The sequence below is a fragment of the Amphiura filiformis genome, unplaced genomic scaffold, assembly GCF_039555335.1.
Source record: "Amphiura filiformis unplaced genomic scaffold, Afil_fr2py scaffold_44, whole genome shotgun sequence".
NCBI lineage: Eukaryota > Metazoa > Echinodermata > Ophiuroidea > Amphilepidida > Amphiuridae > Amphiura > Amphiura filiformis.
Window position 1 is genome coordinate 1 of NW_027305508.1, and position 50817 is coordinate 50817.

Sequence of the window (50817 nt, forward strand, 5' to 3'; positions counted from 1 at the left end):
TTACATGTACATAATGATAGTGGAGGGATTAATGTTTCCTGTTTAGAAAGCATAGTTTGATGATTTTGGCTGCCTAAAATGTAATCCCAAATAAATTAATCAGTGAAATATGAACTGTTCCATTCAACTTGGCAAAGCCTCGTTGAATGGAACAGTCCATATTTCACCTCATGAAACTATTCTTACCATTGAACTCATAAACATGCAATATTTGTATACCATATACAGGGATGAAACTCCACTTTTGACAAAAAGCCTGAATAAGCCTAAAAACAGTGTGAAAATGACCGGAATGGCCCTAAAATGGACTGAAAATAAAAGAAACTACGTAAATCTGGACTACAAAAAAGCCTGATTTCAGGAAAAAGCCTAAATAGTTACATCCCTGCATATATTTGCATGAAAAAAGTACGCTCAGGAAACGTATGAGCACATTTACCCTAATATAATGAAAGTGCTATTTGCTGTTCTTTTAGATTAATATTATGTTGCTCAGGACTTTTGTTTTCAAACTAATTTGCATATGGGATCACAAAATGTAAGCACCTGGTACATAATTGGCTCAGCCTAGCATCTAACAAAAATCCATGGTGAAACCAACCAACTGCACCCCACCTCACTCAAACACAAATATAGAGAAAGGCTCAATAATCTGCCAAAAATAGGTGCTGTATCTGAGTTATTTTGAGATCGCAGACTCCCAGGGGTTGGGGTGTACTCGTTCAAATGACCATATCTGGACGCATTACAAATAAAAACATTTTCCCCATTAGGTAAACCAATGACCACTTTTCAAGGCATTTGCCAACAATTTCTGAGAATTTAGTAAAAATTGCCAACTTGCTTTGATTTGGACAGAATATCGGGGCTTTAGGGCTCATATTGAAATACCCTACCACATTTTCACACAGAAAGAAGGCAGGATTCCCCTCGCTAAGCGCGCGCCTTAGGAAAGCTCGGTCATAAAACGGATGGATTATATGCATCAGTGATACACCCTGCCTTTTGAAGTGGTCCATGACGAATGGGAAGAAAACAAACTGACTATGGCTCATCGAACAACCCAGGAAAGCACGCTCCTAATTTAAGTGGCTAATTGCAGTGTTATAATCACACAGGATTTTAATAAAAGAAGGCTAGCACAGGAAAGCTGCAGGATGGTGCACACCTTCCTGTGTAAGGGAATTTCAATATGAGCCCTTAGGTATGTACAGTAAGCAATTGGGTCTAATTTTCTTGGAAATCACTATAGTGATGGGTCCACTTTATCTTTTTTTTTAATTCTTAGAGGCACCTATATCTACCCAAACCACTATGAGATATTCTTAGTCAGTGGGAGTGGTCTATTACGTAGACACATAATCTGATTCGACAATCTCATGATTTTGGGTGTCGTCTATCAGGCAGTAGACGACCCCACGTCATCATGTGCGTAACACGCTCATAGAGGTGCGCGTATGTATCACGTTGTATGCGTAGACGCAGTGCGGAATACTCACACGCGCTAGCAGTACCCGCAACAAAAGATGTGAAGTTGTAAACAAGTTTCGTTCATTTTAGAAAAAGGGAGTTTTTATGACGGTATAACTAAATTTTTGCTTTAAAAAATAGTTTATAGTTATTAAAATAATATTTAACTGACTAAGAATGAGAATAAACGTAATTTTTATTTTGCCTATCCTCTACCTATGATAGACGACAGGCAGGTCCAATATTTTTATCGTAGTGGATACCGGCTGCGCCGGCATCCACTACTCAAAATATTGGACCTGCCTGTCGCTCTCATCACACGGTAGAGGATAGGCAAAATAAAAATTCCTATCGTTTATTCTCCAATTTTAAGTCAAACTTACCAGGCAGGAATCCTTCGAAGTCAATGTAGAATGTACAGATGCCATTTTCATTTCTTGTCAGATCTATAGGCATCTTACTAGAGGAAGGTTGCAAACAAGCTGGCACATAATAGGCACCTTCTCCCTGACAAACAAATAAAATCATGAAAATTATTAATTTAAACTTCAACACTACTTGTTTATTTCGCTTACCGGGAGCGCTTTTGAGGAACTTCCTCGTCATCAACCGATGTTGTTAGCTCTGATGTTTTCTTGGAAACGGCTAGAGACCAACCTGATCAGGTGACATCACACTTGATGACGTCACCGAAGTCGGACGTTTCCTGCCCCTGGGTTTGATCAGGTTGTCCCACACAGGATCTAATTCCAATCCCGTGTCTCGGTTCAATGAAGGTCCCTGCTTCTTGATCTGGATAGCTTCCAGGACCCTCCTGGGAAATTCTTTAGTTTCTTTCTCCAGTACTTTTATGTTGTCATAGTCTATTTGGTGCGTGTTCTTACTCGCTTTTACATGTTTTTGTACAGCCGATTTAGAGCCAGCCACTTTCGACTTGTGTTCCGCAAGTCGCTTTTCCAGCTTCCTGCCCGACTCTCCGATGTGAGTGGACTTCCGACTTCGGTGACGTCATCAAGTGTGATGTCACCTGATCATTGGTCTCTAGCCGTTTCCAAGAAAACATCAGAGCTAACAACATCAGCTGATGACGAGGAAGTTCCTCGAAAACGCTCCCGGTAAGCGAAATAAACAAGTAGTGTTGAAATTTAAATTAATAATTATCATTGTTATTACCACTACGTATGAATCTGCAATTTTATATAAAAACCGAATTTGGCAGTGATTACCTACGGCTTGTTACAATGTAGAAGATTTGAGAAAATATCGCTCAAACTTGCTTGGTTCAAAAACCATTTACGTTTCAACTTGACGTGTTTCAATAATCGGGTCACACCAAAGTACCTCCTTCTACCGACCCCGGAAGTGAAAGGTTATCGTGCTCGTAATATCATTCAGAAAGCAGAAAGATCATTGATCAACTAAAAAATTCGTCAAAATAATTTCACTTTGGACATTATAAAGGAAGAATATCAGGCCTTAGAGACTGAATTACGCACGGTTTTGCTGGAAAATGCATGGCTGAAAGTGTCAGAGTTCATTGAGCATGCGCACAGGACTGAACATGACCTGGTAAAAGATCGCCAAATTCGGAAGTTTCACAAGCTACAGAGTGATAAGAAAAAGCCGGTAATTCGAAGAAGGAAAGTTTAACATCTGGAAATAAGGACAAAGACAAGTGGGTTGTTAATATCTCCTCTCGGAACTTAACCAGAGACGAAGTACATGTGTTAGAACGTGGTCTAAACTTCGCGGCAAGTCCGGAAGCTTTACCTGTTAATGACATTGTCATAGCCACTGAATCGGCATGTAAGGACCTGGCTGGCGATAAAGCAGCCAATTAAGAGCTAGGGTTGTGACTATAGTGAAAAATTCCAAACCCCCGGTTAGCAATATATCCAAGAAAGAACGGTCAGCAATAGACTCACTTAAGAAAGATACCAGCATTCAGATATTACCTGTGGATAAAGGCAGAGCAACTGTGGTAATTGACAATTCAGATTACGAAGAAAAAACCTCGGTTTTACTTCAAGATCAGAAAGTCTACGAAAAGTTTAAAAAAAGATCCATCTCAAAAGTTCCAAAGTAAGCTCATTAAGCTCTTGAAAAAACTAAAAGAGCAGGGTGCCATGTCCCAAGATTTTACAGACTGATTAAGATTCACAAAGCCGGTGCACCTATCAGGCCAATTGTCTCGAGCATTGGTGCAGTAACTTACAATCTTGCTCGGTTTGTCGCAGACATCCTCTCCCCGCTTATAGGTAATACGGAACATCACATCACTAATACTCAGGCATTTGTTGAAAGAATCAAAGATCTCAAATTAGAGCCTGATGAGTCTATTGTGTCTTTCGATATGTCAGCTCTATTCACCTCTATACCGGTGAACGAGGCCCTTACGGTTGTTCGTGAGTTATTGGAAAGTGACGACAACTGGAAGAAAGTGACAGCAGAAAATCTAGATGTGGACGGTGTTATCCAACTACTTGAATTAAATGAATTTTGCCTGAACACTACCTATTTTATATTCAGAGGGAAGTTTTACCAGCAGAAAGATGGATGCGTGATGGGAAGCCCCTGTAGCCCGTTGGTGGCCAAAGCGTACATGGAAAGGAAAGCTTTGTCATCAGCTCCTTTCACCCGCCGTGATTGTTTCTTCGATATGTCGACAATACATTTTGTGTGTTAAAGACCGCATGTGGAAGAATTTACCAGTCACGTCAATAGGCAGGATAAGAACATTCAATTCACCAGGGAGGAAGAGGAAGACGGGCAACTTCCTTTCCTCGATACTTTAATCGTGCGGGTTAGCGACGGCAGTGTGAAGATTAAAATCTTCAGAAAACCTACACACGGACCAATACTTGAGTTTTGAGTTGCACCACCCTCTGGAACACAAATTAAGCGTGGTCAGAACTCTGATTCACAGAAGTGAAATAGTGACGGATCCGTCGGATAGAGGTATCGCACATTAAGTCAGCGCTCCGTAGTTGCGGATACAGAGATTGGACCTTCTTACGCGCTCGTGAAAAGAAAGAAAAATCCAACTCACAGGAAACTGTGTCCGAGTCCGTGAGTAGGGCCTTCACGGTCACCTTGCCTTACATTGAAGGAATGTTTGCGTAGAGCATTCAACACAGCAGGTGTGCCAACCGCATTTAAACCACATCAGACATTACGTCAGATCTTGGTCTCCCCGAAAGACAAGGTAGACAAGTTGAAACAGTCGGAAACAGCCTACAAAATTGCATGTGTAACTTGTCTTGCCACTTACATCCGAGAGTCGGGCAGGAAGCTGGAAAAGCGACTTGCGGAACACAAGTCGAAAGCGGCTGGCTCTAAATCGGCTGTACAAGAACATGTAAAAGCGAGCAAGAACACACACCAAATAGACTGGGACAACGTAAAAGTACTAGAGAAAGAAACAAAAGAATTTCCCAGGAGGGTCCTGGAAGCTATCCTGATCAAACCCAGGGGCAGGAAACTTCCGACTTCGGTGACGACATCAAGTGTGATGTCACCTGATCAGGTTGGTCTCTAGCCATTTCCAAGAAAACATCAGAGCTAACAACATAGGCTGATGACGAGGAAGTTTCTCGAAAGCACTCCGGAAAGCAAAATAAACAAGTAGTGTTGAAGTTTAAATTAATAATTTTCATTGTTATTACCACTACGTATGAATCTGCAATTCTATAAATAAAATCATGAATTTAATTAAAGTAATATCTAAACAAGTAGTGTTGAATTTAATTATATTAAATTATTCTCATAATATCTAATTTGTTCTGAAAGTTGTAAAAAGGGTATAAATCACAAAGCTAATATTGGTCAATGTTTTGTTTATGTGTTATTGTTGTGTTTGTCGCAACAGCAAATGCAGTGGCAATTCTACTAAATCATTTGTTTGGTTCATCAAAAATGTGTTTCACCAACAAAAAATTAAGAAGAACAAAAACCCCAGGTAAAGCTAATAATTTAGTCAAAAATCACATAACTGAAAATCTCTGTGGAGCACAGTAAATCGGAACAGAGAAAAATCGGAACAGATAGAGAAGTCCAAAACAAAAAGAGAGTTAAGAACATTAAAAAATACTTGACTGACCTCATTACCAGCTAGCTGTGGACATAGCAGATCAAACATCTCCATGATTGCTACGAGAGCTTTCTTCTGAGGCAAGAGGTCATGCCACATGTGATCAATAAGAGAATCTTCTATGATGCCTTCTTCCTTCAATTTCCGCCACTGTGTTTTCTTTGTGGGCCACTGGAAGAAACATAATAGTATTCATAAAAACGATAAAGAGTATATGCCTTTTTTTTACTCTATAAAAATTGAGACAAATATAATTGTTAACTTAAATAATATAAAGCACTTCATAAGTTCCATACCTGATCATGAATTGGCAAAACTGTAATGATCTTCTTGAAGATATCAATGAGCCACTGTGGGTCCAAGATGACCATCTGTTGTACATCTCTGTTTGTGTTATCATCTCCTCCAAAATAGATGATGGTGCCAAGATCATGGTAGAATTTCAGCATTGCAAATAGTGTGTCTTCTTCAATGGCAAGCTCTTTGCTCATATCTTGCACCTGGTTTGTATAAAAACATTGTGTTCTTGGAATTACGACATTTTTGAAATTTTCAGAGGAAAACATGTTTTTGATGATTTAACACCTTAATTCCATGCTCTGAATGCTTAGACTGACATCTATATTGCACAAAGCACTCTAAAGCCATCTTTTAGTGCTATTAATCCCATATTAGCGCACAATCTTTTGTTGTCACAATTTCAGTCCTTGGAACTTTCAATACAGAATTACATGTAATTCACTTATCCGGATTTTTCACTTATCCGGACAATGCTTGGTCCCATCATGGCCGGATGAAAGAGGTTGGACTGTATAAGGGTTTCGGACACTGAATGAAACACCACAGAGCAAGATAATGGCAAGAATGTTGCAAAGTCAATGTATATGATCGCTGGCGAAGACACAACAAGTGATACTATATTAGTAGTACTATATAGTAGTCTATACTATATTAATTCACTGGCACACTGCATCTTGAAAATGCTAGATGCAGAAAGAGCCAATCAATGTTGGCTTACTCGGCGAGATTTCCTAAAGGTTGTTTTTTAAATCAGCTACTTAATTAGCATACACACTCCTCCAGATATTGGCAAATCAGCTATATATTAGTCTCTTTTGTCCTGAAAATCTGATCAGGTTGAGTATCTCTGACCCTACTAATCCTGATAAAATTACATCACTGTACCCCATACGTACAATGTATCTCCAGATATTTGGAAAAAAGAAAACCCTAACCATATGTATAAATTATGCAAATCATCTACTTATTTGACATATTTTGCATTAAAAATCTAATTAAGGTTGAGAACCTCTGGTCCTGCTACCCCCTACCAAGTCATGTCACATTATGTAACCATAACAGATCTCCAGATATTGGGAAAAAAGAAAAACCTAACCAAAAGGGAACACACACATACACAGAGAAGGAATACACCATCCCAATATCCCCCTTCATGGTAAAGCAAGGGGATAAAAAGGAATGTACATGTGATTTGCTCCCACTAAACAGTATTCAAGCTGTTCAAACATGTTTCTGGTATTATACCTTTTAAGCTTGAAAAGGTGGCATTCCTATTAAATTTGTTCTTTGATGGTCACTGATGAATGGGAGAGAAAATGGCCTTTCAAAAACAAGAGCTCAGTGAAATGGGGATATAATTATTAACAGTTTGTGTTTATTTACCTTTTCCAGTTCCATGAAGTGTATGCCTTCCTTGATAGCCTTTGCTACACGCTTCTCAAATTTGAGCCATTTAAGTGGAATCTTTTCTCCCATGTATGTTTCTTGGCCAGCAACAGATATTATGTCCTTTCTCAGAGAGGACAGCTGAAACAAACCAAGAATTGCAATCTGATTAAGTAAAATACAAATTATTTCAGCAAAGTTGTTTTCAGGTACAATTACATAATGGTGGAGTGTTCTCACAAAACTTCACACTCAAATGCATTTTGTCCTTTTTAGCAATCAGCATTCAGCAATCAGTCTGAAACTTGCCAAGTGATAGGTTACATCACATAATAGGGCAAGGTGCCAAGGTCCATAGAGTTCAATGAGAATATACCTTAAGTCTTTCTCCACGGTATAACAAAACCAGGATATGGCAAACTAATCTTAATTATTAATTGGAGTAGACTTTCAAAGAAGAATACTAGATCAGTTTAAAGACAATTTGACCATTTTAACGATGTGAAAACCTTACATTTTTTTGTGATTCTTGTCTTAATGATTTGAAGGAACATGGGTGTCAGAATGTTCCTTCAAATCATTAAGACAAGAATCATGAAAATACTAAACATCACTGCTGCTGTTTTAAATTAAATTAGGTTACTTACCACTGCATCTGCCTGGCTATTTGAGCTGTTCTCTACATCATAATGCTGGCTAACAACATGTGCCTCATAAGCCTTATTAGAAAGCAAGTTATAGATGCTCTTGAACTTTTCAGATATCTATGTAAATAGAATAAAAGGTACAAAGTTAAATAAAATTTACTATACCTTAAATTATTATATCCTATTGTGATGTGCCCTGAGTAATTTAATTTGATGATTTAACTTTGTTTACAATTTAAAAATATGTCATGAGAGATGTGAGACAAGGGAAACCCTTGGAAGTAATCATGCACAAGTTTGTTTGTTATGTAATAATATTTGGGAAACCCTTTGTGATATAATCACTCTAAACAAGTCGAGACTATTTATGGATGGGGAATCCCCAAGAGGTTGTTGTTATGACATGTTTGAGGGAAAACCCCTTTGTGTGCAGTAAACAAACTCAATCAGAGTTATTTAAATAACATAGGGGATTTTCCATATTGCTCAATCATAGTGCATTGCCTAATGCTTATTGGAAATTCCCATTTCTAAAATAAGCTGAATGTGACAGAATGGTATATAAATAGATGTGGGATTTTTGTTGCTATAAAACAAATATCAACAAATTTACTGGACAGACATTTGATTATTATGAAACATGTGAGCTGTGCGAGAAGTACAGCATTTGAATGTTCACAAAGTTGAACACTGGATCAGCATTGGAGTTATTGTGAAGGTGATATATATAAGTATTCAGCCACTAAACAGAGGAGTTAATGTGAAGTCATCCCAAAAGGAGGGATTTCTTATGATCTTCACCGTCATGCTGATAACTGACAAGTGGAACAAAAGGTGATTTACGGAAATTGTGTTGTGTGTGCTGTAATGTGAATACAGGAGATTTTGAGTGCACAAAGGTGCTTAATCGCCATAAAAGTTTGGTTTATGAAACAACACATCTGTTAATTTTAGTCGAAACAAAGCGGATATGGATGGAGGCAGGCCTGTTTTCCTGATGATATTGTGCAAATGGTGAAAGAAACATCATTTTGAGTATCATCGTTGCCCATGGATATAATTGCTGTGGAATAATTACAAGTTGGGACTGGACATTAATGGAACTTAGAGTGAAAGGAACAATATCATCATCAGCAAAGTAAACACTGTAGAATTAAACTTGTTGTAATTTGTTGATGTATGCATGTATGTATGTTTATAATGCCAGTATATTGTCCAAGCATATTGTCCAAGCATATTATACATTTCATTAAAGACTTTGAATGTGTTAACTTAATAAAACAGTGTATTATTGTTGTGCATTTGTGTGACTTTGGCCTTGAGTCATTACAGCTCGTAACACTTTGCACATCCCTTTGTTATGTTTATTGTGTCTGGTCAATATTGCAGGGCATATTTGCGTCATTTGCCTATAAATGTTTTTATTTAACACTAGATCTTTGTCATTTGATTTAAGCTAAGCTCTATCTTTTAGTAAACTCAATGACAAATAATCTACAAAGATAAATAAAATTAAATAAAACAAATAATAAATGATTTTTATTCGTGCAATGGAAAAGAATATAACCAAGCCTTATACAATAGTACACGCTAAAGTTTGTTAAACAAACTCTATACCTTTGATGCACACAAAATTCTGAAATTTTCCTAATGGATCAATGTGTGTCCCCATAAGGTTGTACCAGAACCCATAATTAACTCCACAGGGCATACAAAGACCAAACAATCAACAGAGTATATGGCTGTATGTCTCCATAAGGCATACTCAGAACGCATAATTAGTTCAACAAGGTATTACGTATAGGAGCCTCCATCCCCATGTTGCCAATAGGTCCCCCTTGGCCAACCTGAAATAAATACAATTTTGTGATACGAAGAGCAATTATTTCCAAACCATGTTAAGTCCACAAACCCATGTATCTGATCCCCCTGTGCAACATTGCAATGCTATAGGTATTAGTTTCAGTTGAATGCACCATTACAAAGCAAACGCACACTAACAATACTGTGTGAGCCTATGCACCATTACAAAGCAAACACACACTAACAATACTGTGTGGGCCTATGCACCATTACAAAGCAAACACACACTAACAATACTGTGTGCGCCTATGCACCATTACAAAGCAAACGCACACTAACAATACTGTTTGTGCCTATGCACCATTACAAAGCAAACGCACACTAACAATACTGTGTGGGCCTATGCACCATTACAAAGAAAACGCACACTAACAATACTGTGTGAGCCTATGCACCATTACAAAGCAAACGCACACTAACAATACTGTGTGGGCCTTTGTTTCACAAATGAGAACAATAGTCTGCATATTGTTATGCAGCATTGCTTTGGTAAATAATAGCTTGTAGAGGGTACAACTCATTGTTGCTAATGTCAAACTTGTCAAGGTAATTGTGATTGTATCTCAAACAGTAAATGAGACACATGGGGTTGTGACTTACACTGTTTGGAAATAAGCTAAGAAATTAAACATTTTACACATACCAATCTTTTCCTTTCTTGAGGATCAGTGCTGATATCATCACTTTCTCTATGAGTTCCCACAATAAATATGGGTGGTGATAGCTGAGGTTTGTTTTCATCACGGACCTGCTGGTTGGTTGTAGTATAAGCAAAAATAGACTGCATCCAGAAATCCAAGAAATCAAGGCCTGTTAAGTCATGAAATCTGGACTCATCCTACAAAAAGAAAATGGAATTGATGATTCTCTTGCATTAATTAGCCATTGACATGCCAAGAGGGACTGCTTTGGGACATATGCTAGCCCATCCCCAATGGTAGAATGTTTTATAGGCACACCCTTTCACCTGGAAAAATATTAAGGAATTTAAAAACTAGTGGTCACCTGTCTTCCATTGGTAAATTCATGTTTAATTGTGCTAGTGTGCGATGCGTAATTCTTCTTTCCCCTGTATATTGATATATTAAGAATACGATTAAGCATCATTAATTTGATCTTGTGCGCTAGTTTGTAATGTTTGAATGTTTCCATGTTCCAGTGTATGATGCGTAGGCCTCTTCCCTTGTTTGCATGATTATATTAGGCCGTCGGGTAAGCATCATTAATTGATCTCGTACACTGGTATGTAATGTGTTGTTTGTACTGTTTACCCTGCATGACTGCTCATATCCATAAGTACCTGACTTGAGTCCTGTTTATCAGGGACAGTCTGTGTAGCTCAGTGGTAAGAGCGCTCGCCCGGCAAGCGAGAGGTCTGGGGTTCGAGTCCCCGCTTAGGCAGGTATGTCCGGAGTTTTTACTCTGGTATATCTGCCTATGCATGTAATGTTTCCATTTGTAAATTCATGTTTAATTGTGCTAGTGTGCGATGCGTAATTCTTCTTTCCCCTGTATATTGATATATTAAGAATACGATTAAGCATCATTAATTTGATCTCATGCGCTAGTTTGTAATGTTTGAATGTTTCCATGTTCCCGTGTACGATGCGTAGGCCTCTTCCCTTGTTTGCATGATTATATTAGGCCGGCGGGTAAGCATCATTAATTGATCTCGTACACTGGTATGTAATGTGTTGTTTGTACTGTTTACCCCGCATGACCGCTCATATCCATAAGTACCAGACTTGAGTCCTGTTTATCAGGGACAGTCTGTGTAGCTCAGTGGTAAGAGCGCTCGCCCGACAAGCGAGAGGTCTGGGGTTCGAGTCCCCGCACAGGCAGGTATGTACGGAGTTTTTACTCTGGTATATCTGCCTATGCATGTAATGTTTCCATTTGTAAAATTCATGTTTAATTGTGCTAGTGTGCGATGCGTAATTCTTCCTTCCCCTGTATATTGATATATTAAGAATACGATTAAGCATCATTAATTTGATCTCGTGCGCTAGTTTGTAACGTTTGAATGTTTCCATGTTCCAGTGTATGATGCGTAGGCCTCTTCCCTTGTTTGTCTTTCATGGTCACTGTCTTTTGCGGTCACCATATTTTGCGGTTGGTAAATTCTACTGATATTTTGTGCATGTAAATGTTTTATTTTATGTAATTAGTGGTATGAGAGTAGATTGTCATTTAGAAATATAATAGCCTATATACATATTGTTTTTTAATCTTTTCCAAATGGCTTTAAACTGCAATTAGATCATGATCGTAGCAAGTCATATTGCCATCATGCCCTGTGAGAAGTCTTTCCCCTCTGGGATGCTGGTCGCCCTGATATTTAAGATTTGTATGCCTTTGTTTATACAGTACTTTTAAGCCCATTTTTGACAATTTCCATCAATGTTTGTCACCCTTGAAATGTGCCTTCCCTCCTAAAAAGTCTCTCAGTCCTGGCTACACCACTGAGCAGATGAACACAGGTTTTATTTACAGTGTTCTTGGCCCTCAGTGGGATGCCTGGTCTGATATTTAAGATTTTTATGCATTTGTTGTACCATATTCATTCCAATAACTGGAGGACTACACATCCTGTGTAAACTTGCAACACATTTTCTACATCAGAAGAGCTACATGTACTAGAACGTCTCAGGACCCTTTTATAACGTATGTAAATTCATCTCTAATCAACGCCACTCACGAAAGATTAGGTAAACCAGCTAAAAATAAGCGCCCACCCAAAATGACTTGGTTATTTTTTAGCCCATTGTGGATGAATTTCAATGTACTTTTAACCCATTTTTGTCAGTTTGCCCACACTCATTTAAATCCCCCTCAAAATGTTGTGGCTGCACCAGAGAGTAGCTAAATAATTATTTTTCACATTTCCTGACAGAAATATCTTATATAGGATTACCATAAATCATGACCACCGGTGGACAGAGGTCAATACCATTGTCATCATTATGTAAATGAGATAATGGCCACTATATTATTATTACTATATAGACCACAGAGGTCCACTATAAACCCTAGAGAGGATCCCACTGTACATGTTCACGTAACCTTCTTCAACTCATTTGCATAATTTGGGATGCCAGGATCATATTCTTATTCGTTGAACCTTTTAATTAGCATACTTTTGGATAGCTCCATATTTGGTATTACATGTACATAATTATTTAATAATACCGCTATGTTGTTTACATAGTGACGTCATTAGAGCTTGTCAGTTCCTCAAACAACTGACGAAAGAAAATTTGCACTTTTCTTTTCATTACTGTTATGTGAAATACCATATTTAGCTAACATGTTAATCCAATATGATAGGAAAATATTTCTGCCAATGACTCCATTCGCCCCATGTTCACATCGGTTCTTGTCCTCCATATTTTCGCATAAGGCATGTTCTTGCGATTAATATAATATAATAATATGGAAATTTATAATGCGCAAGTATCCGTCAGAGCCGCTCACTGCGCAACAACAGGAATATGACCACAAAGGGGAACAAGAAGAACAGAGCAAATACAGATAATATACAACATACCATAATAAACATTCTACACTACAAGTCATCAGCAAAAGCAATATTAAACAGATGTGTTTTTAACAAAGATTTAAAAGAGTCCAAAGTATTACAGTTTTTAATGTGAATTGGTAGATTGTTCCAAAGTTTAGGAGCACAAATGACAAAAGAACGGTCGCCAAAAGAGTTGCTAGATCGTGGTTCCTGAAGAAGATGAAGATTGGCTGGACGAAGTCCAGTGCGTCCAGGTATATAAATGTGCAGAAGATCGGCGATATATGATGGTGCAAGTCCGTTTTGTGATTTGAAAACAAAAGTGAGGATCTTAAATTCAATGCGTTGTTCAACAGGCAGCCAGTGCAAGTCAATTAGAATTGGAGTGATGTGCGAACGTTTCTTTGTGAGAGTGATGAGGCGAGCGGCAGTATTTTGAACCAATTGCAGACGACGAAGCTGTGATTGTGGAAGACCGTACAAAAGAGAATTACATGTGTCCAAGTGACATATTACAAGAGAATGAACAATGAGTTTAGTTGCTTCTGTTGTGAGATATTTGCGTATCTTGCCAATGTTACGGATTTGATGATGAGACATGTCAGAATCAAAGATGACACCCAGATTTCGTGCATCACAAGATGGTGTAATTTGCGATTCTCCGATGACAATGTTACTACTGATGGATTTAGATTTCTGATGTTTTGATGTTTTCATATTCCATGGTCAATGCATCAAACTCGATACGTAAGTCCAACAGCAATCAGTGATTGATTGACGGGGTCACAGAACTATTATATAGACTATATCCCGGATAGGATGTGAAACGTCGCCAGTTAGAAAACAGATTTTAATTTAAATTATCAATTTGATATGTTGTTAAAAAATGTGCACTTTGCATGATAAATTGCAACATTATACTTGTTATGAAGGGCTTTGCTACCGCTGTTGTTCATAATGATGAAAACAGTACATGACAATGACACTAGGGGTTTGACAATGACACTAGGGGTTTACGATAACAACCTAGTCAGAGCCACAGCAAAGCATTTTGTTGCTCTTGTCAAGGCAATAATTAGATGCCTGTGGGTGGGGAAAAGGCGAATATACTAGCACATAAAACAAGCGGATGCTCAGGTCACATGCATGTAGCACTCTCAATTTGGGGGACATTGTGATTGGACAAAACTGGGACAAATGAGACAGACGAATACAATCAAATTTCTTACAGTTCTTACCTCTTCAGTGTTAGGAACCTTAACTTTGACAGGTTGACTGAGGTCAAGTCGAAGATCAAATACTAATACGTAGATAGCTCTGTGGCTTAAGAAAACCTAAGGCATTAAGAAAGTCAAACAATCATGTCATTAGTGGGCATAAAATAAAAACAACATCGTATTAGAGTCACACGGTAGCCGTGACCAGCAAGTTAAAAAAAAAGTTGATAAAGAAGACTAAACAGATGCTCCATGAGACTATATTTACACATAACAAAATACTCTTTAGTTCTATTGTTCTATGATATTTTTTGCTGGGTTCAAAATATATCTAAAACCATGCCAAATCTTATTTACTGTCTCAAGTGTAATATTTTAACAACTCGTTAATTCAAAAAGTGCCACCAATCCTACAGCCAATCATTGCTTGATAAATAAACAAACATTCTTGCTTCATTTCAAGCTGTATTTCATAACTAAAATTATTGGAAACTAATACTGATATCCAGATTTTTTTCTAGACGACTACAGCCCTAAATGCGAATCACCTTTGCACTACATTTTCAGATTCACTTTAAAATATACCCTAGCATTTTCCTTGATACCCTACATACAAATTCTGAGCCCCATTCGCCCCAAGCGGTCAAAGCGATGAACTTCTAATTTCTTTCTGATATTTTCGCTGCGGTTCAAAGCTTGGCACAACCTTTTTTTCAATGTTTTATTAATCAATTTCTTGACTAAATCAAGGATAACACAATTTAAGCATCCATTGCTATTGTGATATTATTTTTTTTATCAAAGAAACTTGTTTGATTTTCATTCACATTTGTGGTGGTGTCTTCGTAACACCTCTATTCACATCTCTGAAATTTACAAATCAAAAGAAATTAACAATAAAGTTTATGTTCTTTCCTTCATATAATACCGACTTCAACTCGTAACATTTATTGTGATTCCAATAACGTCATTTAACCTTTTGTCAAACCATGGATAAAATTCTACTATTTCCATGGTCAAACATACTGTATATTACGGAATCGTCTAAGTGCCACGACTTGACAAGATAGTTATCTTGCCATGTTATCAGCATTTTGTCAACATGACGATATAATTTATCTCGTCAAGACAACTTACCAAAAACGTAAGTCAACAATTTCAAGATAAATCATCATGCCAAGTCGACATACCAACAAATGGATGTCGTCTTAGCAAAATTAACAAGTAGACCACCTAACGTATCGTACGCTATTTTGTGCGGTTTGTATTGCAAGGAGATCACTGGCTTGTGCAACGTTATTTTATGTGGTTTGCATAATTCATTGACCTACAATTTACTCATAGACTAATTTGCAGTCGTTTATAATTTTCTCCAGCCAGGGTCAACAGGATTGTTACTGTTTTTTTTTTTTTTTTAAAGGAATTTTTATTCTATAATGATAACGACACAATGCCATAATATAAAGGATACTAAATTGATTGCAAAATGATACCCCTTGCCCCCCCAATTTAACATTGCAATTTAACATTGCATGTATGGCCTATAATGTTGTGTGAGAGCATGGTTTTTGGCATTCAGGGAGACCAAAATGTACAGAATATGGGGTCATTGGTTGAGAGAGTAGATCCGTTTGGATCTAAATTATAAGGGAGGGGGCATTGGGTGAGAATGACTTTTAATGGGGTCTTTGTGTGAGAGCCTAAAGAAGCCTCAAAATTGAATTTCTAGTGACTTCAAATGGCTTTGTCATTTCAAAGTCTTTGGGTGATAGATGGTGAAAAGGGGTCTTATCAGCCTTACACATGCGCGTCACCTTCACAGTGGGAGTGCCCTCCCCCCTCGGATTTCAGCATCTCCCATTGGGAGCCCCATTCCTTTTTTAAAGGAATTTTTATTGTATAATGATAACGACACAAAGGATACTAAATTGATTGAAAAATGATACTCCTTGCCCCCCCAATTTGACATTGCATGTATAACATTCTATGTTCATCAACTGTGACAATTTCTCATTGAAGGCAACCCAAATATCTAGATTTTTATCAATTTTAATGGCCATTTAATCTAATGATATTAGTTTTATGAGTGTAGATTAGTGGCTAGACATGGGATTGATGGCATCATATCCCACAATGCAAATTGATCTAAGTGCCCTCCCCACCCCCTCGGATTTCAGCATCTTACATCAAAGCTCCCATTGGGAGCCCCATTCCTTTTTTAAAGGAATTTTTATTGTATAATGATAACAACACAAAGGATACTAAATTGATTGAAAAATGATACCCCTTGCCCCCCCAATTTGACATTGCATGTATAACACTCTATGTTCATCAACTGTGACAATTTCTCATTGAATCTAATGATATTAGTTTTATGAGTGTAGATTAGTGGCTAGACATGGGATTGATGGCATCATATCCCACAATGCAAATTGATCTAAGTGCCCTTCTGAGTGTATGTGGTGATTGCATTTGGCAAAATATCATTAAAACTCCCACTGCATGATGGGTAGGTGTATCATATATTACAATTTCCCCAACATATTTGCCTGGCCTAATTGATTGTATTTTATAGCTCTCATTTTATTTACTCACAGTATATTAGTCAAAGACATAACAAAAGGTGCTAATAACAGAGTGTGTACTCAATTGAAAAATCAGGAACAATTATATACAGTGTTTCTAAATCAATGGTATAGTTTTACAGTTTCTCTCTACTAAAAGAAACTTTAACCATTAAAACCAACTAACAAACATAACGTCAAAAGTAAAACATAATCCGATATAATTTTTCTGTTGAACAAACTTTAAAACAAACGTCACACAATGATACCAACTCTATTACATTTATTCCTGTTTATAAATAATAGCGACTACAAACACAATTATTGAGAAATAATTTTTTACAATGAAGGAAGGACGGACCCGGGGAGGGCACTCACATTACCCAGCTATACGGGTATGTGCCGCGGCGACGACCCCCTTTTTCAGAGCCGCTAGCCGTTCCTTAGACCCTCTGGTCCGTATGCACAAAAGAGTTAGACCGGGTCTAAAGTTAGACCTGGTCTAAGTGGAATTTAGTACCAGGAGAAAGGACAATTTCTTTTACATTTTTTGAAGGTATTTTGCATTATTTTTTAACTTTGCTTTTAAATCCTTAAAATTTGCTAGCTACTCTAGTAAAGAAATAAGACTAAAGGACCATTCCTGGTGGAACTAAATTCCACTTAGACCAGGTCTAACTTTAGACTCGGTCTAACTCTTTTGTGCATACGGACCTCTGAATTCATTGATTGCCGCTCTTGAAGCCCCGAAATTTTTCTAGCCGTTCCATTGACTCTCAGATCATCGATCTCCGCTCTCATCGGCGAGTGTTTTCTGTCCTACTTTTTCAAGCCCAAAAGCTACTTTTGTGAGCCCAAAAGCTTCATAGGGAATTTTCCATCAATTTCTTCCCCATTGAAACACATTGTAATGTGAATTTTGGGCAGGATTTTTTGGGCTCCTTCAGCAGTGGCAACACTGGTTGGTTGTTTGTAAACAGTGATATTGCAGCACTGCCGAGTGCCGAGGCCTTCAGCTGATAAACATTTTGCTGGAAATAAATGATTTTGAGATCTCTTTTGGGAATAAAATTGCCAAATATGAGGAAAAGTACCTCAAATAATTATGTACACGTCCTTGCAGCTGGCCATAACAGTGAATTAAAAGGTAATTTACGATCTACTGGTTTGTGCAATGGCTGCCAAATTCTGCATACTTCACTCAATTATCTCATGTATGCATGGCAGTTCAATTAATGTAGCCTAAATGTTTTTCTTTAAACGGCAAAAAAAAAATATTTTTGTGGGTTTGTTTTTATGGTGGGCTTTTATGTAATGATGCTGGCTGCTGCTATAATTATCAGTAGGCTATCTATAGGTAGGTCTACAGTACAGGGTTTAGTAATTTTGATTCGAATGCTGTTTTGCTTTGCTGAGATTTCCATCGTAGGCCACTCAGACCAATTTTGCATAAATGGTTTTCCTGATTTAATAATTTAATTTAATGATTCCTCCAAAGATCTGTGGCAAAAACGCAACGAAATTGAACCTTGGTTTGGCCTGTGCATGATTTCGTTCCGAGACCCCATTTTCAGATTTTGGCGGCTGATCAGTTCCCAAGACCCCCTTTTTGGCGGTTAATTAGTTCCCAAGACCCCTTTTGACCGGCCGATCAGTTCCCTAGACCCCTTTTGGCCGGCCGATCAGTTCCTTAGACCTCGAATTCAAAACTGGCGGTGGCCCACCCCTACCAAAAAAAGATTGAGTGCCCCCCCTCCCCGGAGGACGGACTGACGGACGGATCTTCAGACGGAAGCGTTCCTATAATCTTTACTCTATTTCATAGCGTACGATAATTATCATGCCAAGTCAACTTAGCAACAAAAAAAAAAGTTGACTTAACAAAAAATATAAGTGAACAGTATACATAACTATACACCTTACTAGTTGTAACCTCAGACAGACAGACAGACAGACAGACAGGCGGACAAACCAGGAATCATAATATCTCCGGTGCATTCATAAAAAATGCACTTACCTGATGTGTCGTGTAATATACATCATGACCACCAAAATCCCAAATGTGGAATTCAGGAACACCCTTGTGGTCATCTTGTTGCGACTGTAGTTGCTGTGCTACTTTCTTTGATATGGCTTCTGGTAAATTTGGTGTTCCTTAAGAAAAAAAACAAAATAGGAGGAGCAAAGTCAGGAGTTATCTGATATCGGCACATAATCAAACAGTTCATTATTGGCCCCACTCTATATATGTCTACACAAAATCTAAATATAATGATCAAATAACATGTAGCATTCAAAATCCCACCACTTGAATAGGATTTAGCCTAAGCAAACATTCATTCATTCATTCAATCTATCTTTATTCTGGTAAGCTCTTTCAATACATAAGTACTGATCTCCCAAGAGGTCCAGATCAGACAATATATACAATTACATGTAGAAAAATAATTAAAATGTGCAGAATACTATAATACAAAATGATGATATGGGAATGATACAGTAATGTACATTGTATAATACAAGCATGACAAAATATTATAATATTAATACAGGTAATAGTAACAATATATCATTACCAAAAACAAACTCATAATTACATAATTATATAAAGGCTACACACAGTATTGTTAAACAGCAATAGCATTCTTGAACTCATACATACTCATGGCCATAAAGTTTGAACGAATGTTCTGAGGGAGATTATTCCAGAGTACTGCAGCTCTGTAATTGAAGGTTCTTTTACCAGCAAGAATATTCCATGCAGGAACAATCAGGGCATTATGGGTTTGACTTCGAGTACATTTGTTATGTGTTGCGTGTGAGAAAGTGAAAAAAGATGAGAGGTAGGATGGAGCTATTTGTTTCAGACACTTGAAAGTAACAATCAGGGATTGATTATCCCATCTACAATTAAGTTTTACCCAATTCAGGTCTTCCATCATTTGGTCAATTGGAGTTCTGATGTCAGCATGGAGGAGCATACGAGCAACAAGCGGCTAGGGGACGCAGGGGTAACCTTGTCAATCAATGGTTATTCTATTGTCCACCAAAGTTAAGCTTATGACATCACCAATACGTTTATATCCATGATCAATCCAATCGATAGGCAATTATCCCCAGAGGACCACTGTGCGAAATTGACCAAGTTTAACATGTGCGCATACATGTAAATCTGCATGGAATAAAAATTAAACAATTATAAAATATTACAAGTTAAAATGAAATAAAATTTTATAATAATAATGAAAAATCATCACTATGTTATAAATAATGATAATAGGCCTAATAACAACTTTTATGTTAAATCATTGACCATTTATAATATAAAACTACCAAGTAATCTATATTTTAATGTGAAGGTCTGAAAGGCCATCCCGGCAAACACAAAGCATTTTTGGGTTTTGGCTTTGGTGAAAAAAACCGTTTGAATAACATTAAATGTCGGGTTAAATAAAGGTCATGAAAACATTTTAAAACGTTTTGTATGGTAACACACTACAAAAATATTTTTAAATGTTTTCAAAATGTTATTGAAAAATATTTTCTGCTAACATTGTTTGCCAAATATTTTGTCACCAGTTAAATAATGATATGTTGAGAATATTTGAGAATAAGTTATGAAAGTTTTATTCCCTTTATATATAGGGCCTAGGGGAAGTGGGGCAAATTGGTCCACCTAATGTCCCATTTTGCCCCACCAGATTTTACTCGGTGCCAAAATGGTGCCCGTCAGCCCCGCTTCATTATTCTATTAAGGAGTCTAAGGCGTCCCATTTTACCCCACTGCGAAATTGTTGCTGTAAAGAGGCTGGGGTTAAATGGGACAGCTGGGGTAAAATGGGACGCCATTGATTTACTATGGGATTTTTTTGTTGGGGCAAAATGGGACAGTGGGAGTTAGCACACAGTAAATCAATAGCGTCCCATTTTACCCCAATTTGACACATTTCTAAAAGAAAACTGTTCTTATAATTTTCGAAGAAAAAAGTAACAATTTTTACTTTAATTAATTGAAAAGGTAGCTTAGAAGTTATTTTTAATTTGAGAAACACTAATCCGGGCCATTGATTTAGTTATTTAGCCTCCAGTCGTGACCTCTGCTTAGATATGAAAACAAAATGTAATATTGATTTAGATGATTTCGACCCTCAGAAGTTCCTGTTTTAATGAAGAATGGTACTTTTAATTGGTTGGAAATATAAATAGACATTATATCAAAGTTATTTTGTTGCAAAATGTTCAAAATGTGATTATTTTAAGGTATAAAAGTGTTTTCGAAATCACTGTCCCAAATTACCCCGTGTCCCAATTTACCCCAGTCTACCCTACCCTTTATATAACCCGACATTTAAACATTTTCTGGCAACCTTTTCTAACCTTTTGCGAATAATGTTGAAAACTCGAAAACATTTTGTGTTTGCTGGGATAATTGAACATAATTCAAAATTTGAATAACACAATATATAAACTGAGACTATTATACCCGATGTAACAAAAATAATATTGCAAAACTATAATACTAATAAATACGCATTCCTATAACAATTTGAGAATTATTAAAGTGCTTAGTTTTAACCAAACAAAAAAAAAAACACAAAGCGCATTTTAATATAACATTTTTCTGCTAAATTGAATTGGTATTTGTATTCAATTTAGGCCTATATTTTATGACAAGATATTTAGGCCTATGATAATGATAAAAAAAAAAGTTTTAATTTCTTTAATAAATAAAAATCTAATATATCTTATATTCTTATAATATTATCATTATTTTGTTTATATTTTTATTATTGTTTTTTAAAATCGTAATCATAAAGAATAAATTAAGTCATGACAACTTGTTGTTGAGTGCTGAATCCAGGTACCTGGCTGAATCACCTCGTAAAGTATTAAAGTGCGCCGCCCGTTTAATTCCATGATCTTGATCCTGCTTTTATCGATATACATCGACCACTTATCGGACTAAGTATTGAACACAATGGATGAAGTATTTGATTGACAAGGTTACCCCTGCGTCCCCTAGCCGCTTGTATACGAGCAAGCTTGTTCTGCAAGACCTGGAGCTCATGATGATGATAAGCATTGAAATTATTCCATACAGAGCTACAATAGTCAAAATGAGGGAAGACTAGAGCTTTAGCGAGCATGTTCACAGTACTAGGTGGAAGATAATTCTTGACTCTACCAATGACACCAATACGTTTAGATACATTAGATGACATATAATTTACATGTTCACTCCAAGATAAGTTTGGATCAAATACAACACCTAAATATTTATATTTATTTACAATTTCTATGCTCTCGTTTCCATAGGTAAGAGATATGTCATTAAATTTACTTAATTTCTGACTAGAGCCAAAGAGCATGATCTTAGTCTTCTTAATGTTTAAAGTGAGTTTATTAGACTTGAACCATCTAGCTATCATATCAAGGTTACTCTTGAGATCAGTCTGTAATATTGTTGGATCTGGTGAACTAACTAATAGAGTTGTATCATCTGCATACATTACACACTTACAATTAACAGAATCCGGTAATGAATTAACAAAAATAATAAATAACAGAGGACCCAATATTGATCCTTGTGGTATCCCAATATTAATATCTTTAAAATCAGAAAGAGTAGAATTTATATTGACAGCTTGGGATCTACCACTCAGATATGATTTGAACCAGTCCAGTGACATGCCAGTGATACCATATGAATACAATTTATCAAATAAAAGATCATGATTTACTGTATCAAAGGCTTTTTTAAGATCTAAGAAAATTGACCCAGTTACTTTACCGTCATTCATGTTACTTAAGATATAATCAGTTACATCTACATGTAGAAGAGCAGTACTAGTACTGTGATTATGTCTAAAACCTGACTGACATGGATTTAAAATATTGTTTAAAGTAAGTTAATACACACCTATGACGTCGCGCTATTGTTTTAGCGCTCCATTATTTTCCACGAATGGAGCGATGATTACAATAACACGCCATTCGTAATGCCTTTCTCTTTTTTCTGAGACCAAATACTTGTCAGGGAAAGAGTACTGGCATTCACGAATGTAGTGTTAATAACAATTGCACTTTCGAAAAGCAAGTATTTGCGAAAAGTGCAGTATAATTGTTATCATCACTTCATTCATGCAAAACAATGATACAAATTATTAGTCCTCGAAGTAAACTTTATAAATCTAATGACACGTAATTAAACTGCAGATGGGATGAAAAGCCGACCATCAATTTTGAACTTTCATATTGAACATAAACATTTTTCCAAAAAGACCTACATTTTGTTTTAGTGTTTTGAGCTATTATCTTCAATAATGAAGGTCAAAATTTTCATATGATGGACGTATGCTGTTCACCCAAACTTCATACTCTTTAAGTGCATATCGTTAGATTTATACAATTACTTTGAGGACTTTTAAATTTCAAAACTATATATTTTTAATAATTTGCCATAAAATGTGTATTATATCGCGAATTTCACATATTCAAAATTTAGGACATTCCTCATATTCATATTGCAATTCGATGTGTCTGATGTGCTCTCAGGTCCCACAAAAATACGTGAAAACGTCGCTATCCGAGCCCTTAAACATAAATTTACAATGCAATCTGTGAAAAGCAAGGCAAGATCATAACGGGCAGGTTAAATTGTTGGCTAAGTTGTAGGCCTACTTATTATGCAAGATATGTTTTTAGCCTCACTTTGGAAAATACTTATTTTAGGCTTCATTTATTAGACCCGTATACTTTTAATATTTGGACCTTTCTTTCCACGCTCGTCGCTCAATTTAGGTAAACAAGGCGGTTCTCGAACCACGAGTCTCGCCTGCTTTCGCGATTGCCTGCTTTTACAATTACTTTTGGTAGAAGTAAATGAACCTGCAACAACCCATGGCGATTTGCCTGTTCAATTTGAGCTTGATTGGACCAATATTGGAATTTGACCTTTGATCCCTAAATTTTGGTGGGTCTCGGCTGGGCACAATTACCTGGCTGATGGTGACTGTACCCACCAAGTATCATGCCCATCTGACAATTTTTGCTAATTTGACCTCAAATGACCCCTACTGACCCCAAAAATTGGGCTCTAAATGTTGACTGTACCAATCAAGTTTCATGCCCATACAACAGTTTTTAGTCATTTGACTTCAGATGACCTCTGAGTGACCTCAGATGACCTTGCAATGACTGTCCAAAATTTGGCTCTAAATGATGACTGTACCCACCAAGTTTCATGCCCCTGTGACAGTTTTTAGAAATTTGACCACAGATGACCCATGGGTGACCTCAGATGTCCCTGAAATGACCTTCCAAAAATTTGACTTTAAATGTTGACTGTAACCACCAGGTGTCATGCCCATATAACAGTTGTAAGTAATTTGACCTCAGATGACCCCTGGGTGACCTTGGATGACCCAAAAATGACTCTAAATTTTTGACCCCCCTCAACTTCGAGTGTGTGGGAGGGGGCCACATGGGGGGGGTACTAGTGTGCATGAAGACTACATTGTATGATAGACCATTTTGACATAAAACCTGTTTTAGACATTTTTTGAAAAATGCTTCCTTCACCCTAAAAAGGTGGTTTTAAATGTTCAGTTTCCTATACTTTTGTACATGAGACATTCTTCAAAGTCTTTTTCTGGCCTAATAACTTGGCCTACACGACCGAAATTGATATATGTAATGCGCAATATAACAAGTATCGTCGGATCCGTAGCGGTCGCTGCGGGACAAGGAATTCAATTTTGCAGTGTTGGTGTCTTTGAAGCAGGTTTTTTTTCTTTGACCCCTATTTTGACCTGTAACCCTCTGTGAGCTTATCCTTTGAGGGCGCTCATCTTAAAATAATGCCAGAAAGGGTATTTCCATCCACGGGACAAAGCGTCTTGACATCAAAAGTGTTCGGAAACCAATTTCGGACACTTTTGATGCCCAAACGATTTTCGGGAAGAAGGCGTCTTGACATCAAAAGTGTTCGGACACCGATTTCAGACACTTTTGATGCCCAAACGATTTTCGGGGACAAAGCGTCTTGACATCAAAAGTGTTCGGAAACCGATTTCGACACTTTTGATGCCCAAACGATTTTCGGGAAGAAAGCGTCTTGACATCAAAAGTGTTCGGACACCGATTTCGCACACTTTCGATGCCCAAACGATTTTCGGGGACAAAGCGTCTTGACATCAAAAGTGTTCGAAACCGATTTCGACACTTTTGATGTCCAAACGATTTTCGGGGACAAAGCGTCTTGACATCAAAAGTGTTCGGAAACCGATTTCGACACTTTTGATGCCCAAACGATTTTCGGGAAGAAAGCGTCTTGACATCAAAAGTGTTCGGACACCGATTTCGCACACTTTTGATGCCCAAACGATTTTCGGGGATAAAGCGTCTTGACATCAAAAGTGTTCGAAACCGATTTCGACACTTTTGATGTCCAAACGATTTTCGGGGACAAAGCGTCTTGACATCAAAAGTGTTCGGAAACCGATTTCGACACTTTTGATGCCCAAACGATTTTCGGGAAGAAAGCGTCTTGACATCAAAAGTGTTCGGACACCGATTTCGCACACTTTCGATGCCCAAACGATTTTCGGGGACAAAGCGTCTTGACATCAAAAGTGTTCGGAAACCGATTTCGGACACTTTTGATGTCCAAACGATTTTCGGGGACAAAGCGTCTTGACATCAAAAGTGTTCGGAAACCGATTTCGACACTTTTGATGCCCAAACGATTTTCGGGAAGAAAGCGTCTTGACATCAAAAGTGTTCGGACACCGATTTCGCACACTTTTGATGCCCAAACGATTTTCGGGGATAAAGCGTCTTGACATCAAAACTGTTCGGACACCGATTCCGGACACTTTTGATGTCCAAACGATTTTCGGGGACAAAGCGTCTTGACATCAAAAGTGTTCGGAAACCGATTTCGACACTTTTGATGCCCAAACGATTTTCGGGAAGAAAGCGTCTTGACATCAAAAGTGTTCGGACACCGATTTCGCACACTTTCGATGCCCAAACGATTTTCGGGGACAAAGCGTCTTGACATCAAAAGTGTTCGGAACCCGATTTCGGACACTTTTGATGTCCAAACGATTTTCGGGGACAAAGCGTCTTGACATCAAAAGTGTTCGGAAACCGATTTCGGACACTTTTGATGCCCAAACGATTTTCGGGAAGAAAGCGTCTTGACATCAAAAGTGTTCGGACACCGATTTCGCACACTTTTGATGCCCAAACGATTTTCGGGGATAAAGCGTCTTGACATCAAAAGTGTTCGAAACCGATTTCGACACTTTTGATGTCCAAACGATTTTCGGGGACAAAGCGTCTTGACATCAAAAGTGTTCGGAAACCGATTTCGGACACTTTTGATGCCAAAACGATTTTCGGGAAGAAAGCGTCTTGACATCAAAAGTGTTCGGACACCGATTTCGCACACTTTTGATGCCCAAACGATTTTCGGGGACAAAGCGTCTTGACATCAAAAGTGTTCGGAAACCGATTTCGGACACTTTTGATGTCCGAACGATTTTCGGGGACAAAGCTTTCAAAAAAAAAAATTTCGGAAAAAAAATTTCGGAAAAAAAATTCGGAAAAAAAAAAATTTCGGAAAAAAAATTTCAAAAAACAAAATTTCGGAACAAAAAAAATTTCGGAAAAAAAAAAAATTCGAAAAAAAAAAATTTCGGAAAAAGAGAAAAACAAATTTCAATTTCCTAACGGACGGACTAACAGACGGAGAGACATGCTGACTTATTGAGCTGCTACCCGCAGCTAAAAACAATATTTCATTTCATGCGGGGGGTACTAGTGTGCATCCTCTGGTCATACTACCCCCTACCACATTATGTTGACCGTACCCACCAAGTTTCGTGCCCATACGACAGTTTTTAGTCATTCGACCTCAGATGACCCCTGGATGACCTTGGGTGACCTTGACGCACTAACCAATACAAACTTGTTCTGTCAGGGGTGAAGATGCACCCACCCACCAAGTTTGGAGAACGTACGACCCCTAGTCTCCGAGAAAATAGGTTTTTGCATTTTATGCATAAATTATGCAACTTGGGGGTTTAGTTAATTAGCATATTTTGCGCTGAAAATCGCATCGGGTTGAGATCCTCTGGTCATACTACACCCAACCACATTATGTTGACCGTACCCACCAAGTTTCGTGCCCATACGACAGTTTTAGTCATTTGACCTCAGATGACCCCTGGATGACCTTGGGTGACCTTGACGCACTAACCAATACAAACTTGTTCTGTCTCGGGTGAAGATGCACCCACCCACCAAGTTTGAAGAACGTGCGACCCCTAGTCTCAGAGAAAATAGGTTTTTGCATTTTATGCATAAATTATGCAAATTAGGTACTTAATTAATTACCATATTTTGCGCTGAAAATCGCATCGGGTTGAGATCCTCTGGTCTTACTACCCCCTACCACGTTTCATCATCATAGGGCTTAGGATCTTACGAATCCCCCAGATACAGCTCCACAAGGCGGATTTCTTCAGATTTCCAACCATATTTGTAGAATCGTTCCGCATAAATTATGCAAATTAACAACTAAATGCGCATACTTTTCGCCGAAAAACTAATCAGGTGATCAGCAGATGTGTATCATAGCTGCCACCAGGTTTCGTTACCATGCGCCCGACGGATCTTGAGATAGTCTGTCCACAAACTCCGCTATCAATTTGCGCTGATTTTCGCATAAATTAACATAGCTAATTTGCATATTTTTCACCGAAAACATACGGTTACGGAGCAAACTTGGATACCCTTCCTCCCACCAAGTAGCGTCGCCGTAAGTCTTACGGTTCCCCAGATACAGCTCCGGACGGACACACATACATCCACACACACCCCCCCCACACACACCCCCACACACACACACACACCCCCACGGACAGACAGAAATAGTGATTACTAAGTCCCATCCTGAACAAAGTTCAGGCGAGACAAAAAAGGGAAGTTAAAGGTGAACCTCATTGAAAATAAAGTTATATATCAATGAAAAGCTTATGATGTCAGGATACTAAAAATTATTTTTTCCGATTTTTTGATGGCCAATAAAGCTGCAAAATTAAAAAATGAATGAATTTTTGGTCTTTTTAAGGCGCCCAAAAAGCACCCAAATCAATCGTCTATGACCTTGGGAATGCTCGTGACGTAAGCTCAGGGTTCGCAGTCACGTGATCCTACTCGGAAACACGTAAACAAGACTTGCTTCCTGTACTTTGCAAGCTGTCCGGCAAGTCTGATTTTCACAATAAACATGATAAAGCTTGAAATTAGAGGAATCTTCAAGTTGCTGGTTCCTTCTATATATATTAGAAATAATAGAATTATTGTCAACACATAAATTTTCCGTAAATTTTTGACAAAATCAGTCATAACTGGCTGGGTATAACTGGGTAATTGAGTTTGAATTTCGCGCTGGGATCAATCCCATGCGCAAATGCTTGCTGCTACCGAGTACCGTTCATGTCATGGACTGAATAAACATGATCGAAAGTACTTGTTTGTGACATTCCCTATTCTTGATTCATAGTAAAATATCTGATTTAAAAAATATCGTCTTGCAGTAATCAAAAAATTAATAAAGAACCGCCGATTTCGTCAAATCCAGCCCATATAAAGGTTTTCATATTTAGCGCATTGCGGTAATACATTCTTTCCACACAATCACGATTGAAAGAAACAGATACTCGGGCAGATACTTTATGATAAAATAAATACAATTTAGGCTTAGTAGACCGTTATTAAATGGAAATCTGAATAAAATTAAAACATTGTCACTTGTGTCACGATTCTTTAATGATAGTACAATCAGTGTACGGTGCTGAAAAAGGGAAAGGGAGTGAAACATTCATGTTTTATGGATTACCGAACATGATGCGTAAATTGCTGAATAAATTGCAGGGACGGATATGCACAAACACAGCGACTCGCTTCGGGGCTTCGTCCGCCGGCAGCACTTGCGTTGTGTGTTCCATATATCTGTGGTTTCATGGGGTGTTTCAGCAGATTTGATCAATCGTTCCCTTATATTTGGAACATTTACAGGAATAAATTTTGCTGATGAAGTAGCAATAAGTTGGAAATATCAGAATGCGAATATCAAATCGGTCATTTTGTCTGCAAGTACAGTACAGTCGCGGATACTGAACACTCGGCGTAGTGAGACCCAGTCAGTCACTGAGCTCATCCCGTATGTATACAAGTTCGCCTATCATGACCGGCCATGACCGGTTGTAAAGCTAAGAAATAATTAAGAAATCCTGTACATGTACCTTATTCTATTCCTTCATTTTCTCATTGTGATAAGTTCATCTCAACTTGGTGTGACGATCTGAACTGGTAGCACTAGCAGTTATTTTTTGCAATCTGTTTTCATTCGGCGAATCTTCGCTCTTCGTGCTTTACTGTAATATTCCCTATGCATATCGTGGATGGCTTGGCCTATCCCAAATCACCCCGCCAGCACTTTTCCCATTTTAAATCCCCACACTTTATTCAGGAACTTCATTCTTGATTTGATCATGATATTTCCTTCATGTAATTCTTATTTTATTGAAGATATTTTTCATGTAAAGTTGACAATGACTGAATTGGCCCGATGCATGCCACAGTAATACACGGACATTGTGTTTACAATCAAACCCGAAGTAACTGTGTGTCCCTGGGCTGACAACATCAACGACAGCGCCCAATTTGAACGATTTCGTTTTGTAATTTAGGGGGGGGTGCCAATATCCAATCTTTGCATGGAGATTACGTCTAGCCTGGTACGCTATGCAAATAAAAAATATTCTTTTCTGCTTCCTGACATCATAAGCTTTCCATTGATATATAACTTTATTTTCAATGAGGTTCACCTTTAAACATGTTACTGCTTTTATAACATTTTTTCTTCTTTATATTTTTATACTACATTTTCAGTGTCTTACTCCCTATTCCAGAAAAATACAGAACTAATTTTTTTGAATAAAAAAATATTGTCATGTTTTGCCAAATGAAACATAACTAAATCCTAATCCTTTAGCTAGTCCTAACTGGCAATAAAAGTCAAATTTCAATATTTGGTCAATTTGAGGTAAAATGGTCCCAAAACATGCAATTTTGCATGTTTTCTTACAATTGTAGTGACAAAATTGTAAGACTTGGCACAAGTCTAAGCATTCAAAATCTTGAGTATAGGCTAAGAGTTGCTCATAATTTTAATATCACATGTCATTTTTGCTAATTGGATATTAAAAAGATTGGAAAATGTGTTTTCCAAATTATTAGAATGCATGAACTTGAAATTAGTCTTTGTTCAAGTCTTTGGGCCTGACTGTCACAGAATACGAAAAAGGTCGAAAAACACCCTAAAAATGTTTTTCGCCCTTAAAAAAAAAAAAAATTGACCTAATATTAAAATTTGACTTTCATTGCCAGTTAGGACTACAACCTAAAGGATTAGGATTAAGCTATGTTTCATTTGGCAAAACTGGATAATATATTTTTAATCCAAAAAAATTATGTATTTTTCTGGAATGGGGCGTGGGCAACATATTGCTACATTCTGTACCTATGCATTTAGGCCTATGAATCTGTTTATTTTTTAATTGTTTGCTTTGGGCATGTTTAATAATGATAAAAGCCACAGTAGGCCTATTTTCTGTATAATTTTTATTTGGCTTTCGTACAAGCTGCATTTTGTTTCATCTGACGGTATTTTGGCATGCTTGAATATCGATCAACATACATGATCAGTAGGCCTATCCGATAATTAATTTTATAATGTTACGGATACTCCATGGGTCTGGAAGTTGAGGTCGGAGCTTTTATTTCAAGCGTCGAAGGCGGCGAAGTTTTCTTCTTTTTTTTTTTTTGGGGGGTGGTTGTTGTTGGTGGTGGTGTTTTTTTTTGCCCTCGAAGTACAGGGACATGAAGGTAAAATGGTTTTTAATACATATAGGGCCAACCCAGTTGTAGTAACTACAAATTTAGAACGTTTGAGGACTTTTAAACTCTAAACACAAACAATGTTTAATATTTAAACATGGCGTTTAAGAAATCGTTTATATCGTCAGTGTTTATAACACTTTGATGTGTGTAAGTGACTTTAGAGTGCGATTATTTGAAAAGGGAATGAAAGTGTTAGTACTGTTAGGTTTTATTTTGGATTTGTAAGGGGGACTGGAAGTTGAAGTCTGGGCTTTTATTTCGCGGCGAGGGCGGCGAAGATTTTTTTTTGCCGCCGAAGTTCAGGGACATATAGGCCTAGGTAAAATGGGTTATAATAGGGCCAACCAAATAAAACAAAGTTTACACATTTACAATTCTCTTACCTTTCTTCGCCAAAAGAAGAATCATGCCTGATTTAAGTCCTTAATTGTGAGAATCAACGATTATATCCTCGGAATAGTTCCATCATTACAATTACTCAAATTCAACGAAGCTAAAAAATAGTGTTCACAACTGCATGGTTGCTCAGGTATAGCGGCAGGTCTAGCTTTCTTGAGGTACACTACTGTTATGACCATTTTGCCAATTTTCCTTATTATGCAAAATAGAGACCTCGACGCAGCTACTTCAATATTTAACACATTAGAAGTGGGCATAAAGACCTATTGATGGTCTAATCACTTGAATGATTTTGCAAATCTACGTTTATTTAATTTGTGTAACAAACATTTTAAATCTTTATAATTCAAGAGGGTGGTTACGGATGATTTGAACTAAACACCTGGATCGTGATGGGTAATTCTATAGAAATTTTACCTAAAGCTAAGTCAATGTATTTTTCAATCGCACCTGCACAATCATTGTTATTATTACGGTATCAATCTGCAATTGATCAATTTGTAAATGAGCAACCTATTTCTATAACACTCCATTCGTGGAAAATAATGGAGCGATAAAACAATAGCGCCGACGTCATAGATGTGTATTAAGTCGGTTAATGGCCGCGGATTAGAACGTGAGTGAATAAGAATGGCCTGGGCGCTTCTCGCCGCGGCCATTCTTATTCACTCACGTTCTAATCCTTGGCCATTATCCTATACATAATTGTAAAGTTGATCATGAACGGTTCGTTCTAAAATCTTAGATAATATTGGCAGAACTGATATAGGCCTATAATTGCTGACTTCATTCTTGCCTGACCATCCTTGTAAATAGGTGTAACTTTTGCTTTTTTCCACATAGAAGGAAAGACAGAAGCGAACATGGAAAGGTTACATATATATGCAAGGGGGTGACAGATGACAGGAGCAGCTAATTTCAATAGTTTCATACACACATTGTCAATACCAGTACTTTTGTTATTTGAAAACTGACAAATTTGATCAAACACAAAATCAGGTGTTATAATATCAAATTTAAAATCTGCATTTTCAACATTATAATAAGTATCATTGAGTTTACGAACATCATCATTACTACATTTAAAGTCATCAGCTAATGTGTTTCCAATAGAGGTAAAGTAAGTGTTAAAATGATTAGCTGTTTCTTTATCATTTGAAGTGAGCCCATTCTGAGTTTGTACATTAGTAACATTAGATATATTCTTAGGAATTATTTTCCTAATTGTACTCCATAATTTCTTAGAATCTTTTACATTTTCGTTGATGGCTTTGTTACAATAGTTCCTTTTAATGTCTTATTAAGTATATTGACTTTGTTTCTTAATTGTCTTGCCATATTCCAATCATCAGAATTATTGGTTTTATGAGCTTTAGCAAAATAATAGTCCTTTGAAAGTTTTATATAATCTCCTGTAATCCAATCAGGTAATGAACCCTTGACACGCTTCTCTTTAACAGGACAATGAACGTTACAGGCATCATCAAACATAGTTTGAAAAGTATGGTGTGCATCATCTACATTTGAACATTTCATAACATCATCCCAAGTAGCTTTTTTAATAGTGTCAACAAAATCATGTTCATTCAAATTTTTAAAAGATCTAGATTTAATGGTTTTCGATGGAGCCTTAATTTTCTTATTTTTTCGTACAATATAAATAAGTGAATGATCAGAAAGCCCTAAACTATGCACACCTGAACATGATACTTTGTTAGGTTGTGATACAAATGCTAAGTCAATAATTGTTTTAGTTGTCTCAGTTATTCTTGTATAGTCACTAATTAATTGATTAAGATTACTGTGATTTGAAATTTTCTTAACTTAACTTGCATTTGGGCGTTTACATATATCAAGATTGAAATCTCCAACAACTAGAACATCATCATATAAAGATGTAGTGTTTTGAAAAATTAAATCTAACTTGTTCAAGTAATCAAATGTTGAGTCAGGTGATCTGTACACAGTACCAAGAAGGATAGGCTTTGAGTAGGGCAGGTTGAGCTCTATCCAGTGTGCTTCAACATTACTATTTTGCAAATCAGATTTTTCATTAAAAACAATACCATCCTTAATATAACATAAAATCCCACCACCATCTTGTATATATCTATCAAGTCTACTAATATTATAACCATCTATATGAAGTTCACCATTGTCAATATTATCATTTAGCCATGCTTCAGTTAAACATAAAATATCAATTATTCTCATCAAGTAATATTCTGATATGATCAACTTTATAACGCAGACTTCTAATATTTACATGAGCTATATTAAAACCTATCTTGAGGTACCTATGAATACGACCGTCATGCACATTTTACACTGTAACTCAGAATACAATTTAGGACATTTACAGCTCATTCGTGGTGTACAGTCACATATAGGTCATGTTTTCTTATCTATTTTGCGAAAAATTATGAGAAAAATCGGGGGTGGGGGGTGGATGATGATGTTGATCGGGTTACGGACCTTTAAGTCAGGCAAAGCATAACCTTGGTTGCAACATAATATCAAAGATGAGTACCACAAAATATGGTAAACTTGGCAAACAAAACATTGGAAAAGAGGTTGGATTTAAAGCCATATAATAACATTTCTGTAAAAATAGTATTTATCTTCCATAAAATGTTAGCTTTTACTGTGAGATATGTCCCCTTTTAATTTTGAGCCGAACAAGTAAGGTAAAGCATAGAAAATTGGAATTTACTACTAGTGCCAATGCGTGTTACTCCCACGGTTGTAATACGGTACGATCCTCTGGGGTGTGTGTATGTGTATCTGGCATGCCGTGTACGCACTGTGCATACGCGTTCGACTAATATTTCCATCTTAACAATAAAACGCCGGTTCCATCATTTTATTCAAAATCTCGGATTTTGACAAAACTACAGCACCGGAAGTCTTGATTTTTGCAGATTATCTTTATTGACCAAAGAACATTACAATCGTGTAAAAACCAGAATATAAAAATTTTTTGAGGGCGTTCTCCTCAGCAAATGTTATAATATGGCTTTAAATATTTTAAAATATTGCTTGTTCATAACTAACATGTTTTCCTTTATTATTTTGAATATGCAGAGCATCAGCAGTTGGGTTACAGTGTGGGTCAGATGTTGGGATAGCCAAATTTCATGAAAAAAGCAACAATTGAACAATTGTGAAAGGTTTTTTTTCTTCTTCAAAATCCTATTTTTATTCATAACAGATTACCAACTGGATATTTTGCAATTCTCAATGCCACAATGCCTCCACCTTGAACCAATCCATTCAATCCTAAGGGATATTTAATACCTATCAACATTATAAACAATAGAAAATCATCCAATCAGGGTTCCAATAAATCACGCTCAGGTGTTTTGATACTTTTTGAATGCCATCAATTTATGAAACTTTCAATCAAATTAGCAATATATGCATAACTAATACACATACATAATATATACATACACAATACACATACAGACATGTCACATAATACAGACAGAACAGATATAGAGACATCTGCGTATAGCCTCTTTCCGAACAAGTTCAGGCAAGACAAAAAGCAGAATTATGATATTAATTTCAAAAGAAACTCCTGGGTTCTATAGGAGATAATTGCTGTGCATAAAATAGACTCCCCATTTTTGTTTTTGTTTTCAAATTGAAACGAATATATAAATATGAAGCATACTACCTCCAGATGTCTCGGTTGCGCCTCCATGGATGATGTTATCCTTTCCAGATCTTAATGATGCACTCTGCTCTAATTTCTGGTCTCTTTCAGGCTCTTCCTTCTGGTCTCTTTCAGGCTCTTCCTTCTGGTCCCTTTCATGTTCTTCCTTCTGGTCTCTTTCATGCTCTTCATTCTGGTCTATTTCAGGCTCTTCCTTTAGCTTCTGTACAATAAAGTCACAATATGCATCCTCTTCTTGTGTTTCCTTATATTTGGCAAAATCTAAATAAGGATTATAAATGATAAAAAAAATTGTTTTGTATCTACAGCTTGCGGCTAACAACAACTGTAACAACAATCAATTAAACTGTGCAGTTAAGTATATAGTGGTATGTGTACATATATGTGTTATATATTATATTATATGTGACCAGCTCCAACAAAACCCGGAACAAGTCACCAGGCATGTTTTTGAGTTATAGGCCTTTAAAGATGACATTTACAGTAAAAAATTTTGGAATTCTTAATTTCATGGTATTTCAGGGTTATGAGGTTTTTGTCAGAGGTGGAAAAACCGTGCTTTTTACGGTTTTAACTGCTTGGCAAAAACAATTTTTGCAAGTTTTGCCGGCAAAATGGCAAAAACTAAAAAAGTGATTTATAGAGCAGTTTTTTCATCTCAAAACAAATTATTAAGTTAAATTATTTCCTGAGTGTAACAAGACCAGATTTTGCAATTATAAGTAACATATTAAGAAATTAAAGGTATGTGTTTTCATTGCTCAAGTGCATAAAACCGAAATGTATGTATATCAGATTCAAAACTTTTTCATTTTAAGGACTTGATGAGACAAAAATTATAACAAAAATATTTTGTAATATTCGAGTCACTATATGTGAGTTTTTGCCAGTTGTTGGCATTTTTGCTGGTTTAAACCTAGACTTCTCCGTAGTCCACTTGCCAATTGTGCACTACTCTGGCTATTATACCCGCATGCGAAGCATGGACGGGTATATTGCCATCCTGTGGTTTCTTCTCCATCTCCATCTTCTCCTCCCATCAAACACATCATTCTGTCAAGGCTAGCGCTAAAACTACAAGGGCCCTGGGGCCCATATGTGGTACACTTATGGGCCCTACCCTGTAGAAGTGCCTTTTGCCCATCTTGGCCCCAGAGGTCAAGGTCACGGGCCCCAGGGGCCCAAATGAAAATACAAAGCACGCCATTTCTCATTAAATGAAGCAGCCTCAGGGCCCTGAGTTGGTACACTGATAGCCCTAGGGGTACTCTATATTTACAAATATACAAGAGCCCCATATGTTATATATTGTGGGCCCAAGGGCCCAAATGTTAAAATATGGTGCAACAGATTGACAAGCCTAGCTCTAAAAGTACAAGATCACTAGGGCTCATAAGTTGCATATGTATGGGCCCTAAGTTGTAGATGTGCCTTTTGCCCATTTTGGTCTCAGATGTACAAGGCTAGGGGGCCCAGGGGCCTAAATGTTAAAACAAAGGGCCGGCCGTTTCTCAGCAAATAAAGCAGCTACAATGCCCAGCTTAAGTGTATTGATAACAATATTGTCATATGTATATATAACTCCCATATGTCACATAATATGGGCCCCAGGGCCCCAAACGCTAAAACATAGGGCCGGCCGTTACTCAGTAAATAAAGCAGCTACAATGCCCAGCTTAAGTGTATTGATAACACTTGAGAATTATACTTCAACATATGTAAATGAGCCCCATAAGTCAAATATTATGGGCCCCAGGGCCCCAAATGTTAAAACCAAGGGCCGGCCGTTTCCCATCATATAAAGCAGCTTTATGGCTCAGAGTTTGTACACAGATTGCACCTGAGAATTACATTGTTATATGTACATATGAGCCCCATATATCACATAATATTGGCCCCAGGGCTCCAAACGCTAAAACATAGGGCCGGCCGTTACTCAGTAAATAAAGTAGCTAAAGTGGCCAGCTTGAGTCTACTGATAGCACTAGAAAATTGTACTTCAACATAATTATGTACATGGGCCTCATAAGTCAAATATTATGGGCCCCAGGGCCCCAAACGTTAAAACAAAGGGCGGGCCGTTTCTCATCAAAGAAAGCAGCTTCCGGGCTCAGAATATGTACACAGATAGCACCTGAGAATTATATTGTTACTAACACCAACACACCCATCCACCCCACATACGTAGGACTAAACAGACAGATCGTATTATATATCGTAATTGGAAATACCAGCGTGAAGCGTTAAGGCTGTTCCAGTTAAATTACATACACATTGGTTGTTCCATTTAATTTACATACTCCCTCTGAAATGGCCCCCAAAAGGCTGTTCCGTATAATTTACATACTCCCTCTGAAATGGCTGTTCCATTTAATTTACATACTCCCTCTGTAATAGTTTTCCCCTAATCATATTGCATAGCCTCACTGTGAGTAAGAAATACTGACAACAGCAACCTATGGAGAGTAAGAGAGACGACTCCCCTGGGAGGGGACTTTTTACAATTTACAACAGTGCAACCTACATTCAATTAAACCTTATGACTTGGACTTTCACTTTTTACACATTTTCTGCCCAATTGGGCGACTTTTTACAATTTCTTTATTTTAAGTACTCAGCAAATAAGGACGGTAAGTTTGGGTATACCGATAACATGCGGGTATAGCCGTATTTGTGTACAAATATATAGCCTTCTAGTTACATTTAAGCTTAAAACTCTGATTTAATTAATGAGTGCACAATTGATAGATTTTCACAACTGATCTTTTCAGTCACCGTACGCCCTCTGTTTGTTAGCTTCCCAAGTGGACTACTGACTTTGCCTTGAGAGTTAGGCCAATTTCTGGCCTAACTAAAATTGGTGATGATGTAATGCATCTTTAAAAATGAATCTGGCTTGTGATTGGTCGCCCAGATCTCGTTATTGTTTAAATCCTCCCGACGCCAGCATGGTACCATTATGGTACACAACTATCTAGGGAATGCGGCGCTTTTGTGCTGGTGGATGAACGTATGCATCTAGCGCGTATTGTACCACCATGCTTAGTCTTGTGGTTAGATTTTATTGATAAACAAGTATGATTGACAGTGTGTGAGTCCCGGGTAAAGTACTGCTTAAAAGTGAAAGTCCATAGTCGGTTTTTCGGATAATAAACTGGCAGATTCTAAAATTAGAATTGTTTAGTATTGAAGTGTCATTATAATTATGCCATTATGATATGTTGCATTCAATAATATAAGCCTACATAGGGCCTATACTTTACTTTTACTGTCACAAATATAATTATATAGCCTAAACTTTTTCATAACCATTTTATACTAGTATTTTGATGTAGGCCTACTATAAATATCAGTATAATTTTGAGTTCAACTGAATGCGTTCATCACGATTAATAACATTTTTATTTATCAAAAATCGACTATGGCATAGTCTAGTTTAACAGCCATTGTCAGTAAGAATGGGACCGAAATGGGACTTTGTGATTCAAGTGCGTCATGGATTTTCTTTTAAAAAAATAAGATGATGCATCATCAGTCCAAGAAACTACCCCCAAAATTTTAGCTTCCTCTCTCATTTCGTTTGTCCGAAAAAAATTATTGAAATTTTGGCCCCATAAACATTGTTAAATGGTTTACCAATTAGTAGCCACTAGAAAATTGTGCCAATGGTGGCCCAGTGAAAAAGAAAACAGTTTTGAATCCTTCTATGGGTATCATTACAATGATGCAAAAAAATTGTTGGGTGCCCATTGGCGCATCGTAATAATCAAGTTTAAAATATTAGTGAAAAGCGCCCTCGTGCTGTTTTCTGTGGCTTTAAACTCATTGCCAGCGTTCGAAATTTTGGTTGTCCGGTTGCCCGGGACAACTAGAAAAGTCGCCGGACAACCAAAAATACTGAATTCGGTTGTCCGCTGGACAACCATAAATCTAGCCAAAAGTCACATTTGTAGGCCTACGGACAACCAAAAACTTAGACGGACAACCAGAAATTGTAATCTGGTTGTCCGTGGGACAACCATTTATTTTTCCTAAATTCGAACACTGCTCATTGCGCCATTAAGCACCCACGAAAAAAGCAAGTTGAAATGGATAAACTAATTATTTAGAATCAAATGCAAATGCAAAATTGATGGGTGCTCGTTGGCGCAAGAAGAAAATGGAGGTCAAAGGTCAATTTTTCTAATTTTGAGCCATTTTCACGCCTCATTAATTTCATGCGCCAAGGTCAAAGAACAGAAAAATTTGTGTTCAGTGGTAAACAAACTGTAACTCTACTAAAAGAAGCAGTAAAAAGCTTGGGTCCTGTTAGTTTAGTATTTTTTATGATTTTCTAAATATCATCTTAAAACAAGTAAACAGTAAATAATATGCCATGCCGTACTATGTGCAAACTTTAAGTATCCTCCACTAGATATGCCAACAAGTGCCCATGGTGTTTTAACTTCAGTTAGTTTATTCAAGTGCTGTTGCTTGCATTTCTGTGGAAATAAGTGTGGGCTCATGTTGGCGCAAGGATATTTTAAGGGTCAAAGGTCAATTCAAAATCACAAAATGCTACTTTTATGTTAGTCTGTGCGACCAATATGCAAATCTTCGAGTGTCCATTTCTCGATGTGCCAACAAGTACCCATGGTGTTAAACTTCATTTAGTTTATCCAAGTGCTGTTACTTGTGTATCTGTAGGAATATGTTTGGGCTCATGTTGGCGCAATGATATTTTGAGGGTCAAAGGTCAATACAAAAAAAAATCAAAATATGACAAAGTGCATTCTTTGAGTGTTGGTAATTTCAATGCCAACAAGATCCCATAATTTTTTCACTACCTATGCCAACTCGATTTATTCAATTTCTTCATAAAAAGCCTTGAAGTTGGAATAATATTGGCATTATATGAATATTTAAAGAGTTCAATATTACAAGTATGAGACCAACTTCTGCATTTTTATTTAAAATGCAGAAGTTGTGCAAGCTTACACTGTATTGTATTTAGTGAAGAACAATATTGCATTTTGACTGCAATGAATCAATATACTTATACTTATAACATGTGCAGGCTTATAATATTTTGGAGAACATTTTTGTAAACCATGAAAACTTAAAATGTGTACCTTCCACTTGGTTTGTTGTGGATGGTCAAATGATCTGAAAATGCAGGATAAATTTTGATTTATACACATTCTGCATTCAACAGTATTAAAGTGTTATCATGGTTATTCTTAAATATCACTGTGCCATGAGCATCCTTAAGACTTAACAAGCAAATATACACTCCATTTGAGGTAGATATTGGGACAATGTTTGTGCACATTTTCACAGTTACACAAACTCGCAAAAGAGTTGCACTTGTGCTTTAGGATTGACCTTTGACTCTTAAAATATCCTTGCGCCAACATGAACCCAAATAAATTTCTACATAAATGCAAGTAACAGCACTTAAATAAACTTATTGAAGTAAAAACATTATGGGTACTTTTTGGCACATCTAGTAGTGGACGCTTGAAGATTGCGGAGTAGTTGCAGGAACTATCAAAAAGTAGCATTTTATGGTTTTAGATTAACCTTTGACCTTAAAAATATCCTTGGGCCAACATGAACCCATATTAATTTCTACATAAATGCAAGTAACAGCACTTAGATAAACTGATTGAAGTAAAAACATTATGGATACTTTTTGGCACATCTAGTAGTGGATGCTTGAAGATTGCATATTGGTTGCATGAACTATATAAAAGTAGCACTTTATGGTTTTGGATTAACCTTTGACCCCTAATATATCCTTGCGCCAATATGTGCCCAAACTAATTTCTACATAAATGCAAATAACAACACTTAAATATGGTGAATGAAGTAAAAACACCATGGGTACCTGTTGGCACGTCCTGTTGTGGATGCTTGAAGATTGATGGAACCCCTATTTGGCCTATTATATGCTATTTACTAGGCTTTAGGATGATATTTAGAAAATCATTAAAATAGTGAACCAACAGGACCCAAGCTTGTTTCTGTTTCTTTTATTAGAGTTATAGTTTCTTTACCACTGAACACCACTTTTAATGTTCTTTGACCTTGGCGCACAAAATTAATGAGGCGTGAAAATGACGCAAAATAAGAAAATTTGACCTTTGACCCCAATTTTCTCCTAGCGCCAACGAGCACCCATCAATTTTGCATTTGCATTTGATTCTAAATAATTAGTTTATCCATTTCAGCTTGCTTTTTATATGGGTGCTTAATGGCGCAACAAGTTTCAAGCCACAGAAAACAACACAAGGGCGCTTTTCACTAATATTTTAAACTTGTTTATTACGATGCGCCAATGGTAACCCAACCATTTTTTTGTGTAATTGTAATGACACCCATAGCAGGATTCAAAAACTGTTTTCTATTTACTGGGCCAATGTTGGCGCACAATTTTGTAGTCACTGCTAATTGATATTTTACCATTTAACGATGTTTTGGGGGCCAAAATTTCATTATTTTTTTACGGACAAACGAAATGAGCGAGGAAGCTAAAACTTTGGGATTGTTTTCTTGGACCAATGTTGCATCATCCTATTTTTTTTAAAGAAAATTTGTGATGCACTTGAATCACAAGAGTCTGAATCTTACAGACAGTGGCTCTTAAACCAGGCAAAAACAGGTTTTTGCCAGTTTTTTCCACCGGCAACGGCAAAAACCGAATCCTTATCCTTGAAAGTACTTGTCAAAAAGAGGTTTATTTAATCAATAATTGACAGTTGAACTATGATAATCCCTACTCAATCCTGTGTAAAGCAGGAAACTAATGAGCCGATTACTCGGAATAGCCATTTGGTATAATTTACAAAATTATTGATGCTATGTATATAATTTTGGTATCATTTTGAAGCTTATTGTCCCATGCTTACATTTTTATTCAAATCATGAAATATCAAAATTGCGACTTGTTCCTGGTTTTGTCAGAATGGGTCACATATATTAGACTAGTTCAACACTGAAAGCCCAATTAAACAAAAGTTGTTATTCCTTGGGGCCATGCATAAACATACAAAATAACAAACAATTTCAAAAGCTTATTATCTAGGTTGACACATATTACAAATACAAAGTTACTAATTGTCAAAACCCAACATTATACTTTTATGGTTACACACACTGACAGGCATTATGTTTTTTTTAAGATTATTTTTGAAAGTATATAATGTTAAAGAGTTTTGGATATTATTTTCTAGTTCATTCCAACTTACAGCACCTCTATATGACAGACTGCACTTTTTGTACTCTGTTCTTGGCAGGGGGATAGTTACATTACTTTGGCTTTGATGGAAATTGTAGCTGTTGTTTACATGACTGAAAATATGACTCAAATAAGGAGGTGTAAGATGATTTAGGATTTTGTAGGTTCAAATTAAACAATTTGAGTTTTGTCTGTCAATCAGTGGTTTCCACTTAAGTTCAGCACGGACATCTTTGCTAGGTGTGTCCCATTTTGCACCACAGATAGTTCTTGCAGCCCTGTTATCAATTTCATTATACCAGGCCTCCGTAATGTTTACAAGAGAAGAAGAAGTGGAGTGAGATGGGCGGAAACCAGATTGGTTTATATTAATTAAACAATTTGCATTTAGATACTTATACAATTGATCAAACACAGCCCTTTCAATAATAACAACTAGAATTGAGATAGGTCTATAATTGCTAGGCTCATTGGGGTCACCAGCTTTGAATACAGGAAATCACCTTCACTCTTTTCCAGCATGAAGGAAAAGTACAAGATGCAAAAGAATTATTTATTAAATAAGTTACAATTGGTGTGATTACTGGTGATGCTATTTTCAGTTTTCTTGATGGAATGTTATCTAAACCAGCATCTTTATCATTTGCTAACTTATTGAATTGATTGAAAACATAGTCATTTGTTCCATTTATAAATTCAAAATGTGACTTATCAGTTTGCTGCTTTTCATTGACTTCATAATTACAAAAGTTATTTTCAGCAATCTTACTTGCAAGTTTAGGGCCTATATTCGCAAAAAAATTGTTCAATTCATTAGCTTTATCCTTTGGTTCAGTTAGTGCCAGGCCGTTTTCAGAATTACAGAGATTTTTGCATTTTTACCTTTACATGGAACAATATGCCGTAGATGTTCCCAGCTTTTTAAAATATCTATACTACTAAAATAATAGCCGTTAGATGTGTGTCTGTGTGTCCGGCTATGCGTTTCGCCGCGCTTTGACGCATGGTTCCGATATTTCAGATATATATGGGTACCGGGCGGGCGCTGTTTACCGGGTAATTTCGAAGGTCATCGGAGGTCAAGGTCAAAGGTCAAAATTTCAAACTGTCCGATCGGGCCCAAACTTGGTGGGTGGGATCCTTGATACACGGGGAATATATGCCCGAAATAAAATAGAGGTTGAGTGATGTCAAAGGTCATTATGGAGGGGTCAAATTTCAAAGTTTGCCCGATCGCTCAAACTTGGTGGGTGGAATCCTTCAGTATGAGGGGAGCATGAAAAACATTATATGGAGGTCAAAGGTCATGGATTTCAAACTTTGTCCTATCGGGCTCAAACTTGGTGGGTGGAATCCTTGATACGAGAGGAATATATGCGCGAAACAAAATTGAGGTCAAAGGTCATGTAGGGCCTAAATTTCAACTTTGCCCTATTGGGTTTAAACTTGATAGGTGGCATCCTTCGTATGAGGAAAGCATGATAGGTCATCTGGGGTCAAACAGTATCGCTATCATAATGAGTGCTCTCACAGCATCAGGGCTCTCACAGCTGCAGGTGCACTATATTCTTATATAAGTACAGTTAAAGGGCAGGTCTATTACAAAAACAAGTTTATCTCTATTCAAAGAGAATAATTATTACATACAAGTTGACACTTGTTGCAATTTTTTTTATGCGTATTTCTCCTGAAAAAAGAGAAATTGTGTGGGTAAATTCGGGCTCATACGTGTTCTTCCCCCGTTTGAAGCGAAATTAATTTTCAAGGCACTGGACTGATGACGTACGTAAATGAAGCGGACACTATATCATGCTCTCATTTACTTGTGTGACACAATCACAATCACTTTGACAAGTTTGACATTAGCAACAATGAGTTGTACTATTATTTACCATAACAATGCTGCATAACAGTATGCAGACTATTGTTCTCAATTGAATACCTGAGTGGAAGAAGGGCCCAACTCCAATTTTTTACAAAAATGAGTTAGACCCAGCATTTTATTTCCAGCAGATTGTTCTTCCTTGTGTGTGAACGATGAGCCAAAATCCACTTGCTAAATAGTCTTCCACATACACTTAATCATGGTTTTTATGGAAGAAAGGCCCAACTCCATGGAGTTGGGCCCTTCTTCCACAAATATTGGGTTAAAGAGGAATTTTGTTCATCCATGAAATCTGCTTTTCACAACAATAAATTTTCTTGCTAACATATTACAATGCTTCTATTAGATAATAACCAAATTTCTGTAGCTATTTATAAGACATCTGCTTACGGAACTGGCACTTGCAGTATATTAGTGGAAGAAGGGCCCAACTCCAGCTCGTATTAAGACCTGTACCATTACCATGGAAACATCATATATAATTTTGAATGTATTTAATATTGTATGTTCATGTATTAAAGATCCCCTGAAGGTAAAAACATTCTGCCTATAAAACTTTTCCAAATATTAAGTTTTTTCTTAATATCTCAAAAACAGTTTTGATGGAGATGGGCCCTTCTTCCACTCAGGTATTCAATTGGTAAACAATGCCTCACACAGTATTGTTACTACGCTTTTGCTTTGTAATATTTCATCCAACTGAAACTATAGCATTGCATTATCACACAGGGAAATCAGATACATGAGTTTGTGGACTTAACACGGTTTATATGCTAGTCTCAGACTCAGACAGATTCTGTCTCGTTCGAAGGAACTCATCGCTTAAGTTGGTTTTTGCGGAATATCAATTTTAAACGTCTTATTTAAAAAAAAAAAAAAGAGTCATTTTCATTGTCCTCATAATATTAGCTTGCCAATTGATATGATGTTGTTTTTGCAATAGACCTGCTCTTTAAGTACAGACATAGTGGTACATATGTGTTAAGTACAGTCATATGGTTTTATCCCGACTGGTTGACTGTGCTGGAAACTCATAGGAATCTTCATCACAGACTGAGCTTCTTGTAAGAACGAGATGTCTAAAATCAGCAGGACTGCAGGTCATTTATGTTGCTACTACAAACATATGGAATACCCTGTATCAAATATCAAGTATTGGGTGTATTTACTTGATTTGTGTAAAGCCCTAAGGAAAATAAAATAAGTTTACCTTTGATAGCTGCCTCTTGCACTTTCCATGGACTGACTTTGTCTTCTGAGACTTCCACAAATGTTCTAGAATCAACACCATCTGTAATTTGTTCAGATACATTAAATCTGAAAAATTGACAAAATATACTTGATTTAATTGACTCGTCCTCCAGATTACAGATGCCAAAAATTTAAACAATCAATATCTTTTATCAATACAAAATTAGCAATAACGGCAAAATCTAATTTCAGTACGCACTGTCAGTTTATTAGTGCATATAAAGTAAAATGTTTAAGACTGGTATAATGATGTCTTTTGTAATTCTTTAACTGCACTATGTAATCTTAAACATGCTAACAAAATACATCAAAATGATATCTACTGTACCTTTGTCCTGTCAAGCTTTTCATAAGACTTGTCTTTCCAACTCTTTCTTGCCCCACAAGCATGAGTCGAGTTCTGTATACACGTTTGGTTCCATCTTTTGATGCTCTAAGATAAGCTTTAACAGCTTTTGGTCCACGCGCTAAGATCTCAGTAGGTGTATCTCCTTTATCTGTGAAAGACATACTAGTTTGTCAATATTATACACCAGATTACTGGAAGAATATTTTTTGGACATCATGCCTTTAAATTTAATTGGTAAATTAATTATGCAATTTGATTATTTTTCACGGAGCCATAAAATTTAAAAACATAAATTATGTGGTGGACATGCAAGGAAATGTCCCATAAAAATAAGATGTACATAAATGTTGAAAAAGCAAAGAGCCTAGAGCTTGTATAATTATGCACCTGTGTATATAGTTAGGTCAAAAACTTCAATTTGGTGACCACTCTCTGGCTAGTAAGGTTTGACGATTGATTCGACTTCTATGGACCATTTAGGAAAAAAATAGCCCCCATGTCCCTCGCGAAAATCCCAGCATTTTTTGCTAGAGGCCAAAATCCAAAATGGCCGCCGCCACCATTTTGAAAATTTAAGTTTTGAACCAGAGCACCTATAATCATGCACAAAGACACTTTTTCGGATATGTCGAGTACAAGGATTCCGATTCTGACATTAGTTTGACATTACGGCCTAATGTTAGTTAGTAAGTGCATTCAATTATTCAATCTCAGAGTTCATATCTAATAATCTCTGCTGGTGATTTCTTGGATGATGAAGATTTGATATCATGCTTATTATACAAGGGGCCATCAATAAGTTCGCAGAAAAAGATACATTAAAGAGTACCAGCCAAATTCTTTTTATCTCACTTTTGAGCATGGACACTGCATACCTTTATGCACCTGTCTCAATATTTCTTGAAACCTTCTATGTCAACAAAATGGAAATCTTACAATTACTCAATGCGCCACTCTTCAGTGAAGGCTCACCAACTACAACTATCACCAACAAACCTGATATTATGATGGTACATGTAGGACTTAAAAATTCTAAAATAGGTTTCACTAACTTGAAGCCATGCCTGAACCACAATATGGTTACGTTAGTTATCTGACCTTCTGTTGTGAATGAAAGCTTGACAAACTGAGAATAGGGCACAGCTCACAATCCAAGAACAGTCCCATACCCGCCATCAACCTTCTTCACTTGACGGCTTGCCTTAATTTTGCTATCAAAATTTTATGATATATGCCTATGATTGTACTTTCTTTTGGCAAATGATCTGTCATCAAGACTCTCCATGAATCTCATAAAACAGTAATAAAGACCTTGCACTATGGTGATCGATTGATGATCTTCTATAGGGGCAAGAGATATGTGTGCTTGAATGGATTTATAATTCCAGTATTTAATGTATGTCTTATCACCTAGGCCAAATATAGATGAAACTTGTCTCTTTCCTCATTCTAAGTGTACAAGATGTGGACCTGATTCTGTCAACTGGTATAAATCTTTTGTATGAAGATTCTGGGACTCCCATCTAGAAGGCACACTAGAATACCCAAATGTTTATGGACTCAAGTTGAAAACACTATCATCAGAGTTGTCATATTTTGTGGCTATCTTATATTTCTTGTTTGGTTCTCGATTCATTATCATGCCATTGTACCAGCACATATATAATGCCAGCAAATCTTTTTGACCTTAGCTCTTCAATGACGCTCATTCCCTTCTTGAACTCAAAGGACCATTTTGTTGCTGTTGAATATCACAGACTTCATTGCCATTCACAGCAACTTGCACATTATTAATTTGTATCAAGAGTTCACCTCCTTCGGGTGCAAGACCCTGTGTCCACTTCTGGTGAATTCATGGAGGTAGACTTCCTCTCAGGGTGTCCTACCCATATACAGCGATGCAAAAATTAAATATTAAATAAGACCAAATTCATTATCCTGTGACTAAGTAACATATCTTGTTCTATAAATATTGACTGCTCCTCACATTTTATTTCGCATTTAATATCATGAAAATTACATGTACCTTGTGATTGGTCCCATTCTACTTCGTCTAGCTTACTATCAAGAGACTGCAATTCTTCACTTTGTGCTTCCATCAGACTCACTCCCTGCCATGAAGTACACTGCAAGATTCTCATCTGTGTGACGCCGATGTCACATCAATGTCACTCCATCGGAAACTACACCTCGGTTTTCCATATCGCCGGTCCGAAATAGCCGGGTAGCCAACCTCCTAGGTTTCTACAGAGTGACTTCGCGGCGCGGTGACTTCGCAGGAGAGTCACACCGGTGTGACAACGCGACTAGGCCTGGGTGCTCAGTACCGGCGTTTTGGGTTGCCGGTTTTGCTTTTATTGCCATATTTTTTATATTCTCTTGATTTATTCAAATAATATTCTTTATTTCTTGCTTTTTTTTTAGGGGATTAGGGAGGGGGAAATTGCAAACTGTACTTTAAAAATAAGGGAAATATTAGATGAATTTATAAAATAAATTTGTTAGTAAAAGAAATGAACATGATCAGTAAACAAAGTATAATTCAATAAACTAATATGATGAATAAAATAATTTTTGTTAATTGGTGGTTATTTGAATAACTAAATAATTAAAAAATAAAGAAATAAATAAACAGGAAGAAACCAACAATGGAAGAAACAAAGAAACACTTCGAAAGAAAACAACTTGACAAAAATTGCAAATAAAGAAGTTAAAAGTAGGAATATTATAAGAAGCATGTAGGCCTATTGATGAATTAAAATATTAAATGTGTAAAATAAATAAATAATTATAACAATAATAATTCATTACAAGCATTAATATTTATGATAAAAAATAAGACACAATTTCAAACAAACACTGCAATAGGCCTATATTGATGTGACACCGATTTATAGGCATAATTTGATAACGTAAAAATCAACATGAAAAACAAATCAAACTAATAGGCCTATAAAAACACCATTTTGAAAAACGGAAAAAGAAAATAGCACAAGCCAAAGTTTTGCATAAACTTACGGCAGTAAAAGTATAAATTTGCAGTAGACCTTTCAAGAAAGTGACAAGAAGTAAAACAAAATGCATGCTAGGCCTATAAATCAATTTTAAATATAACAGAAAAATTCTTGCTTCAAAATAAGTAAAGTTTTGGCAAATCAAAATGTATAAATTGAAAATGCTAGGCCTATAATAGGCATACTTAGCGAACTTCGGCTGAAAATTAATATCCCTTTTAAAACATTTAAAAACACAATTCGTTTTAAATAAAAAAAGTTTCAATAGGCCTATACGTTATCATGCAAAATATGAAAAAATAGGCCTAATTTGATAGCAAAACATGTCATCTAACCACTGAAGTAAACAAAGCAATGATAGGCCTATAAGTTTTGTGGGAAAACAAGCAAACAAATAAACAAAAATAAAAACGTTTGAAATGAAACAAACAAATAAACCAAGAACAAGAACTGCAAATAAAACACACACAGTTGATGAGATTATTAAACAGGCAGCACGAAAAGAATTAAAATATTATAAAAGAGAACAATAAATAAATGCAGAAACACGATAAAAAAAACAAAGACGGCAGTAGAACCACAGACCACTGCACTGTACAGCATGCATCAATCAATTAATTATAAAACCAACTCATTCCATTCATGAGCGTACATACAAGCAGTAGACAAGCATGATACGCGTATTTGTCATCATCAGCGCGTATTTGGTAGCTATACGCGCGCGTCCCCAGAGTGTTCGAACTCATAACAGGGTTCGGTCAACGACCTTTCGGCAGCGTAGTCACCTTGAAGTTCGCCGACTGGGCACCGAGCAGGCGACGCATGGGGCACTGGCTACGGAAGTCACTTTGATGTTGTTCGAGCATATGTACTCTAATGCAAATCTTTGATTTGCGTTAGAGATGGCAAGTATGCCAGGCTTTTGCATAGTCCGATGCATAAAATTGTACCGAGACGTAAACATGCTTCATAGTTCACAAACACACTTCATAAGCGTGTCATTATAAGCTTTATTCTATTGCATGTATTGAGCCGTACCTTTTTACATTTTCGATACTTACGATCCTAAAATTGGAAGCAATTATAAGCTGATTTTTGCTGACTGCACAGCTGACGAAAAGATGGCAGAAATTTAGCCTCACCATGTGGGAGCAATTGACGCAGGCAAATGTTCATGAATAATGACTGGAAGGTCATAGGCTAACAGCTTCTATAGATGAGCTTACTTGACATAACCTGACCTTAGACTGCTGCCCTCAGTCGTCAACCTGACAACGTCATTAATGACCATTCCATTTGAAAATGGGTGAATATGGCTATGATGAGGAGGTGACGTCGTCAAAATAATTGTTGAAGTACCCCCTCACGTTGGTTTCTACTTTAAGTTTGGCTTTTAATTGTTTGTCAAATAATTATGGAATGGATGCATCCAGGCACAGTGTGTTTCATCTGAAGTAGCGATAAGCCGATGGGGCGTCAACTTCTAATAAAATGGATATGGCTGACGCGGTTGCACAGTATTTTTTGTGGTGTATGAGACCACATTAATTGTTACTAATTTCCCATAACATTGCAAATTATTTTGGGACAATCCTCGTATTCAGAATACTACGGTATTACTTAAGCTGTTTGATCAAACAGGGGGTCACGATTTTAGCCAAAATGTACGATCTTATAATATCAAATTGGTTCATTTTTTTCGAACCTCATTTTTTTTCAAATTTTTAATGTTTACACATGTCCCAACTTGCACCTAAATGGAATCAGCTAAATGTGTCGTCTTTGTAGGTGAGAGCAAAGTTCGACATAAAATCACAATTTTTTTATTATGACTTAACTGCATGTTTTAACATGCATTTAAAATGCATATAGCATTTCAAAATGCACAAAATAACCAGTGGGATTTCTTCCACTTTACCTTGTTATTTCAGCTTAAAATGAACAGCAACCCTTCCCGACAGTTATTACTAATATTAATTCAGCA

At 36.8% G+C, this 50817-nt stretch overlaps 1 protein-coding gene and 2 non-coding genes across 3 annotated transcripts; 2 read left to right on the plus strand and 1 right to left on the minus strand.

Moving 5' to 3' along the window:
* Positions 1 to 1853: 1853 nt before the first annotated feature.
* LOC140144166 (probable serine/threonine-protein kinase roco8) lies at positions 1854 to 48255 on the minus strand (the record flags this gene model as incomplete). The annotated part of the gene is made up of 12 exons (XM_072165991.1): positions 47846 to 48255; positions 45799 to 45967; positions 45430 to 45536; positions 35116 to 35376; positions 19075 to 19211; positions 14515 to 14610; positions 10400 to 10594; positions 7894 to 8010; positions 7244 to 7387; positions 5857 to 6060; positions 5570 to 5731; positions 1854 to 1977 (listed from the first exon to the last, which is right to left on the minus strand). Coding segments are annotated over exons 1-12 (1831 nt in total), but the record flags the coding sequence as incomplete, so codon positions are not given.
* On the plus strand, positions 11085 to 11157 carry Trnaa-ggc (transfer RNA alanine (anticodon GGC)). The gene has a single exon. It is a non-coding gene; the product is annotated as a tRNA-Ala (tRNA).
* On the plus strand, positions 11525 to 11597 carry Trnav-gac (transfer RNA valine (anticodon GAC)). Its single transcript has one exon. It is a non-coding gene; the product is annotated as a tRNA-Val (tRNA).
* Positions 48256 to 50817: the final 2562 nt, after the last annotated feature.